Genomic DNA, 72,089 nt, shown 5'->3' with positions numbered 1-72,089 from the left:
AAGTGCAATAAATATTGCTTCAGCTGGAGAGCAATTTTCCTGTTTGTAGTATTTCAGTCACTTTTACAGATTCCTGTGCTTTTAGCTCTTCACTTTGAATGTTTTATTTGAGGAAACCACATTAAAATTAAATGACGTAGAAGTAAGCATCAGTACCTTTATGCAAATATAAGTCAAGACTTTTTTTCCTTTCTTTTTTAAGAAGACTTTTCTAAAAACATCTATTATTCCATATCCACATTTTGCTTTATGCATGTATAAACATTGTCGAGAAGCTGCAAGACCTGGCTGACTATCAACTCTTGCTGCCTCCATGAGGAGGAAATGGTTGTTTGGAAAGATGTTGCTTCTTGCAGCTGACAGCTGCTGCTTCTTCCAGGTTTCCGATGGCTGCCTCTCATCTCTACCGAGACTGACTTCCATTTGAGGAGAATGAAGAACCTCCCAAGGGGGGACAGGAGCATTTCTCTCTTTCCCAGCATAGAAGAATGAGGGAGGATGGTGATGAAGCACTTTTCAATGACACCAGAACTCAGCACCAACTTCTTTTCCCTTACTCCACACTCCCATCCTCCATTCTTGTTGATGCACTGTGAACTTACAGACCAGGTTCCCTATCTTTCAGTAAAGTGGTCATTTTTGTATACTTAATCCACAGGAAACAAGGAAAAGGGTTCACTACACCATGTGAATGCCCTGATAAAAGCAGTCATGCTCAGACTGTAAATGAAGGACGAAGCAAGTGTCTTTCTTTCCACCTACAGCTCAGGTACTTTGCTTTCTTACTGAAGAAAGACATACTAAAGGAGCTCTATGGGATGCTGGAGTGGTCACTTTATAATCTCAATCAAACCTTTTACCTCTAAAAAGATAAACCAGGTATGATTAACTATACTGGTAGTCTATACATCTAGCAGCTGCACACAAGTCAAAATATGAGAGGCAGAGTCGTATTAGCATAATTTTAAGCTGTTTACTCCTTTTTATTGATTGACCAGCAGTAAAAATGAATTTGTCTGTCAGAGACAACATAGATGAACAAAATCCATTATCAAGCTAAACCAACAAACTCTAGTTAAAAGCAATATTTCCCTAGAAAAGTATTATAGTTGCTCCAAAATAAATCAAAATTCATTATACATTTAATTGATGTTTCTTCCTTGCATGAAAAGGAGAAATTCCTAAAAAAATAAAATCCTTCCAAGAAAGTCAACTTCAAGGGCACAGTGAGGCCATGCAACAGTGTTCACGTTAGAGACAACCAAACACTACATCATCAGCTAATATATTTACATGTCATATTAAAATAATATACAGAAGCAGTAGTTTCACTCCTAATAACTTCATTAGTAGCACACTGTGAATAGGCTTGTATTGCAAGTTGCAGATATGCTTTTAAAATCCCCTTGCAGCTCCTATTTTTAGTATCTTCCTCCCATTAGCTGAGTGCCATACCTATGGAACATCATTCTGAGTAGCTATCTAAGAAATGAATGACAAACCTTCTGTCACAGTATCATTCATGTTCAGGTCTACTGTGCTCTTCCTTTACCTTGCTTGCTAATTATTTTGCTCTTTCTCACATAGGTAAGAGGTCAAATTGTAGATTTAGAGAACCTAAGGCTATGAGAAACATCATGACCATCTTTGCTGACCTCCTGAATAATGCAGACAACATAATTATATGATTCCAAATTAAATCTATAAAATCCTGCTAAAGGAACAGTTTATTGTACTAAATGACTTCCAATTCCAATTTAAAGGACTTCAGATTCTAAAGAGCCTATCATATTCCTAAACCATTTGTTCCACTGGTTAAGTACCCTAAGTATAAAATTGTTGTGTAAATCTGCCTAACTTCTCCTAACATGCATCAAACTACTCAGCCTTCTACCAGATGCAAGACCCTACCCCCGGAAACCTCCTCTAGGTTGCTGTAAGTTTTAATTAACTCTCTTCATAAACTTCACTTAAATTAGCATTCTAGTTTATCTCAATTGTGGTGACAATATTAATCCAATTCAGCAAATATTTTGGAGAATCAGTCAACCCAAGCTTATGGAGAAACTTATGGGCAAAACATACATATTGAACATAGAAGCAGAAAGGCAGAATAACAAGCAACCGTAAAGCTGGAAAAATGATCTTATGTTAGTTATCTAGTCTAGTTTCAAAAAATTATTATGGGACTGAGCAACTTCATCATACTATTCTTTCAAAGTATTCAGCTGTTTGAAGCAAAATTGTGTTTTGATCATTTAGATCGTTTATACAGACCTGAAATATTCTTACTCAAAAATAAATTGAAAACAAAAGAAAAGAATAATTTTAAAAGTCATTCAAAATTCTGGTATTTCCCATGACTTAGCATACTCATTTGTTTCTAATCTTTCAACATTATTTCATCACCCCTTTCTTCCTAATTGTCATAATAAGCATGCCTATGTAAGTTAATACATATTGAAAAAAACCAACTAAACAGAATGAAAATATTTAAAATGTAGCCCCAAGGAACAGCTGAGGAAAAGGGAAAGGTTTCTTACTCTTATTAAAAGTTTAGACTGAACTACAGGTTAAAGGTTCTATAACACACTAACAACGTGGTTTCCTTTAGGGTATAGCTTTTGGATGGTTACCAAGACAAATTTTAGCTCCTTGTACAATTCTAACCCTGTTTGCTATACAAACTTCTTTGCCTCATTCAACTCCTTCCATAAACTCATGACTTGCCACCAAGACTGGAAGAACTCAAATTATTTTTCTAACTCACAGTGAAAATACAATATTTATCATTTTCTACAGCTCCATCCTTTTCCCCATGTGAACAGGATTTCATCTCCTTTCCAAAACACCAGCATAGTTTCAAGTATATAATAAATAATTATTATATCAATATTTTAAAACTCAAGGTCCTATACCGCATTAGATTTTATAAATTTCCTACAAGTGAGCTAAAACAGTATCATGTTTGACCAAACCAGATTTCACATGAAACTATAAATAACTATACAGACTTAGGCTTGAAGATTAAATGACTGAAAAAATACTGAAACCTTATAATGATCAACAGAAAGAAACATACTCCAAAAAGTATGGAACCAAAAAGTTATTTTCTGGAACAAAATAAAAATACTATCAGGATAAAAATATATAAGCAACGTGACCTAGCCAATTGTAACCAATGTAAAGATGAGACACTGTTCAGACAGAGGACTTTTTCTGAAGTATTACATTAGTCACAATAAAGTAGGCAATTTGAGAGAAGTCTGAAACAAAAAGCTGGAATTTTAACAAGAAAATTCACATGTTGACCAGAACTTCATATTCCTAGAGACTCTGAACCAAAGGTAAGTCTTATTCTTTTTTTCCAAATGAGGACAGTTAATTGCATAATTAGGAAACATAACAGCTGTTCTGTAAGAAAGAGGAACCACTAATTAAAAATACAAGAATGACAAGACTTCAAATGCTGCTTCTCATATGGCTTCCCCTCAAGGCCCTTCACCATCTTCGTTGCCCTCCTTTGGACACTCTCTAATTGCTTAACGTCTTTTTTATATTGTGGCACCCAAAACTGCCCCCAGCACTCGAGGCGAGGCCGCCCCAGTGCAGAGCAGAGTGGGACAATTCCCTCCCTTGCCCGGCTGGCGATGCTCTGCCTGATGCACCCCAGGACACACTTGGCCCTCCTGGCTGCCAGGGCACTGCTGATCAGATTCAACTTGCTATCAGCCAGGACCACCAGGTCTCTTTCCATGGTGCTGTTCTCCAGCATCTCATTCCCCAGTCTGCACATCCATCCAGGGTTGCCCCATGCCAGGTGCAGAATCCAGCACTTTCCCTTGGTGAACTTCATATGGTTGGTGATTGTCCAGCCCTCTGATTTGTCAAGGTCTCTCTGCATGGTCTCCCTGGCTTCAAGGAGTCAACAGCTCCGCCCAGTTTTGTATCATCTGTGAACTTGCTCAGCATCCCTTCCAGTCTTGTGTCTGAATCATTTATAAAGATGTTGAAGAGCACAGGGCTGAGGATGGAGCCCTGTGGAATCCCACTAGTGGCAGGTCACCAGCCTGATGTCATTCACTGTAACCCTTTGTGCCCAACCTGTGAGCCAGTTGTTCACCCATCACATGATGTGTTTATCCAGCTGTGGGCTGGACATTTGTCCAGAAGGATTCTGTGACAGAGGGTATCAAAAGCTTTACAGAAATCCAAAAAGATTACATCAATTGGCTTCCCTTGATCAACTAGGTGGGTTACCTTGTCATAAAAGGAAATCAGGTTTGAAAAGCAGGACCTTCTCCTCATGAACCCGTGCTGGCCATGACCAGTGACTGCATTCTCTTTCAGGTGTTGTGCAATACCTGCCAGAAATATCTTCTGCATAACCTTACCAGGCACAGAAGTGAGTCTTCAGGCTAAGAGGCCTGTAGTTTCCAGGGTCATTCTTCTTGTCCTTTTCAAAAACTGGGACAATGTTGACCAGCTTCCAGTCAACTGGGACCTCTTCAGATTCCTAAGACCATTCAAAAATCATCAAGAGAGGCCTCATGATGACATCAGCCAGCTCTTTAACTATTCTCAGACAAATCCCATTAGGCCCTATAGATTTATAGGGATCCAGCTAGAACAGCAGATCCTTCACAGTTCCAGGGTCACCTGGGACTTTATCATTCTCACAGTCATGGTCCTCCAGCTCAGGTTACTGGGACCCTTCTAGTCCATCATCAATGTTGAAGATAGAGGAAAAGAAAGCAATAAACATCTCCACCTTGTCTATATCCCTGTTTGTGGGGTGATCATCCTCATCCTCTAATGGGCCCATGTAATTTCTGCACTGACTTTTGCCATTAATGTATTTTAAAAAACTGTTTTGACTGTCCCCCACATATCTGACAAGCTTCAACTCCAATTGAGCTTTGGCCGCACAAATTTTCTCCCTACAGTGGCAATCAACATCTCTGTATTCTTCCCATGTGTCGCGGGTTCGGTTTGTAACCGGGCAGAAACACCAATTTAGTGTAGTGGTTTGGTCCAAAATACTCATTACTGTTTATCTGCTGTGAGATAAGAATTAGGAGAAATGCAAAACAGGCACCAAACTTGAAAGAATATAAAGAAGTTTATTAACAGACCTAAAAGAGGAAAAAAAAAATTATACCACCTTCAGAACTCTCCTCCTCCCCCCACCTTCCTCCCTTCTCCCACTGACAATGTGAAAAGACAACCCTTAAGATGTTCAGTCTGTTTACCACTTCCATAATAACCTTGTTCAGTCCATTTAGAAAGAGAAGTCTCTTCTTGCTCATGCTATGAAAACATTATCACAACGAGCCAGCCGCCCACTTCCAAATATTGTTCAGTCCATTTAGGAAGAGGAGTCTCTCTGCCTGCGTGTGAGTCCTTTCCCCCGACTTGCAGCTTTTCCCGCAACTGCTTTCGAGGGTCCACTCTTGAAGTTTTTTGGGGTACAATTTTAAGGTTGAGCCGTTCAGAAACAAAAACAGAGGCCCTTCTCCTTCCCTGGGAGCAAAGGGTCTTCATCATCTTCATCTTTAGGACTATCTCTGGGAGCATCTCTAGGAACTGAGGTTTTCTCCTTTCCCATTTGGAGCAAAAGTCCTCATCTGGTTCATCTCTAGGGACTGAGGTTTTCTCCTTTCCCGTTTGGAGCAAAAGTCCTCATCTGGTTCATCTCTCCCTGTCCAAACTTCTCATGAAATTACAGCTGCGTCAGCATCTGCCTATCTCAGCGCAGGTGCTTTTGCTCACGAGTTGAACACTCCACCCCCCATATCTTCATGAAATTACAACAGGATACTCTGATATATCATAGCTTCACAACAGAATTTCAGCTTTAAGCATCTCCTCTCTCTCTTCCCTCAGGTTTTCAGCTCTTCACAGCAGTAAAAGGGTTAATCTCACCTCGGCCTTGCAGCTTTGCAGCTGGAATGTTGAATTTTTCTTATCGCAGTGGAGAGGGGGGAGAGCCGAGCCGCTCCGGCTGCCCACGGCAAGGCAGTGGGGGGGGGTTCCACGGCTGGAACAGGTCCATCGGCTTCAGGATGGCCGTGGCCCGGCCCGGCCTGGCCCAAGCAGGGCCTGGCTGGGCCCGCTGGCCCCCACACGGGGCCCGCAGCCACCTGTCCCAGCGCCGGAAACGAGAGAGAGCTTGGAGGGGGAGTTTGCCTATTCTTAAATGTGGATCACAGAGGTGATCACAATTTTAAGTGGCTTAGAGAATTGTCCATATTCAAACTGGCCAGCTGATAGGTTCTATCAGTTCCCAGAGGAAACTGTAAGCACCCCTTAGCAAGGACGTCCCTTCCGGGACTATGCTTGCTAACCTATGACACCATGTCACCTGACCTTGCTTCCACTGGGTATATGCCTTCCTTTTCTACCTCATCTCCAAAAGAAGATCCCCACTTAGCTAAGCTGGCCTTCTGCCTTGTCTGCTTGACTTCTGACATTTTGGAATTACCTATTCCTGCGCCCTTAGGATGGACTTCAGCACCTGTAAAAGCATTTTCCAAGGGGACCTTACTAATTAGTTCCCTGAACAGCCTGAACTCTGCTCTCCTCATGTCCAAGGCTGAAATTTTGTTGGCACTTTTCCTGCTGTCGACAGAGATTTTAAACTCGACTGCATGGTCACTCTGGCCAAGGTGGCCACCAATACCTACTTTGCTCACAAGACCCTTTTTGTTAACAAGTAACATATCAAGGAGAGCATGTCTCCTAGTTGGCTCTCTTAGTACCTGCACCATGAAGTAGTCATCCAGGTGTTTTAGGAATCTTCTGGACCTGACTGGACGAGGCCAGAGGGAGGATCACTTGTTCATATAAGTGTATGTCTAACTGCTTGTCATTTTCTTCTTATAAACACTCAAAAGAGCCATCGGAAATTTATGTTTGTTCACAATAAACTACCTCAAGTAAAATTCCCCAACTCCAGATTGTCTTATGACAGTATTACCTTAAATTTTAATACAGTGTCTTAGTTCTACTACATTTGAGAATGCGAGTTCCCAAAGATGATACAGCTGTTGTGGTAATCAGTAAATGGGAAGGTCCAGGGGATAGAAAAGTGAGAATAGTCTCTATTAATTCCCTGACTGATGGTAGAACAGGGAGACTTTAGATGTTATTCACTTTGACAACAACCAGCAGGTCATTCAGCACATGCATCCTTTGGAATAAGTAAGAGCACATGATGCCTTTTGCCCAGCCAACAGAAGCAAAAGAAAGCTGAGGGTACTACAAGAATAAGTTTAAAAAACCCCATGAGAATGATATAAATAAATGCAATAGGATTCCAAGTATTTCAGAGCGAATATATAAGGATGTAAGAGCTACTGGTTTAGAAAACCCTGAGGAGGTCTCAGCATACTACTAAAAGATACCAAAGGAAGAGGGCCGTAGCAAAAAGCTGGATTTTGCAGTGCCAGAATGTAGGAGATATACAATAGTGACTCCCTGCCCCCAACCCCCAAAGAAAAGAAAAGAAAGGTAAAAGAAAGTTCATTACTTTTGATTGAACAAAGAATTCCATTACTCTAACAATAGAGAAATAATATGGAAAATGAGAAGTATGGGTTATCTTCTCAATGTGAAGATGCATGCTTTAATTTAATGGTGCTCTGGCCACCAAGGATGGGCAGACAGTGGGATATCACTCACCCTTCCCACAGCTGCCACTGTAGGTAGTCAGGAATGCAGGACACCTGGGACCAAGCATGACACTGTGAGAAGTGTGCTTTCACATCCTTGTTCCCAAGAATGCTTACTTAACTCCACAAGATCCACTCCTACACTCTCTCAGACTTCACAGTAAAAGTAACAGAAAGTTATCTTTGATGACAATTATGGCAGCTTCCTTCAAGACTCATTTGCTAATTATTTTTTTCTAATAATTTTGATATTACTGATTCTACCCTTACTATTGGCAAGATACTCCTTATAAAACTGTATTACATTCTTACCTTTTACTGGGGGGAAAAAGAAAGTATTTTACCAATAGAATATTTTAACAAACTAATTAGCATGAACTTGAAAGCTATTAACTTGATGAAAAAGCTATTAACATATTTTCATTATACTATCTTGCAAATTAAATGTCTATGAGACTCCAGAATCAGGTCTTTATTCTGAGAGGAAATGTCTCTGCTAGGGAGAGTAATTTTTTTCCTTTTAATTAGAAAAATAAGGTAACATGATGAATGTGTATGTTTCCCTCGCACATATTTGTAAGTGGTGTTCATTGCACAGTAAATGCTTAAAGACATCAGACTTTAACCTATTCTAAAACCTAATACTTCAGCTCCCCAAATAACAAATCCTTGCTTTTTGGCATGTTTCTATGCTCATCTGAGATTATACTTCTCCTTTTTGTTAAAGAAGGGAAAGAATTAGACACATGAACAGCAAGAAAAATGTTTCATTTACTTAAAAATGAAGTGGAAAGAAAATGCTTTGCCCTTATTGAAAGTGGCGAAGTGTTTTGCTTAAAAGAGTAAACCTCATCACAGTTTAACATGAAAGTTTAAAATAGTTCGTCCCATAACACCCTATCTCAATACTGTGCTTTCATGAATCCTGCAGAAATTCTCCCACCTTTGGACAAGTTGTGAATCTTTATAAATTATGTTTTGCATATGCTCAGCAGAAAGTTCCTTCCAAAAGCAAAAGCCTCTTAAAAAAAGCAAACAAACTCTACTGAGTATTGTCCAAGCTGGAGATGAAGGAGCTAATCTAGCCCTTTGTAGTTGCCTCTGTTCCAGGCTGTTACAATGCCAAAGACAAGAAGAGACAGCTAGGGAACATTTCCTTCTGTGTCTTTTGTTCCTTCACTAATTGAACACTAGGAGTTCACAGATGAGAGAAGCATAAAAGAGGCAAGGAAGACCAAAGACAATTAGGTAGATTAGACAGACAACTGCTACTGGAACAATCATACAAAAGGTCAGAGGGGAAAAAAAAAAAATCAGAAGGGGAAGAAACGAAGATGAGACAGTTTTAGACCTATATTTGCTCATGAAGGACAATGAGAAAAATCAGGACATAAAGCAAGGTGGGTGTGATGTCAGGGAAAGAAAAGCTGTGTTAAACAGATGTTGCCAGCTGAGAGGAGGTAGAGGACAATTCTGCACCAGTATAATACATCCTGCTCAGAGACTGGAACTCATTCTAAGTTTGCAAACTCAACTGTCTCCAGTGGTCAGCAAAGCATGTGCTTTAACAACCTCTAGAAGTTGGCCCCTCTACATATGATTATCATTAGTTCTCTCAAATTAAGTACCAGATGCTTGTATTATCACAATGAGCTATGAGAATATCAATATAATTCCATATCATGGATTTTTTTTAGTTGGCTTCACTTTAAAACTTAGCAGTGTATATTGATAAAACTACAATTTTTCTGAGGGATCGTTTTCTAACTGGATAATATTATTTCTCAAATTACTTTTATCCCTTCCTTCAAATCATAAGTCACTGCTAGAGAAGTACTAGCATTACATCTAAAACTGACAAAGACTTGAAATGGCACCACCAGTAATGGGGCAAATGTTGTTTAAAGATCTTTTTAGTGCTTTGCAGGAAATATCATCATCACTGCCCCAAGCCAATAAATAATCCTATTGTTGGATAAAAAATATACTGAATTAGTCCTTCCATGGAAAAATAAAATCTTTTTGAATAAATGTGAGATACCAAGATCCCACTGATCATACATAATGAGGTGAAAAAAACCAATCTATTTAATTCCCTTACCAAGTACAAAGTCATTTAAGAAAAATATCTTTAGCAGTAAGACAATTTAAACAAGAAATCCATATTGTAAAAGCAATCTTTGTATGTATCATGTTTTCCTTATCTAGATAATCAAAAAGATAAGAGATAGATGGGGTTTGATCAATGTGGCCCCATTTTTTTTCCATTCAATTCTTTCTCTATTTTTCATTGTTGGGAGGTTCATAAAAGATTATGCCTTCTTCCTTAGTTGCATGCAACACTAAACTGAAGTTTACAGAGAAGTTTAGACTTTAAGGTTGATCTTTTTATTATCATCAAATATAATGTAAACACATTGTACTGCCCCTACTCTTGTGAAAACCTACACAAAGTAGGAGAGACCTGTATAAAGTGCTGCAAAAGGATGCCAAGAATTCAAAATGAAAATTTTAAAATGAAAAGGATAAATATTAAAGGATGATCTCCCCAAAGTGAATGAGATCCAAATAAGAAAAACTGTATACCTTCCTTATCTCTAGCTATAGCTCTGAAGAAGAATCTTAGATCTGATTTTAAAGAAATGTTGACTGCAAAGCACAGAAAGCATATTTGTTGCATTAAGAGGTACCATTTTACACAGTTACTTTCTAGATTAAAACTGCATTTTACAGTGATGCAAAGAACTGCAAAGCTGAAAAGAGGGATTATAAAACAGAAAGGGTAGTCTTCAGTTTAAGAATTACTTCTATTGCTCTCTGAGGAGATTTATTACATCCACCATACAGCATGTGTTGAGTTATGCTGATCCTTCACCGGGAGCTAAGTACCCTGATAGTTTTTACATTACCATGCACCACAATAGCAATCCTTGACATTGGTTATAAGTGTCAGATGGAGCCTTCATTAATTGTCATCATCTTTAAGACATAAAAGAAACTCTCTCTTCTTGAATGTTATTACACAAAAAGTGTACATGTTATCTATATACAGCAAGCGCAAAAATGTTTTGTATTGTAATAATAATCATTTAGAATATATGGGGTAGAAAGTGTACTATTGTTAAACTGTCAGTCAAAACCCTTGTTACACAAGGATAGAACATCACATCCATCTATAACAGCCTTTTCTGTCAGTCAAATGTGTTGTTCTATACAAATCTAGCATCAAATTGATTTTTAAATTGTCAGAGGCTCTAAAACATTATACTGATGTGATACCAACGTGATCTAAGTTGCTGTTGATATCAGAATACAATACAGGTTTCCTCTCAGATCTAGTTCTGCTTCTGCTTTTAGACATCTGCAGAACATAGATGATTTTGCATATGTAAGTACATGAACAGTCAATTTAAATTTTTCTTTCATTATGTTCAAAAGAAATGTTTGGTGATAATCTCTAATTTTAAATAAGCATCATTTGCAAAGTCTGTATAAGGGTGATGAAATTATTATTAATATGGACCCTACAAAACCCAAGAAATACTCCTGTTCATCCATTACTTACCCTCACTCAGAATAAGATTAGTCCATTTATCTCAGCTATGTGTTTTATGAAAATTGAGTTAAAAAGCACTGAAGTCCTCCAGCATTTTTCTGTGACATTAGGTGCAGAATGAACTGAATGGGACACACTATTCACTCACAAAAGAATGCAGAGTTGGACTCTGTTTCTTGTCCCATGGGAAAAATGCACACAAATAAAAAACACAGTGAAATTTAAATTTTGTTGTACAAAATAATAAGATCTGGCCCTTTTTAACCTGTTCCCATGCACACCCTACATCTACCATTTTTCTACTAAGTTACTAATTTTTGTACCTGGGTTCAACATAGGCCTGAGAAAGCATATCAAATCAATCTTTCCATAGACCACTAACAAATTTAATCATCCCGTTTCTACCATCTTTGAAGTGTGAAAATAAAGGTAATAAAAAGTACAGGTGACAAAAAGCAACAATAGGTTGTTCAGTTATATTTTTTTATCTTTTTGCTCTTAATTTCATATAGGAATCATTAATCTAGAGTGATTTACTAGCGTCCTGAAAAGTACTTGGGCATATGGAATGTACCAGACCTTTTCCATAGGCATAATCAGTAACTTTTAATATATTTTGTATTCACAACTGTATGGAATACTACCTAATGACAAGGTTCTAAAATCCTCAAGAGCCCTGAGAGGCTTGAGGATTTTATAATTTGTGCAAACAAATTGCTATTGAGATGATATCACAAACTACTTTTCCACTTGGGGCAAGTTTAGATGAATTGCTACTGAGATGGTATCAGAAATCTGTTTTCCACTTCCACTGTTTCAGTAACACCTGATGTAGGAACCCAGAGTGCCGAGAATATTTCTCTGCCTGTTTTTAAGAGTTCTTACCCCCCTGAACAACACTGTTTTAGCTTCAAACCTTGGAAAAAATTACCAACAGTCAGACAAGAACTAGAAAATACAGTGGTGTGAATTAGGTGATAAACTACTATGTAAGATTGTCACAGGGTGAAAAATTTAGAGGTTTTAAGCTTCTCTTTGTAGAAAATAGATAAAAAATACCAAAATGGAGAATTGTTGTTGTTCTCTAAACCTTCTTCTCCTTCTTCTACTACTCCATATTCTGCAGTAAAAGTGGTTTGGAATGATTGGATAGAAAATTCCACAGTTCCTAGTCATGTTAGTGAATAATTGGCAGGAAAGTGAAAATAATGTACGTTTTTCGTAACTACTGGTTAAAATATCTTTAAAAGGCTGTGTAAATCTTGATAATTGGTCTCATTCCTACTTTTCTTCCTTCTATGCTGTACCTGGGTCACGCTAGTGGCTCTGTTCCTCTGATAAGACTTAAGAAACAACTATCTGGAAGCATTGAAACCAAAGGAGATGTCTCGGTTTCTCTCTCAAACTCCTTGCAAGGACTTTCAGCAAATTCTCTCCCATCAGAAGAGACTTGATTTACGGCACGGTAAAGTGTCAACCTATAGTCAAAAATCAAGGGTGCCAATGTCTAAACCATCCCCATTTTCAGAACACTAAAGCTTACAACTCTTAGTTAAGGCACAAGATGCAAGCTCATACTTCAGTTCACCCATCCAGCTACCTTTTTACAGAACTGAGGTAAAACAGCTGGCTACAGTAACCCTCAATATATCAGACTTAGAACTAAATTATGTTATAACTACTCAACAGTAGTTTTCAAAATCAGGCCATAAGTCAAAAAAATCCCAATACCTTACTTTTGTTCTTAGCTTCAACACCTTAACTTTCCAGTAAAGGACCTAATATTTCCATGATTCATTTAAAATTTAAGACAAAAACTCACTTATAAGGTCTTACTATTTCATTCCCATCAGAACTGCGAATGCTTAATACAAAAGAAGTTTGTAAGGCAATCAAGAATTTACACATAAAAATTAATCATGTATAACTAACCCAATTAATATTTACAGCAGTATTTCCTTAGGTAGTATGTCAAAGGATGCTAAAATAATAGGCAGCTTTAATACTGGTACTGTGTACTGTCTTTACATTCTGAAAAAACTGTGCACAGTGCACTGAATATATTTAATTTGTTAGTCTTACATTTCATATGGCCAGTAATGTTATGTTAACTGCTTGAGTTTATGTGCTTTTTAATTCAAGATAGGGATAAAAACGACTCAATCTCAATTACCGTTTGAAATATCTGAATGGGTGTGGGGATCTGTCAATCCATTGCTTTTCCTATTTCACATGTTCCCCCTGTTCCCTCCCTGGCCTTGGCCACTCCCTCGGTTTCTCCCTATTTGCTCCTGTACCCCAACCCCGCCCAGGGACCGCCCCTGGGCCCCTGACAAAACCATCCCGCACCCAGACCTCGTTGTCTCTCCACCTCTGAATATCGCGGGGACAAGATGTGATTAAAGCCATCTCAAACCCTCATGAGAGACCCTTCTCTACCTCCTTTACCATCCACTGCATTGTAACGCTGCTGGCTGCCGGAGCCAGATCGTGGGGCTGCCCAAAATGGACTGCAGGATGCGACTGATCGCATGGCCCCAGGAAACCCTCGCTGAGCTCTCAGGGAGCAGCAGCCTGCTAGGCAGAGTCCAGCAGTTACAACAAACTGGTATTTGAAAGCTGGTCTACAATGAAAAAGTGTCAACAAGTCGACTACACAATTTATAGACTCATGGAATGGCTGAGGTCTTGTCCAACTCCTCACTCAAAGCAGGTTGTTTAAGAGCTGTGTCCAGCTGAGTTTTAACTACCTCCAGGGATGGAGACTCCATAACCCATCTGGGAAACCTGCTCTAGTATTTGATCACCCTTCAAATATGAGGGACAGAATTAATTTCTCACGCTCAGTCAACCATTATATTGACAAAAATAATATATGTGTAATTTTGGAAAATGAAAAAAACAAACCAAAAACTAAATCTTTTTTGATGATATTGCTTATTCTGCCTAGAAAATTGGTCTATAGATACTAGTAAAGCTTGGAGTATATTTTTCCCCAACAGAAGTTTCCTTCATAAGAGTGCAAGTGCTTGACACTGTAAAAATACATACGACACAACTCCTGCCTCTGGAAGTTTACAGTATGTCATCAAAGCAGAATTTAGGTCAAAGAACCTTAAGTAAATAGAAACACACCTAAAATCTTGGAAATTTAGTTTCCCATGGTTACAAAATAGACCTGTTCATTCTCTTTTATGGATAAGCATACATATAAAACTGAAATTAGCTAAGGTTTGTTTTAACTTTCAACTTTCTTTAACAATATCTTACATAACCTAAAATATAATACTAAGAAGATTAACTATTCCTTCTTTAAAGAGTACTGGAGAACTAATCACAAATTAAAAAAACCGAAGGAAATTATTGTTTGAAATTTACATGAGAAAGAAAATTTTTATCCATATATTTTATACACTGGAGTCAAATGTAAGGAAATATATTTACAAAACTATTCACAAAATTTTTCCAGGTATTTTAAATTACAGAGCTGAAGACATTACCATCACAGTCTCAGTAGATATTTGCTACTTTCTACTAGAAACTAAGAAACACATAAGGTCAAAGATAAAATAATTATATTATCAAAAAAATTCCCAACAAAACAACAACAAAAATAACCAAAACGAACCCCAAGACCTGTTACTTCTCAAACAGTAAAACTGAATTGTGAAATTGAGTTTATCTGTATCTGAAAAAAGAAAAAAAGAAAACAGTAAACCAAGTTTAAAAGTGAAGGTTAGCACATAAATGCTTCTTCTCCTCCAACATGTAAATATGAAGATTCATTCTTTCCCCAAATTTGTGTTTTCAAAGAAAACTACATCATTTTCAAATGTACAGAGACAGTCATGGCATACAGCACACAAATTTCCACACTAAGCATCAAATCTAATCGTTATTTTGATTGATAAAAATGTCAAATGTCTATACAATATCAATTTGCCTACTGTACAATCGCTTTCACTGAAAAACCTGGTCCAAAAGATAGACATATATAATACCAAAAATTTTTCATCACTGATACACTGTTTTATGCATCATAAACTTCTCTCCACAGATCTGCATCATCACCAGAGCTTCTCCCTGGATGTATCAGGTGGGTATTATGATTTTTTCCCTCCTTCTGTACTTTCATGATTATGCCAGCAGAATACAGTTAGACATACCAATCTTGAAATTTCAAAGCACAGAACAGATATTAATTTATGTCTGCAACACTAAGAAGCAAGCAGATATTTTACATACCTGGAAATCAAAGAAAGGTGAAGTGCTTTGTCTAAAGGCTCTTGGAAGAAATGAGTAACAAAGCCATAATTAAAATTCAACATCAAGCTTCACGTTAATCCTCTAGACCTGTCTTTTTTCAAAGTGCATGATTTGAAACATCAAAATAAGAATCAATTCAGTCCATTTTCTCAATACATGCTTTAATGATAAAATAAAACACCACATGCAGCTTCTTTCTCCGTAATCACATGAACAATCATCTTTCTTAGAAATCAAACTCATGAATTCATTTTTGATTACAGAGAACAATTACAAAGAAAGTCAAGTCACATGTAAAATTTAAATTCCACATTCTATTTGGCTTCTACCTCTGTGTACTGAGGGACCCACAGGAAAACACACATACGTGCCAGGTATGCTAGTATACCAACTTATACTAGACCAATTTAATTAGTTTGCTTTCAATGCAAAGGTGCAGCACCTCAGCAATTATGAGATCGTTAATACAAGAGAGCATAACAGCACCTTTAGAGATCTTGTCTAACCTCTAGGCACACATATAACTCCCATTAAGACTAATGGGAGTCACATGTGTGTATCCAAGGGAGAAGAGACCCATTAAAACTGATACAACATATCCATTAATCTCAGGTCACTCTTAAGGTCAAACATTATAAAAATGTTTATGAACAGTACTTGCTAGGTATTCACAGTGGCTACTTTTGTTTGGTACAGACCTGTGAGCAGTTAAGGCCATGGAAAATGTCTGCATTAAAAGCATCACCGTGTTTCAAGTAGTGGCACAGAAATTTGAGAGTGCTTTTCTATAGTCAGAGGGGACATTTTTCTATCATATCCTGAAAGAATTAGAAGGATAGAAATGACAGGGAAGGTTAGATACAAATTAAAACCTTGGACAAAGGTATGCTCTAGCTTTTCATTTTTCTTCCATCCTCCTCTCTTTCTTCATATTTCCCTTAGTTGTGGTTTTCCGCTTCAGGAAGAATATTAACAGCAGTGACTAAATTCCCAATCTGTGCAGCCTACTACAAAGACACTACAAATAACATTTTGATTACTGAACCACCAGCAAACCCCAACACTTCAAGTACTGCTTGCATGGAGGAAGGGGTGTTTAAAGTGTTTCAAAGAGAAAGGTAATCTTAGTTTGCTCTCCATTTCTTTGGAGAGTGTATCTGAAAACTCCCTTTTCATCACTGTGGTATAGTTTAAGAAAGCATGCTTTTTTCCAGTTTCCGAAGAGATAACATTATCCAGTCTGTGAAACCTGTTCAGCAATGAATTTGCTGTCTTTGTCCACATCCAGGCCTGAGGAGAGAGAAATTCTCAGCAGCATGGGGGCCAGATGATCTCCATATGAACAGAGCAGAAGTAACAGCAGGAGGAAATGTGAGTCAGATGAGTACAGAAATGCAGAAAGGAGGACAAACTTTGGATATGAAGTACCCTTATTTGCTTATTTCAGCAACTGGAATAAACAATAAAAGGTGGCTTCATCAAGAGTTACTCATGGCATATTCTGAAACTCAGCTTCCAGAACTCATGTCGAAACTCTTACTCTACACACAAGACTTGTTCAGCACTGCCCTATGATACTTCCTGTTACAGGGTCTGTAAGTATTCCAAGCGTTGACAACTTAGTTCTGCAAGCTTTTGTTCACGCCTCCTGTGATGGACACGGATAGTCAGCTGCCTCTGCAGTGTCAGGTCAAAACAGAGGCAAGGGTTCACCTAAAAAGCATGGCTCCCAGAGACAGCCACAGTATCAGCCCCACCAACACACAGCACATTGCTTCACTCTTGAGCTGTAGGTCCTCTATTGCCTTTCTCTGCTATGCCCATGTGACACAGAGTCTCACTTCACAGGATCTTAAATTATAAGGTCTCCACAGTGCCCCACAAAAGGAAGTGTTTCTGTTTCTAATTCAAATATACAATGATAATAAATAAATTTCATGGTTAACTACTCCTCAGCAGAAATAAATTATTACATGGCTTTGTTTTAAAAACAAAGCAAAAATTACCCCAAATACATTGGTGTACATAGTAGACTATCTAAAGATTTGGGGGTGATTGTTTTTCCTTTATCAGTGGTCATAAGCTTTCCACTACAACGTCTTTATATGAAACAAAAGAGTCTTTCTAGCTCAAAAGATAGTTGCCTCATTTTACTCAAAATGCACTTTTCGTACAAAAAGATCTAATCCCCAGTTTGTGAAGTCAGCCATGTGAATTAGCCTTATTCACTTCAAACAGTTCTTCTAAAAGAGGAATTACTTATTATTAACAAAGTTAGGCATCTGTTTTGCTTTATCATTGTGAAAAACTGCATGTAAATATTGAACAAAACTGTTCTTTCACAATACTGATATTCAAAAAGGCCTGCATTTTGTTCTGTGGCACCTGAGGTAGTCCAGAGTCCTGTCTAATTTCTTGTGAGTTAGAAAAAAATAGTACAGAATCCAACAATATGTGCCTACAGAATGCCCCCACAGCCTCCTCAGCACAGATAACCTCAGCAAGTTATCTGAGGAACTATAACCCTTATGTCACCCGGGAATTCATGAATATTCATGAATGTCATAAATATGTTCATGAATATGTCAAAACTAAATATAGTTATGGTTTGGAAATAAGTAAATAAGTCACAATTTGAGTATCTTTTAACTTTTATGTTTAATAAACACTGCCAGTTTCCACCAATCTCTTCACATAGAGCTCTCTTTAATTTGCTTTCCAGAACAGTAATAGCTAACTTCACAAAGCAGTTTGCCTCAACCTAAGGTGTAAAATACAATTAAATAATAGCTTTTGAATCACCTAAAATACCTTCGACCCCGTGAGAAAAACCTGACACCGATGCCAGTAACTAACCGAGCAGCCACGTACCAAACAGTGCAACTGCTGGAGAAATACAGCCTGCAGTGCCTTTAGGCTGTTGTCACACTCCTTCCCCAGTCTGCTTGTTTCTGCTCTCACAGCCCTGTGATCCCTGCCAGTAAACGCTCCACAGGCCTCCCGCCTCCCCATGGACTGCCCCCCAGACTGCCGTCGGTTCCAAGCTGCTCGGTGACCACGCCACCCCCGGGCCCGGAGTCTCTCCGCTCCCACACGAGCGGCCCGCGCGAGCAGGAGCCGCTTCTGGCGCTGGCTGAGCCCCAAGCAGCGGCACCGCCGCTCGGCTCCCACCGGGACCACCGCCCCGCCCCCCGCCGCCGCCATTGGCTCCTCCGCCTCACCCCGGGCTCCTGATTTGCTGCTTGGGCTGTCAGTCAAGTAGCGCGCGGCCCGCCCTGGCACGGCCGCCGTGCGGGGAGCCCTTCCCGCGCGCCATCCCGGTCTCCCGGAGCGCTTCCTGCGCAGCCGCGCCGAGCGCTGGCCGGCGCTGACTGCGGGCCGTGCTCCCGCCGCTCTGGGCAGCTGCCGCTGTGACCCGGCTGCCGGGACGGTCCCCGCGGGTCGGGGTGGCTGAGGGTAGAGCGCCCGAGGGGCCTGCGTCCGCGTAGAGCTTCACTGGGAGGCTCGAGGCTGAGCCCAGCGCACCCGCGGAGTCGCGGAGGGCTGCACCTAGCAGCGGCGCAGGTCAGTCGGGACGCGGGGAGGGACGAGATGGAGCGGCTGTGGCGGGCGAGGGCCGCTGCAGGGGCCGTGGCGTTCGGCAGAGCCCATCCAGGCACCTCCCGCGGCCCGGCAGGCCGGGGCAGGCCCCGGAGCTCATGCAGGCTCTGCTTGTAGAAACTTGCGTTTGGCCTCCTGCACGCCCCGGTCGCCCTCGTTCCGTGAGTCCCGCTGGCTTTCAGCGTCCTGGTGCCGCAGCGTGCAGAGACGGGAAGCTTTCCAGCTAGGCCCAGGCCTGCGGTAAGAGAGGACAGAGCCTGGTGACGACCTCTGCGGAGAGGAAAGGGCATAATACCCTGTCAGAGGAGTATTATCATCAGAATTCTGGTATCAGTTGAGAGAGTGAAATCTTCAAGGGTCTTTCCTCTGACTGTCTACTATAGGTGGCAAAGAAACCTAAAGGTGAGGGTGACACCTTTCCACTTTCTGTTAGTCCAGTTTTGTGCAGCCTGTAAGTAACAAACCATTGGTTTACCACAAAACAAATGTGGATTTATTCTGAATGGCCAGTGTGTTTTGACAGAGAGACAAATTCTGCTTATGATATAGTGCTTATTGAAAACCAGTGTATGTTTCTTGTATGATCTTTTGCCTGTAAACGTGAGGAATGTGTTCAGTAAGGTCCAAGATGAAGTATGACTAAAGTTTGTACTAAATAATGAAGTTTGTACTAAAATTTGAGTCCAAAATACTTTGCCATTTGATTTTATTGGAAGTTAGTGAATTCTTGTCAGACTTTTTTGGAGCTTTTATTGACATACAGTTTAGAAACAGTTGTTGATAAAGTTTTCTTTTTAAGACTAGTGCTATTTTTATTCTTTTTGGAGACCTGTGTTATCAGTGTTTTCTTCTACAGATTCTTTTTTTGCTGCAGCTCTTCCTCAGCAGCAGCTTGTTTTTCAATTCTTAGATGTCCATCATGACTGGTTTATCTAATGATGTGGTTTGTAGGAAAATAGCTGAAAGTGTCATTGCTGGCACTTAATTAGAGTAGTAAATAAGCTATTAAGAGGAGTAAAAATTCATGTCTGTTTTTTTTTTTTAATGTTTGTTTATACTGCATGAAGTCATCAATTTCTGTTACTTGCTACGGGGTTAAAGTCACATCTGTAAGATGTATAAATTAGTTCATTAAAAGGGCTTTTTTTTTTTAATTTTTCGTGGTAATTGAATAAACCAGTAGGGCACATAATCAAGAGTACTGGAGGGATTTGACACTTATATTTTAATTCTGGAAATTAGTACAGAAATAGATGATCATGTCAGTATTGGAATGTCTACTTTGGTTGCTAGTGCCTCTAGCATTAGATGTTAGTAAGAATACTTTTTTGGAGTTAGCGCTGTGTCGATGGTTGGATTTGATGATCTTAAAGGTCTCTTCCAATCTTGATGATTCTGGGATTCTGTGATTTACACTTTTAGTTACCATGATGCTTGTAGTGTTCTCCATATCATAAAGTTTTTGATAGAGTCTGTGGATTGGAAAGTGGAATATGTTTAAAGCTATTGTCTGTGAAGGTTTTGCAAGGATCTTACATTACACTCTTTTTCTTGCCTACTAGTCTGGATTTTTTGGGAAGAGTCTGATAGAGGTGGGGTGTTTGGGCCTCTTTATGTAGTGAGAGTTTGTGTATATATCAATATTTCAAAAACCCCAGTGTTATGTATATATATTTGCAGTTTTTAAAGTAGGAATTGAGGATGTTTATTATTCAGTAGAGAGTATTGTGAAATTGCATTAATATGGGGCCAAGGCAACTGAAATAAGTCTGCTTAGCATTTTGCCTCTATTTTTACATCCTTTTAACTCCTAGGCTTACCTTTGTTCAAGCTTGTGAGTTTTTATTTGTCAAGAACATCCTTTTCAGCAAATGAAAAAAATCAGTTTCTATTAATGTTGTTTTAATTAAGTAAATAACTAAAATTAGATATCTCTGTGTATGAATGTCAAAATATCTTTTACTTTTGTTAGAAATGTTGAAAACTGTAAAGTAGTAGCAGTGAACTTATGTGTATTTGAAGCAGCTCATGCTTACATATCTCTTAGCTAATCTTAGAACTCTTAGTGTAGTAGTACATACTATACTATACAGACATATAAGATATCATGTCCTGAATTTATTTTTTTTTAAAAATTAGTTCCTTAGGTAATGGGTCTTCAGATACATTATGAATCTCCCCACTTATTAAAGGGCTCCCAAGTAACTAGAATGGCATGCCTCAGTTCATGTTTGTAGAGTATTGGGGATTAGGTAGCTATGTGGAATATCAGTTCTGTGCAAGGAGGGTGTTTAGATTTGGGAGGGATTTTTTTTGTGTGTTTGACAGCTCTGTTTGTCTCCTATTAGATTCTTTTATTATTCACCCATGTCTGTAGGTGAAAACTGTAGGTTTAATTTCATTAGAAGCTTCAGTGACTCACAGAAGGGTTTTGATACTTAAGGTCATCCAGGACATGTAGGAAGTAAATGTTCCTGTAATGGACTAAATGAAATTAAACTAAAACTTTCAAATGGGTATTATTAGTATATAAAGATTTGGTTGAACCCTTCATAGACTAGAGTAGGAAAGGTAATTTCTATACTCTGATAGTTTTTGACACTGTTACTAATCCAAGGACGACCTTTGTTCTTTGATATCAAATGCTGTGGTATAAGTCAAGAAAGACATTTAATCTTGTCCTCTGTTTAACAGTCTTTTATAGTCTTTTGAGGTGACAGTCTTGAAAATGGCTAAAATCTGCTACCTAGGGAATATTTGGGAAGGAAGGGAACAGGTTTATGGCTACATAATATCAATACCAAGAATATAGTGTAAAATAAATGACTCTTCAATATATAAATCATCCAAGTGTAGGGAGTGATATTTGAGTCCTCTATTAACATATATCTGGATGTAGTAATAAAGCACATGGTTTTTCAGGGAAAAAACGCAAAATATTTAATTACATGTTCAAAATGTGAGATAGTGGGAATGTCTTATCTTACTATTTTAAACATATGAAAGTAGTTTCAAAGCCATGAAGTTCAGAGAGAAGGGGGTGGAGGAACAAAGAAGGGAAGAAGAGTCAGACAGCTTTTTGAATGAAAATTAGTTGTAAATTAAACAATAGACAAAATCAGTCAACAATTTGAGATTACAGTTTAAGTACCTTATTACCCATGTGTTTTATTTCTTTATTGGTTAAAAAGGCCTGCTCTTACAAAAATTTTTAAAATTCCACAGCACTCTTGTTGCTTTTGGAATTTCTGCATTTATTCAGTGAAAACAGAAATCAAGAACATATAAAGAAACAAATAAATTGTGTCCAGCTAACACTAACTAATAAGCTTTAGACATAAATACAGTTTCATTGAATTAGCTTGTAAGCATGGTGTGGTCCAATAATAATAATTAACATAATAAGAAGAAATGTGAATAAACTTTTAAATTAAAAGATAACACTGTATTTAATAAGAAATGTTCTTCATACATTACCAATAAATTTATTCTGGATTAATATCAGTCTAACTGAAGAATAAGCTATGTTATATTACATTTTTGTTATCTTACTTCTTAAACCTTTTAGATATTTAATGATTTTTGGGCAGAGAGGGCTTTTTAAAGACTCTCTAGGTAATAACTTTTTCAATAAAGAAGTTCACTGTGTTTGTGCCAGTTTAGCAATGTTTCCTCTAAGCTATATGGTCTCTGACAGAAACAAATGTAATCTATTTCTTATTCAGTCAGTGAGTGATATTAGTGCCGGCTTTCTCTGAGAGCCTGGTTTAAGAATAGGAAAGTAAGATCATTGCCCTGGATTTCAGGAAAACAGGCTCTGGCCTCTTCAGGGATCTACTTAGAAGAATCCCCCAGGGTCAGGCCCTGGAAAAATACAGCAAAGCTGGTTGATACTGAAGGATCACCTCCTCGGGGCTCAAGAGCAGTCCATCCCAACAGTTAAAAAGTCAGGCTAAACTGCCAGCAGCCGTGCATTGATGAACAGGGAACTAGCTCATCATGAAACTCAGACATTAAAAGTAAATGTGCAGAAGCAGGAACAGGTAACCTGGGAGCAGTATAGAGACGGTGTCTGAGCATGCATGGATGTGATTAGGAAAATCAGACTCTGCCTGGAGTTGAATCTGCTGAGGAATGTCAAAGGCAACAAGAACTGCTTCTGTAAATACACCAGTAGCAGGAGGACTACAAGGGAAAATGTAGTCTCATGGCTGAATGAACAAGGAATGTGGAAAAAGCTGAGGTTCTGCAGGCCGCCTTTACTTCAATCTCTGCTAGCAAAGACCTTCAGGAACTGTGGAACACAGGGAAAAGCCTGGAGCAGGGAAGATGTACACTTGGTGGAAGAGGTTTAGGTCAGAGAATACTTAAGTAAATAGGACGTAGATAAAGCTCTTAGGATGCACCGATGAGTGTTGAGGGAGCTGGCTGATATAACTATGAGGACAGTCTCAAAAATTGTAGGACTGGGAGACTGAGGAACTGGGAGAAGTGCCTGTAGACTGGAGGAATGTCAATGTTCCTTCTGTTTTTAAAAGGGCAGGAAGAAGTACTCAGGGAACTCCAGCCTGATCAGCTTTACCTTGATCCCTCAGAAGGTGATGGAGCAGCTAAGCCTGGAAACCCTTCTGAGACAGGTTCAAGAAGGCGATCAGGAGTAGTCAGCATATTTACCAAGGGGAAGCCATTCTTGACCAACCTGGTAATTTTCTACAATGAAATGACTGGCTTGGTAGACAAGGGGAGGGAGGGCAGTAGATACTTGTATCAGTAAGGCTTTTAGCAGTGTCTCCTGTGACATCCTCATAGAGAAACTGCTGAAGAATGGGCTGGGTGAGCAAATAGTGAGGTCAGCATAAAACATGCAGAGCAGATGGACCACAAGGAATGGCAATAAGTGGTGTGAAGTCTAGTTGGAAGCTGGTAACTGCTGTTGTACCCCAGGAGTCAATGGTGTGTTCAGCCCTGTTTAACATCTCCATTAATGATCTGGATGATGCAGTGTGTGCAGTTAGAAGATGATAATTTTGTCAATTAAAATCAGTCTTTCACTGGAATACCCTAATGTAAATTTCACCGTAGCAAGGTCTGGTTCCCAAATGTTAACTATTTAGGAAAAACATCAGAATTCATGCAATGTTTCAGAGCATCCAGAAAGTGAATTTAAATTTTCAACCCAAATGATAATATGTTGTTTATGACTTAAAATGGAAATGGACCCACTCACTGTATTGCTGCTGCAGTTAATGAGGACAGCCCCTACAACTTGTCACCTCTCTTGGGCTGCAGAAGTTTTCTTTAGTATGATGTTTTCAAGCAGGCTGCTTATGCATTTTTGAGGTTTTTATTGGATTTTCTTGGTCTGATTTTTTTTTTTTAGAGGTAGGGTTGGGCTTTTTTTCCTTTTGACACCTGTTAACATACATACTTTTTCACATAGACCACTGAAGAGAGTCACACCGTTTCTGTTCCCCTCATTTTAACTAACAAGCATGCTCTCAACATCAGCTGCTGTACAGCACTCCCTGTAAAGTTAAAAGCAGCAAATAAAAAAAATATATTAAAAATGGCCAATGTGTTGTGCTAAAAAGATGCAGGCTCATTAGTCAGATTGTGTGGTACATGCACAGACAAGGTAGCAGGCTCACTGTTCTGTAGCTTCTTCAAGAGCTAATTGTTCCTGCACCTATACAGCTGACTTACAACTACAAGCATCATCAGTTTGCATCTAAACTTTACAAAAACCTTCAGGAAAGGACGCTGTCTGTTTGTAACATGCCTCTCTCAGAGATGGGGGTAGGGATTTTTTGGTTTGGAGGTGGAATTCAAGAACTTTGGAATTTTCAGTTTATTTCAGACTCTTTTCAAAAATTTCAAAACTAAATCCAAATTTTTCAGAGTAAGGGTGAAAATTAAGAGAAATAAAGAACCTTGAGTTAGAGGAAAAAGAGGACATACACAATATAGGAAGAAAGAGGAATTACAGCAGTGACGCAACTCTAGATTCAAGGTTGATTCTGACTGGGTCTGGGCACTTCCTTCTTTTCCTGCAAGGGAGGACTTGAGGAGGTTTTTGGCCTTTAGGAGGAAGCTGAATTGAATGCTGCTAATATTTATTGTGTTTGTATCAGTAGCTGCCTGGGAACAATGTCCCTAAAAATCCTGTTTCTGACACCCCTTATCTCCACTCTTGGTTTTTGCTAATATTGTGAGTGAAGTTAGAAAAGAAAGGAGTTAATCAAAATTTAAATTCTAAGAAAACTTGAAGAAATACATTAAAATAATAGTATTCAAAAGTAATATTAATTCTGTAGGCAGAGAAGCAGACAAAATATATCACAGGAGGGATTTGGTAAGGAGGAAAGTTTTCCTGAAAAGGAAATTAATATAATGCCATGACACTGTGGGGCATAACTAAATCACAAAGGGAAATCCACACTGGAATTGCGGAGGGATTTCAGAAGCATACAACTCAGGCTACCTAGCAAGGAAGTTATTATCCCTCTTCTAAACTGTTACTTTTAATACATGTATACAACCATTCAGTGGATTCTAAAATGCTAATGAAATGATAGGATTGAGGAGAAGTGTGGTGGAAGTGTATCAATCTTCCCTTGTGTGCTTAAAGTTACCATAATTACCAAGTAATAAAATCAAGGACTGGGGACACTGAGCACATCTAATCTTCCCAGCACCTCTGTTAGTCATTTTGTTATGCCAAACATTTCAAAGTACAGTCATACGAAGAAAGCTAAAAGTAGGGAGGAATCGCATACTATTACTTATTTAAACAGAGTAGCCTCTCCTCTCACTTGCAAGTCTGAGTGGATCCTACAGTGGACTTGTACAAATAATTATTTTCTTTTTAATTTTTTAAAGACAGCTATAAGTCTCATTATTTGTATTTGCAGTGTTGTGTTTTGCTTGCACATTCAGCACATTGAGTTTTTGCCAGTTTAACATGCAAAAACAGTTCAACAGAAGTTCAAATGAGTCCTAGTGCTAATCTGTAAGATAAGGACAGAATACACAGTAGAAGGAAAATAGGAGACAACAACTGTCGCTGTCAAAAGTTACATTACCTTTGGTTTTTATAGAACACAAGCCTGGAAAATGAAATATATATGTCAAGTAAAGTACTGATCTTTATCCTTAAACCAGTGGAGAATTCTTGATTTTAATTAGATCATTCATAAGTTATGCCGTATAATACAAAGCCAAGACTTAAAATGTAGAGTGAACAGGCTTGTTTTTTTATTGATGCAGGGCTTTATTGACTGTAGCAAATCATAAATATATACAGTCTGTAACAACATTGTTTTTACATAGAGTCCTCCTTTTGGTACAGATGTGGACAGGGGTTAATTATGACTTAGTTATGCATTTAGGACAGATTTTAACATTCTCATCTAATAAGTATTTCTAATAAAAGGTTAAAGGACCTTACGTTCCTGCAGTGCAGTACTTGGATCAGCATTGCTACACTTGCATATCGCTGAATATTCATGACTGTGCAGTTGGTATGCATATGTATGTAAAAAGGAAGAAAGTTGGAATAAAATCTGGGCAGTGACTGTGTTTCACAAATGATAAGCATAAGGTGTTTAATGCAAAATTTCAGGGTTCTGTCATCTGTGGTAAATTGTATCTGTATATAAAGCAGGTGTTGCTTCTGAATCCCTTGTATGTATCTTCTCAATCTTCATCCTGGCATCTCCATACTTTTCTGGTGATCCATTCATATGGATCAGACAGGTAGGAGCAGAACAGAGACATAGAGCTGTGAAATGAGAATTTAAGTTAGATGACTTTTTGTTTGCTTTTTAGGTAGTTTGGAATGGAAGAACGGTAAGGAGGGGCATGGAAAAGATGCATAAAATTGGGATTGACGCTGCGCTTGACATATAAGGTGATGTGAGATACAGTGCCCTTACAACAATTAAATGCAGATGTTACATATATCATGAGGTATAAGACCAAGTTTTCAGAAAAGCAACAGTAACCAGCAAAGGAAGAGTTATGGCTATAACTGCCCCACACTGTTCTCAGAACTGTGCATTCATGTTCTGTCATTGGACAATTCTGAAATGGAGCTGCATAGCTATGCCACCATGTGATATTTCACCTGCTTTACACAAAGAATGGCGCATTTACTAAGCCTTGCGTTCTTTTCACTGCTACACTATGCAATGCAATATTACTTAGGCATCTTTTTACCAGAACCTCATATCCTTATCATACCCAAAATGTCTTCAAATACAAGAGTCTCCCGGTGATGACCATCTGTTGATCACATCAGCAGTCGAGACCTACATTTGTAGCACAAGGGATTCTTAACTTTGCTTAGCTTTTACACCTCCTGATACTGGTTTAGTCAGAGATGTTGCCCCTTCGTTGCAAGGGGCTGTTTCTTCCCAGCTAACCATCACAATTTCCACTCTGTTCAACTACTTCAACCAAATCTCTCTTCACCATTTTAATTCATCAACAGTAAAGGTAAGGCACTTCTCCAAATAATTCCCATTAGCTAGTTCCAAAGAAAAAAGAATATATTGTGTATTAGGCACATATTTTGCTCAGCATCTTGATCAAGAAATTTTTAACCGTGTTTTTTGGAAGTCTTCAAGTTACAATACAGCTTTGTGTTTTACACTTTTGGGGTTTTATCACTGATTTCTTTAAAAGGAACAGTAACTAGATTTCATTTAGTGTAATAGAGAATGAGAATTTATAAGTGGAACTGACACGTCCCTTTAGAGATGAATTTGTAATTTGATGTACTAAGGAGCAGGATGACAAAAGAGGAAATAAGATGGGGGAGGAAGAGAAAAAGGATATGGGATTAAAAATAATAGTGATTGAACATTAGCTTGTTACATGCTTATCTTCCTGTTTATTCCAATAAATGAAAATAAGGGCCATATCAAAAAAGTTGGTAGATGATGCTGTCTCTGGCTTCTATGCTACAAGGAATACAAATGTACTTTGAGGTTTTATAGACTTGAATTTAGCATCACAAATTTTAAAAGGTAGTATTTTAAATATTAGTTATGAGATAATTATCAGATCTGGTTGTTTGGATCTGATAGTCTTTTAAGAGTGCTGACTGATGACATGTTTGTGTAAAGTCAGTAGAAGCTTTTAGCATTCAGAGTATCTTTAGCAGTGACCAGTAACAGTCTTGGTTGCTAGCGTTCACTGAGGGGATGTGTTACACTGATGTGGGATTTTCAGTTTCCATCAAATGCTGACAGAAGTGACTGATTTACAGCTTCTAACAGTGCAGCGCTTTCCTACTGCTCTTCATTACTGTTGTATCAATTCTGGCTCTTCTGAGCTGGTTTTCATTTTGTAACTTGAAGCCCTAATATTTTGATTCTGGCAGGTAGTTTATGGAAGATAAATCAATGAGCTATCATAGTGTTTCCTTGCTGTCTCCAGGCATTCAACAGTGGCTTATCTCTTATATCTCATTTTATGGAATATAAGTTTACTGAGTTAAAATTGGAAAAGCAACCTATGATTTCAGTGTGTCTTTGTCTTCAGTGTGGTCTTTGGACCTTAAATGTACCTGTAGCGTTTAGGATTCTGGGCTTATTTGCTAGTTGCTCACTTAACTTCCGTAATTAAATTCTTAATTTTATATATGGGATTGATTTGTTACACAGTCATTCAGTGTTTTCCTTGAATTTGTCTATTTTGAGAAATAGTCCTTTCTCCCAGGAATATAAGAAATAAATAATAGTTTCTGTGATTGCAGTGTGTTACTGACTTTTCAATTAGTGTTAGTAGTTATTCCGAACAGTTACAGAATCAATTTATATTCTTTAGAAAATGACAGGTATTTGTCCGAAGTGTGTAGAAATCCAGACAGTAATACAAAATCAATCTTTTTTAAAGTTATTTGAGGTAATGATATAGTGATAAGTTAATTTTACAGTGATTAAGAGACAACACAGTTGGGGCTCCCAATTAGACTTTGATCAGACTTTCTCTCTGCACTTGATAAGCAAGAAAGAGATGAGAATTAATGGTAGGACATGAGGCTTTGAGCAGCTGGGGTCCCTGTTCTGTGTTATGAGAGTTGGCGTAAAGGAAGGTTTTAAAATTAACTGAGTATGTATCATTTGATTTCTCATCTTTAAATTTTATTGATTTTAAATTGACATCTAAAATATCCTCTGCTATTGAAAGTACCTAAAAAGAATAGTTAAATGGTATACATTTTCACAAAGAAAAAGAAAAACACCCCACATTAAAAAACATCTCAGCATTCTTGTGATGGGTGGAAAGGTAGTTTTCATTGCTATCTGTTGAGACCCTAACTTTATGATAGTAGACCAAGGGTATGGCTTGCTCTTCTGCTCAGTTTGGCAATGCTGAATGCACAATAGCAAATGTATTGTAGCTCCTGAAGGAAAAAGGAGCTGTTAGTGTTATCTCCAGAGGGGAGATGATTTCTAGCATGCCCGCTCTACATACTGCTTCCCCATGCTTGGACCACTGATCTGAATGCTGGGACTTGGCAGAATCTAGTCTGTTGAAAAGGCTGAAAAATTGTTACCTTTAATGTATATCTTGTTTGTTTCTTTGTGTTGAGATAGTTTATAGTAATAAACTAAAATAGTAATCGTGAATGTTCAAAGATTGACTTTATATCTGGAATTCTTCCATGGCCTGGAAATTAAAAGAGTTGTCCTGGGAGAAATAATACAACATGATTAGCAATTAATATAAAGGAATAGCATAGGAATGTAAGAATAAAATCAATGACTCTGAAGAACAAAATAAGTTTCAATTTACAAAGCACAAGAATCAATGAAAGGGTCCAAAAATCTGAGTAAGAGGAGGCACAAAGGGATAAGTCCATTATCCACGTCTGTTATTAAATAAGAAAGGAGAACAAGTAACAGACTTTCAGAGACTGATTCTTTCCTTCATACTTTGTAAAAGAGATAGATTGCGACTTGCTAGTTTCATAAAATTAATCTTAGACAGGAAATAAGAGTGGAACCAAAGCACAGAAAGAATAGCCTAAGGAATCTTAATATAGATGTGCTCAAGTGGCAAATCCTAATAAAATTCATCCTAGAATGATTGAGGAATTAGGCACCACTGATTTTATTTATTTATTTAATATCCCAGAGGGTGGAAATAGCCAGCAAAATGGGTTTGTGTGTATCTGGTTTTGTGCCTCTTTATTCTTCTGTTAAGAGAATTATTGAAGCTGTCAGTTTTGATTCCAAATAAAGGTTCAGGAGTAAATAGTTTAGCAATTAATTTGTATCTAATGATGTGTAGAAGAGAGATTGTAAAACAGCGGTATGGTTTGGTGAGACCTGTTTGTAAGAAACCTCAATATTTTTATCTTCTAAATAAGAGTAACAAGTTTAATAAGAGGAAAACTTTAGGTACAATACAGCTTGATTTTAATAAAGTCTTTTTCCCTACATGGGCAAACTATGGAAACGTAATATCAATATTGTTTCCATTAGATGTTGATGTTATCAGCATCAAGTTGAAAGATTGCCTTTACAGAGTAATTATATATAGTAGCCTGTCAAGATGAAAAGGCATTAGTGAGTCAAATGATGGAAGAGAACACATACTTAGAAAAGTTACTGATGATGCAAGCTGGAGAGAGGTTGAAAGTTCGGGGTTTTCTTTTTTCCTTTGTTTTAAACATTAAGATCTGAATCCAAAATACTCTTGATGAGTTTGGAAAGTCTGAAATCAACAAGATTTAAAACAATGCAGGCAAGTATGAAACACTGCATTTAACATGAAAAACTCAAAATACATGAATCCAACAGGAAATAATTATTCAGATAGAAAAATGAGAGAAAAAGACATGAAGATATAGTAGATCTTAAGGTAAATTGCTGCTGAGAATAAAGTAAGGTTGTTGGTCTGTTGTGGATTTTGTTCGGGTTTTTGGTTTGGTTTGGTTTTTCATGAGGATCATACCACGCATGTTGTAGGAAAGCAGATATTGTCTAGTTTGGCAAATCTTCTGTGGGTAGTTGGTCCTCTCACATGCCTTGCTGCTTTTTGCCTTTGAGAAGATGCAGCAAAATGGAAATTTTTTTTCATTGCTCCTGTTTTCAGCTATGGAATGAAAACCATCCTGATTTGTACTAAAGACGCTTTATACTGAATATGAGAAAAAGTGTCTTTGTAATTATTAGGGTCATAAAACACTGGAACAGACTATGTAGAAAAACCGTGGACTTAGCTTTCTTGGTAGTTAAACACCTGTGAATATATTCTTGAGCCTGTGTTCGTGCTGCATTAGGATTTGGTGGTCTCTTGTAGTCCATTCTATCTTTCTGTAAGTCCAGTGTTCAGACTACATGTTTGGCTACACAGAAGAGATTGTATAAAAGAATTAAATAATAAACTCAGAGAAGTTAGTGGATGTGCTACTTACGCATCTCAAATGTAATTTTAAGTTGAAGCAGTAAGGAAGAAATTTGTTTTCTTAATTTAATAAATATATTTTTATTTGGCTTCTCAAAAAGTGGTTTGACAAATCATACTTCAAATTATTTTAAGGCTTCTGCATATATGTCTTATTTGTCATCTAATGATTATGCTAGGAAATCAGGGAATGTGATTGCAGTAGCTCTGAGATAGAAACCCCTTGATTACACATCCACAATAGAAAAGCCTTGTGGAAAAAGTGGCACCCAAGAGGTTACTTGGATTTGTATATTTCTGCAGGTAAAGTTTACAGACCTGTAAATTTAAATGTAGAATTTTTGTGGGCAGAATGCATTGACAAATATGCCTGATGGTAATACATCTCCTACTGATAGTCCCAGAACAGGTCAATAATAATGCTTATATTGATAGCAGCAATGCAGGAGATGTTACTTGGTATTATAGCTAAAATCCATGTTATCCCCTTAATTATAATTACATTAATATTGACAGGGTGTTGACAATACTCACATTACTATTGATAGATTTCTGTCAATAACATGTTTCCAAATAAAATATATTCATTCATAATTTTTACAATGCTCAATAACAGCACTAATGTATACCAGAAGAAATTCCTTTTCCCCTAGTGATATACAGTAATTTTTTTTTTACTGTACAAGTGGGATTGTTTGTTTGGTTAAAAAAACCAAAACAGACAATATGTAGGTTATTTAAGAAAGGAACATTTTAGGGTTTTTTGGTTTGGTTTTTTTTTCCTGGCAGGCAGGTTTTTTTCTATACAATATCTTTGACAGTATAAAATAAAGGGAGAAGCTTACAAGTAGCAGCCTTTACTCTTTTGTCTTAAAGAGTATTTATATAAAAGGTTCATCACACATTGAGTTTTATATATCTGAACATTGATACCTGTCCCTTTCATTACTAGGTCTGTGATTCTGAGTTCTCATGTTTTAAGCAACTTAAAATAAGAGAGTTAAAACAGTAAGGATTTGACAAATAGAATGTAATAAAGAAACATGGAGGAAAACCAACATTCTCTATATTTTGTGTAGCTCAGCAAAATATAGACTGCAAAAATAACATCTAAAAAAGTACAAGGTAAATGTCTTAACACTTATGGGGTGTGTTTTTATCTAGTTTTAAGCTACTATAGTTCTCATTTATTTCTACTGTAGTACTACTGTCTGTGAAAAACAACAAATTTCTCAAAGGACTTTGTATAGAAGTAATTTTGAAGGGGAAATTTCCTATGATAGCAAAATTGAGATTAAAATTTAGGGCTCTTCTCTCAAGGAAACAGTTGCTCTTATTCAGATCATTAGGACATTTGCAGACATTTTCATAGGACAATGCCGATTTAAAACTGTCCCTTTTAATATTTGTCTGTGGGGAGTATGTATCTTCCCTATAAGTGCAGTAAAACCTTAAATCAGTTCAGAAGAAAGCATAGTGGATAGCAGAACACTAAGCACACTGAAATGTGCTTACACATTAAAATCAAAATTGTATGAATATAATCTTCAGGTAACTTGCAGGGTCCAGTTGACAGCCATGGCCTATGGCAAACTTTAAGTGTTCTTAGCAGGAAAGAACTTCAGAACAATGCCCAGATTTATTGCTTGAATTGAGAACAAGAAAGCGGTTGCCTTTTTTTTTTTTTTAAACATGGCAATGTTACAAACATAATTTAAAGGGTAGCATCGTTATTGTTGTTTGGTATTCTTCCTTTTCCATATAGTCTATATAAACGTGACTAAAAGTTGAATTGATTTGATAGCTGGTAATTCAGGAAGAGATGTTAAACATGACACCATTAAACAGTATATATGGTGTTGATTCTGATTTTGTTAAAAAAGACGACTTGTTGGATTTTACAAAATTTCAAAGGTTAACTAACAGTGGTTGTGCTGCTTGGGCATGTTGTCTCAAAAATGGTTCCCATTTTCTGTTTACAAAGTTCCAGTGCACTCTGACAGATTCACTGAAGTTATTTCCTTCAAATACAGTTCTGTATAGGATCATGGACATGAAAAAAATATGTATTATCACAACTCAATTAGATTCTGCAATGAGGCAATGGGAAGGTCAAGCTCCAAGTCCCAGAGAAGATCTTTACAACATTTAGTCTACCCACCTGTGAAATTTGGGAATAAATTAGTTGCTAAAGCAGGTAGGTTCAGGCATCATTTGGTCAAGTTTCAAGAATTTCCAGGGATGGAGATTTCAGTCCCTGTAGGCAAAATGTTCCAGCTTCCTTGGGTCCAATTGGAATTTCGCATGTAGTGACTTAATACACAGTTGTGTCTCTTTCTTTCATTGCATCTCACAGAAAACTTTGACTTAATCTTCTCTGCAACCCTTAGAAAGTAGTAGATTACTCATAGACCACTTCTTAGCTTCCTTATCCTTAAGACTGAACAATCTGAGTTCCTTCAAGCTCTTCTCATATATCAGGACCTGGGATTCCCTGATGGTATTAGTTCAAGGACTCTTTTCAGTTTGTTGGCATTTCTTTTGTACTATTTGTGGAAAAGAAGCAAAACTGGACTTAGTATCCCAGGTGTAGACTCACCAATGCCAAGTGGAGGGTAATAGGCACGTTTTTCAGTCTGCTGGCTAGTCACATGCTAATATGCTTCAAGGATGCACTGGTGGCTTGTGTTCAGCTTGCTGCCTGTCAGAATCCTCACATCCTCTTTTTCAAAGCAGGAATGCAGTCATACAGGCTCCCAGCCTATGTGTATTTCATGATCCATCATAGTCCTGTGGATTTGACCCATTTTTATTTGTCTTCAGGAAGTTCCTGATGACCCATTCTTCACTTGCTCAGGTTTCTTTAGATAATATGGCTATAATGGGGGAAAATATCTGTACAGATTTAGTCTACCTTATTAATGAAAAACCTACAATAGAAATTGCTCATAGCACTTGCAGTAATGGAAAACAGTTAAAAGAGATGGTTGAACTGATGTTGGAAAATAGTCTTAGTAGATGGATCAAGGAGGTTGTTTGATAAGACACCCCTTTTGAGTAACTAGCATTTTTAAAGAGGTTTTGTGTGTTGGGAATTGCATAGAACACTGAAAAGAGTAGAGCAAAGTGAATTGAGTAGAAGAGAAAGTGAAGAAGATATTAGACTTTTAGGGGTTATGAGTGAATAATCAGTGACAGGTTCCAGAGCAGATGGTTATCAAAGGCTCTGGTTCCTAAAATGGTAGTGGGGTGAAAAGATGACGGATAGGAGGGTGGGTAGTCATTGGTGCTGGAGTTTTTGAAGTGATGCAGCAAAATCCAGTAGGGGTTGAATTGACCCTTTGATCATAAATTAGAAGATGGAATTTATTTGGATCATACTGGAAAATATTTCCTGTGCTTTGGTTCCTGCTACAGAAAAGACCAAGTGTGAGTGGTACAGGCTTGGATATACACCCTTTGTATCCTGGTTTTTCCAGCCCGTGTGGGTTGATGCAATGAACCCCATAGCTGTTTGCCCAGAGGAGGGGGCCTTATAGTACCTTCAGCCATGTTTTGCCTGCTAATAAGGAAGGAGGAGTTAAAAAAAATTGAGTAGTGCTATTGTATGCTCTACCCATGCAGCAGTCTTAGTTAATTGGAAACTACTGTTATACACCCTACACTAACAACAAAATCATATTTACTTGCAGTGATAACCAATTATAAGTATGGAAAACAGTAGGAAGGCTACTGATGATGTTTTATACTGTGTTTTAAAACTTCTAGGGTGTTCTATTTCAGCAAACATGGTTGTTCATTTGGAGGATTTTATTTTTAGTATTCTTGGCATCATTAGCAACCATTCCTACCAAGATCCTCTACAGCATCTTTTACTCACAGTAATCTTGTATGTGTTATAAGATTTTTCTCTTATAAATAAGATTTTGAGGCACCACCTCCTATTCTTTCTGCACAAGGCTGTGGACTCCTTGCGGGTCTGTCATGCAAAGAATCTGGTTTAGAAAGTGAAATATGTTGCATACTATCTGAAATCACTTCTGAATCATTTTGGGGATTTTGTATTGACAAAAGGAAGCAAAAATTGGTTACCCCACAATTTTGCATTGAGGTGTTATCCATATTTTGCTGTTGCAATTTGTTGCATTTATTTTCTCAGTCACAGAATTCCAGATGCAACAACATTTAAAAGAAGCCATTTAAAAAAAAATTTTTTTTCTCTATAATGCTTGAGCAACAGGAGTATGCATTTCTTGAATTTGTTAGTATACATTAATCATCTTGCCTGGAATTGTTATAGAACAAGTAGCACGATCCCACAATCCTGTCAAAAACACTCTAGAAAATATATGCAGACTTCAGTGAAGTACTGTATGATAATTTATGTCTGAATGCTAAATATTTCTTTAATCTCATATGATTTTTCTCTAAACAACTCACTGCCTTGAGAAAGTTTTATTCATTCCCACCTTAATTTTCATCCATATCTTTATGTAGTTCCTAAATTTGTCAGTATTTCTAAGGTTTTGCTTTCAGCTGCAGCTATTGAAGTATTCATATGGCAACACTTGGTCTACCCCACTGTTCCTTTGGTTAGTGTGTTCATTTTCCCTATTTCTCCATAGAACACCAAATAGTCTTACAGTTCTTATTTCTGATCTATTTTAAGGTTCAATTGAATATTACAGTTATGCCCTGCAATATTTTTTTAAAATGTATATATGCATATATTAATATGTATGTTAATCTGTAGATTTTTCTAAATATCTAGATGATGTTGAACACTTGTTTATAACCAAATGTTAACTGTTTGTGAGAAATAGTCAAGTATAATTTATTTTGAGAATGAGATTTTAAACTAATTTAAATGTATACTAATTTTATATTAATGTAAAGCTACCTGAAAGGAATTGTGGCATATTACTAACATATTTATAGAGCATTCTGAGAACTTTGTTATTTCTTGTTTACTTCTGGTATATTACAACTTTGTTTCTTTAATAAAATAGAAATAGGAGATGTTCCATTATACTAATATCTATTTGTGTTTTATTTCTAGAAAGTTTTTTGTGAAGAAATGGCCTCCAGCATTGGAAATGAAAAGAGTGTGAATCCTGTGCTCAGAATAAGTCAGCTTGATGCTCTTGAATTAAACAAAGCCCTGGAACAACTAGTGTGGTCCCAGTTTACCAGCTGTTTTCATGGATTTAAACCAGGGGTGTTGGCTCATTTTGAACCAGAAGTAAAAGCATTTTTATGTCTTATATTATGGAAATTCACTGTCTATTCCAAGAATGCAACTGTGGGACAGGCTATTCTCAATATTCAATACAAGAATAACTTATCTCAGACAGAGAAATACCAACCTCTGAGCAAACACCAGAAGTTATGGTATCTTATTTTCACTGTTGGTGGAAGATGGTTGGAAGAAAGATGTTACGATTTATTTAGCAATCATCAACAGCAATCTTTCAGCAAAATTAAGAGATATATTGGTTTTGGATCTGGACTTCTTAAGCTTTGTGGACTTCTAAATTTTCTGATTTTTCTTCGTAATGGAACGTTTGCAACACTTACAGAACGCATTCTAGGAATTAGGTCAGTTTTTTCCAAGCCGCAAAGTGTTCGTCAGGTAGGATTTGAATACATGAACAGGGAGCTCTTATGGCATGGCTTTGCTGAATTTTTGATATATCTGCTACCACTCATTAATGTACAGAAATTGAAACTTAAAATTTCTTCTTGGTGCTCACCTATCGCAGGTCTTTCCAGTAGTGAAAACACATTAGCGGCTTACTGCAGAGAATGTTCACTGTGTGGGGAATGGCCTACCATGCCACATACCATAGGCTGTCCACATGTTTTTTGTTACTACTGTATTAAAAGTAATTTTATATTTGATATGTATTTTACGTGTCCTAAATGTGGCTCAGAGGTACACGATCTTCAGCCATTGAAGTATAAAATTGAAATGATAGAATTGCATGTCTGATATTAGGTTGATTAAGTTTTATGCTGACATGATATATATTGAAGAGATTAATGGAAGAATTCAGGAATTATTGGAAGCAGACTGCTTAAAGATGGTTTTGGAGACTCTGTAATTGCAACACATGGTCTTAGGTTTTTATTGGGTAACAGTGCCATAATGGCTACCCCACTTGGCAGGTTGGGGAAGGTAGTTGGATTTACTCTGGGTGTTACGTGGTAGAAACAACAGCATTCTCAGGAGGTTCAATAAGAAATTTTACTTGCCAGCTTTAGAACATGCCAGTTGAATAAGGCACTTGGCAAACTTTGACTTAGAAATCTTTAACTTGTCCAGACACAGTGCCATTACCAACTTAGCTAGTAATAGGAAAGTTGTTCTTTTCATGCCTGAAGAATAATTTTAAATTTGAATTCCCACTGTGATGTTACACTAAAAAAAAAAAAGGTGTAAAGAAGGTGTAAGCAAAACAGTGCACCTTCTAGACCTTCATGAGATGACAACTAATGTTCTCAGGCAACTACGTCTCTGATCTTCAATTACATGTATATTGCCTTTCACCTCTTCCCTCAAAAGCTGAGGGATAAGACCCACCATCCTTGGAATGTGGCAGCTGTTCAGGGTAACCCACATTCTTCTGAGCCAGAGACGCTGAAGAAAACTTTACTCACAAGATGTTGTCTGTAGGAATGGCCACTCTTGTTTTTCTGGTCAAGGTGGGTGCCAAATCTCAGCGGTCACTTCCACACAGAAAAAGATCAAACACAGTTATGTGCATGTTAACATATTAAAATAGGTAATTTCCTGCTTTTTGCTTTTACTGTTTGCTTTCTTAGTTGGCTTTGCAGTGTTTTAATTGTTCTAGCAATTTATCTATTTATTCTTCAACTTGGTTTTATAAGATTATTTTCTTTTTAATTGCAGTCCTTTTTTAGCAGGAAGTCTTATCCAGAAGAGTCTCATTAACGCAAAAATACATTGCATCCTCTTTTGAATCTTAAATTGTCAAAAACATATACAGTTAAATTGAGTAAATAGCTTTATGGTGACTCTGTTCTTGATTGCCAATCATCAATAGTCAGTCCCAAAAATAGGGTAACAGCTGATTATCTTTGATCTACTTTTATGTTTATTACATTCTTCATTCTACATTCTGATTAAAACAACCCACCAGCCTATTTGTTTGAAGATCTTAAATTCTAGGTTTTGATCTTTAGAGTGACACGCAGTGCTTTCATCTGATGTAATTAAATATAGTTAGCGGATGGGCAGCCCAAAACTTCATTAATTCTGCTACTGTTCTGTGAGTCAACAGAGTCTTCAGAGCAAGTGCTTCCAGATACTGTGCTGCAATATGATTTGCTGTCAAATGTGTGTATTAGCAGCCTGCCATATTTCTGTTATTTGCTGTTGCAATTAGAACCAGCAGGTGCAAATCCATCTTTATTAGAGTATCAAAACTGACAAGTCATTTGGAGAGCATCCTGAAGTCACTTCTTGATCCTGAAGGGATTTTATATGGATTGTCCTTCCACATCACTTAATAGCTTTTCCCAAAGAAATGTATTAGCAACCCTGACTTCAAGGTGATCCGATGTGTCCAGAAACATCATCAGCATTTTTGGTACTTCTGTCTTTAACTGTCCTTATTAATTAAGACTTGTATGCATCCAAAATCCAGTGTTTGTAGCTTACAATCATAGCAGACCTTTGTTTGCTGTGGACTCTTCATTTATTCTGAAGTCTCAGAGCAATATTTTGTCAAAAGAGCATGGATTCTCTATATTGGCCTCTATTAGGTGTCATGTCCTTCTTATATGGGAGTTAGCTTCTTTCCTATTTAGAAATGGTTTATTTTCCTGAGTATTTGAAGAATGTTATCTTCCTTTTTCATTCCACCTCCCTCTGTCCTGCTGTTTGATGTGCGTAAGCTGTATGAATTTCCTGGGGTTTGTTTTGTCTCTTGCAGCTTCATGCAGGTAAAGTTTGTATTCTGTTTTTCATCCCTGTTACACTATCAATACAAAACCTGTTTCCAGCAGTTTAGTACCTCTGTTGTACAGCTGTTTTCTGCTGGCTGTGCTGTATTGGACTTTACTGTTGGAGTTTTTTATGGAATCAAACTTTTAATACTTAACTTACTTACCAAAGCATTGGTCTGCTTCTGTAGCACCTCCTTATGACTGTGTTGGGTTTGTAGCCCATAGCATTGCCAAAGTTTGTAAAGTCTGTGTCTTGCGGCATAAACAGTTCTTGTTACCCTAAGATCCTAGATCTTAATGTGGGCTTTAGTTCTTTTAATTTCCATGCAAGTAAGCAGGTACCAAGCTTCTCACAGAAGTAGGTGTTTTGGGAAAAGAATGGTTGTTTATGTCAAGTATAGATTTTTTTTTTTTTTTTTTAATGTACCATATGGTAAAGCGTTTGCTCAGTTGTAGTCACGGCTGAGATTAATGAGACCAAGGTTCTGACTTGAGTATTGAGAAGCTACTTGCTACCAGCTTAGCCTTTTAGTACTTCAAAATCAATATTCAGCATTTTCCTGACAGCACTTTAAAATTAAATATATACTTTTTTTAATAGTTTAATTCTGCTTTGTTGTGTCTTGTGATCTATAAGCTGCCGAAGAGTCTTAGTTGAAGATATTGCAGGAAAAAAAATCAGATAATTTGTAGACTAATCAAAAGATAGTTAGTTTTACATATTAATTACCTTGATAATTTGTCCTCATAAGCGTTATATTTTTCCAGTTAAAACTCTAACAAAGGACTGCTGCATCTGGTCATGCTTCCTGCAGTAGAGGGAATAAAATTTATTTTGAAATGTTAATCTTTAAATGAAAGGGGGTTAGTATTCAGCTACCATTAAACTGTACATAGGTGCATCAGCGAAAAGAATAAATGTTTAGAATTTAACAAAGCTAAAGGACCAGAATGTCTATTCAGTCTTGGATAGGAGTTAGAGCCTTGTGTTACCAATTTTCTTTGTGCTGTGTTGACTTTGTGTGCTACATGAACATTTTCATTATCAAAAATCAAAAAATGAAGGTATAAATGAAACAGACTAATTACATTAATAAACATACTAGAAAAATTTTCATATCTTCATTTGAATGAGAATTACCGATTTCCACAAGGTGTGATTCAGGAGGCATTCAGATGAAAGGCATCAGAGAATGCTGATTCTTACTTCCACAAACTATCACCGTTCTGTGTACTCTCTATGTTTGAAGGGAGGTCTTATATAAGTAATTTTATAGGAGACTTAAAAGTGGGAGTTTCTGTAAAAGAAATGAGAGGGATAGTATTTGGTTTCTGCCTTACCTGGAAATATTTATTTTTTCGTAATTGTGATATATGATGGACAAGGATGATCTCAGCCTTAGTAAAGAGACAATGTGAAGAAAAATGAAAGATACGTATTTCCTAAATACAATTTATTATAATGTCCCTATTTGAGAATACTAATACAATTGTTATCTGGGATGTGTCATTCTTATGAAAACCAAGTTGACAAATAAATTATACTTTTTAACAGGAGGTTCTGAAGTTTGCCTTTTTCTTAAGAGTTTTTCTGCAAGGGTGGTTATTTCTTACTCAGTGGGTGACTTCATACTTTGCCATTTATGATACTAAAATGCAAAGTGGGAAACTAGTTTAGAGTTCTCTTTAAAAATTTCTTCAGTTTTAGGTTTAAGCAAATTATCTTTTTCACATTTCTGCTTTTGAGCAGATTAGTCATAGCTGTTACACTTCACTGTGTGCTAGGAAGCTGTGTTGGCTTGTACTGAGAAGAGAATATTGTGGCATGACTGGGCAAAGGATAGGGTCATGCTTACTGCCACAATAGATAATAAAACTGATGGTAATTTGCTTTTAATAAGAATGGTTTGGTAGCCTGAGGTACTGCAAGTCACAGTGCGTAACCAAAACAACAGAAGCAGTTTCAAAATGGTGCTTCAACCTTATACGTATTCCCAGGAAGAACTCTTAGTAGAATTGCTGAATAGATTACAGCTGCCTGCCTTCAACTTCCCAAGAGAGTTTTACATGCTGACAACATTAAAATATCCACCTAAATTATTACCACAGTCTTAAGTTTCTGCCATTCCAGGGGAGTCCACTTCCAAAGCGAGGAGCTGGCACAAGCCTGGCAGTGACCAAATAGATATCATTCAAGGAAAAGACATTGGTGGGCAGAATTCCTCTCAGGCTGGGACCAGATGAATCACAAACATGCACAGGAATACTTGTAGAGCATCTGTTGAAGCCAACTAGTCATGTTCTGTTCTCTAGAGCACACCTGGGGTTTTAGACTTCTCAGACTGTTGACTGCATACAAAATGCAGATAGGAGGTGTGGGCAGACTTGTGCAACAGCAGGTGCAGGTAGTTCTATGTCCTGTAGGCAGTTTTTAATAAGTACGAAATCCTTAGCTGCATACCTCTAATCCTGGGTCTCCTAAGAGGACAAACTGTTGCAAAGTATGATAAAGTTGGCCAGTGTGCTACCCTTCATCTCAAATCTGTCTACTTTCAGGGACAAATTTCAGGGGAAAAAAGGTTGTCAGTCTAGTAAATGCTCTGCATTAGGCTATATTGGAAGAGCTGTAATGGAAAACTAAGCATGCTGGAGTAGCTCAGGAGAGGGGGAAAAGCTGACTCTTCTCTCTTCTGCTGTTTTCTGTATTCATTGCAATATTCTGTCTTAACTTCTTGACTGCAGAACTGCAGAACTACATTAACATGACCAAAGCATCTTATGTTCCCTAGCTTTTAGTCACTTGCCAATAGCTGGTGTGCCGATTTGTTTAAAGCCCTTACCTAAATAGTCCTTCAGGACACACTGTGCCAAGGAAATAACCCAAGATAGCATCTCCAGATTGTGCAATTGGCAAGGATACCCTTGATGCAATAACTGTTTCAAGGATAATCCTTGGAGATACATTGTCTTAATGGAAAAAAAAGTCTCAGCTTACAGGTTCAGAAGTCTTCAAGTACCTGATTCCTAACAGGATTACTCTCCTGCCCTCTAGTTAGTTCTCCTTTGTGGCTTGAAGACAGGGTGCAGAAATGATCGGGGTTTACTGCCTAGAGGTAGGGCACTCCCTGGGGATAGGCCCCAGGAGTGTGCCTATTGCAGCAGGCAAAGACAGTGAATTGCATCTGTGGCAGTACTGACTCTTACGTGGGAATGTGTATTACCTCTGAAGACTTGCAAAGAGTTTTGAAACTTGTCCTGTTTTAATTGAGGTTTACTGCCTGTTACATGGTTACTCTGAATGAATTCTCTCATAATGCACCCAGTTTTGATACAAGGTATTTAGTCATAGTTGTGCATGGTGCAGTAAGGGACAGCAAGCTTGGTATTCTGGATGTTGATAGCCAGTTTGTCACTGGTGATCTTCATCTTAATTTCAGATGCATTAAACCACAATAGCAACTATGAACATACTGTGTGAGAGCAAATTATCTGGATAGAGATGCATGGCTTATGACAAGGCATAAGAAGCAGTGTGCATAATGCAGACCCAGGGCTACTAGAGCTTTTCTTAAAATGCTTTTGTGTCTGTTTGTACTTAAATAGGTAAGTTTCTTACGAGTGACTACCATAGCCACAAAACAGTCTCTCTGTAATTAATAAAAGCTTCTATGATGTGTGTGCAGTATTTATTGGTAACTTCTAACTCCAGCTTCTTTTGATGCAGGCTGCTACCAAAGATCGTGAATCCCATGGATTGCTCAACCTAATAAAGTGACATGGTTCAAAGATAGAGAACAAATAATGACCATTGCTTCAGGATAGTTTTCATAAAGGCTCTAACATCTCCATGACTGCTACACTACCAATAATAACAACCTTTCCCTGATTTATTCCATATTAAAAAGGTTAAGAATAGGGCAAAACTCAAGGCAGGTGCTGGACACAGGGATCAGAGCTCTAGAGGAATGTGGCTACAGGTTAGACAACATGAGGATTTCAGAGGGCCTGTTGTATGCAAAAACTGTGCGCTCACTACTGTTCATTCCATATACAGAGGACAAAATGGTCCCATATTGGTGGTGCATGGTATATCTTCTCCAAAACAATGCTTGAATGGCCAGAGCATGCTCCAAGTGCAAGCACGAGATGGGCAATTAGCCAAGTGGCACAGCTTTTATTACATGTGTTGTGGAAAATAGGGTATTAGTTCAGTTGGTTTTGGCTGGTTGTCTCCAGGTTTAAGCAAACCTGGGTATTGCAGAAGGTATACATGGACCTGCAGCACGCCTTCTCTGTTACATCCTTTCACAATCCCTGTGGCTGATAGCAGCAACAGCAGTCATTATGCAACAATTTCAAAGGTAGTGGAGTGGCAAGGCACAAAAAAGTGCAGGTTGCTCATTGCGTCATTGCTTAGTGCCACAAAAATTCCTCTTCATAAAAATATAAATTGATCTAAGAAAAACTGGTGCATTAGCCATACTTGAAGAACCAATATTGATATCAGGACTTGGAGATTAGAAGTATGAAGCAAATAGCACTTGAAAGTTTTTCACATACACGGCAAAACAGCTTTTGCTGAAGAAATGCAAAATGCATTAGTCATTAAGAATAGATATCTGCACATTTCCAATCACCTACAGCTATTCCTGGAAATACATGGCAGGATCAAAAAAGAAATAGCATTCAAGCTGTGAAATATTTTACTGAAATGTCTCAAGATTCTAAAAGAAATTAAAAGATTGTAGCAATCAAACTCAACTCTTGCTGAATGTAAGAATAAAAAAGGGTTTTTTTGTTAAATTCTTAGTTAGCTCCACTAATTAATTTGCAGGCATACGACTTTCATAAGATACATATGATTGTGAGAAGTTGCTTTTCACAATGAAATGGTCAGTTCTTACACCTAAGCTATCAGTTTAATTTGTGCTTTAAAGAGGTTGTTGGGGAACATGCAAGAAAAAGTGTGTAATTGATTTTCCATGATTACAGAGAGACACTGCTTGCTTTCTCAGGACTGCTCATGAGCATGATGTTTTAGATCCACCTTTTGCAGCAGAACAAGTAATTTTTGGTAAAAGTATTCATTTTATTTTCAAATACATTAAAAAAGGTTACTGTTAATATTGTCCATGTTTTGGGTGTTTTTTTTTTTTTCTCTTATAGAATGGATGGAAATTTTAATTCTATTACAGAAATAAAAGCCCCTTTGTGGCATTTTGTAAGTAGATGATAATCTGTTAGTGACTGCCTTTTCAGTAATGTGGTGGTCTAAATTCTGAATTCTATTATTTTACATCTGCAGCAACTGAAAGTGTATTTTTTATAAACAGCAAACTTCACCTCATAAAAATTCATTACATAAGGGCATAAACAAGTACTTTTCCTTCCAGTCATTGGCGGTAAGTGATTCATCAGTTTTCCACAGAAAACCAATTTCATTGCAGATGTTCTGCAGACTCCCTGAATTGTAGAATCGTATCATCCAATCCCAGCACAAGGAATGTAGGAATTTTTTTTTTAAGGGTGGAAAAAAGGCTGTGCTTAGTCTTTTTAATAGGATTGAATATCATTTGCTGTCTCATCAGTTTTGTGAAATAACCATAAAGTAATCAGCTTGCCATTCTTTCCTTTCCTGTACAGGCTATCAGCTTACTCACAATGCTGATTTCATAGCAAGTGCATAAGTGAATAACTTGCAGGAGAGAAAAATCTTCCTTTGAGGTTAAACAAAATGTAACTGGGTTACATAGTTGTCTCTCCTCCTTTTCTTCATTCTTTCTCTTCTCCTTCCTTTCTTCTTTCTTGCTTTTTTCATTCCTTTCTTCCATTCTTTGCTTCTTGTTTAATACTTCAAAATATAGAAATTTCCCATAGTAATCAGCCACTAATTTTCATCATCTAACAAACTTGCCTTTTTTCTTCCTTAAAAAAAAACAAACTGACCAAATTAGAGTTTACTTTTATAAGAACCAGTAATTAACTGGTTAATTCAATTCTGTTTTTACACAATGAGCCAGAAATAAAGGATAGGCCGAAAAACTTCTTGCAAGTGTATGCAATTTTGTTTAATACTGTTCTATATAGCATATAGAATCCACCCTACTATATTTCCACTGCATTAACTTATGTAGATACAAAATTTGATTCTGATAGCTGAAGGAGGGAAAGGAGGCAAAGGAATATATGTATTAAGATGAAAGTGAAAAGGTGTATGGAGGTTTGAAGCAGAGAGACCAGAATAGTAGCTGGCAAGCTGCAGGAACCAGAAAGAAGTTTGGGTTTTTTCCAGTAGGAGGAATTAATTTTATTGGTATCTCCAAGATGGGGTTGAATTTAGCCCTTAGAGAAGAAGCTGATAGTAGCAAAATGCACAGATTAAGTCTGCAGGTGAATGTTCTATACTGCTTTAAGTCTTGCTGTAAGTCTTCTATTTTCCATTTTGTTTTCTCCATCGCTACTATTCTCAACAGCATAGAGAGAACATTTCTCCAAACGTGTAAGTCAATGAGCTAAAACCAGCAAGATCCAATCTAGAATCAAAGAATCATTTTATTTGTAGAAGACGTCTAAGATCATCAGATCCAACCCTTGCCTTGACACTGTCAAATCCACCACCAAACCATGTGCCCAAGTACCACATCTACAGGTCTTTTATATACCTCCAGGAGGATGACTCAACCACTTCCCCAGGTAGCCCAGTGTTTGACAACCTTTTCCCTAAAGAAGTTTTTCCTAATATGCAATCTAAACCTCCCCTGGTGCCAGTGAGGGGGTGTGAGGAACGTGAGGCCAGTTCCTCTTATCCTATCACTTGTTCAGGAGAAGAAGCCACCCCCCTCCCCCCTCAGCCACATCTTCCTTTCAGGGAGTTGTAGAGTGCAAAAAGGTCCCCCCAAGCTTCCTATTCCTCAGGCTAAACAATCCCAGCTTCCTCAGCTGCTCCTCATAAGAGCTGTGCTCCAGACCCCTCACCAGCCCTGTTACCCTTCTCTGGACCAGCACCTCAATGTCTTTTTTGTAGTGAAGGGCCCAAAACCAAGCACAGGACTTGAGGTGTGGCTTCATCAGTTCTAAACACAGGGGAATGATCATTGCCTTAGTCCTCCTGGCCACACTCTGCTGCTACAAGCCAGGATGGCATTGGCCTTCTTGGTCAGCCAGGCACACTGCTGCCTCATGTTCAGCCAGCTGTCACTTCTCACCAGACAGAAGAGATTGGTGCCTGTCCCTTAACTCTCCCTTCAGTGTCATCTTCTCCAGGCTGAACAGACCAAGTGACCTCAGCCCCTCCTCAAGGCCCTTCACCATCTTTGTTGCCCTCCTTTGGACACTCTCTAACAGCTTAATGTCTTATATCATAGCACCCAAAACTGCACACAGGACTCTAGGTGCAGCCGCATCAGCAGGTAGGACGAGGTCAAGCAGGACCTGCCTTTCACAAACCCAGGCTGGCTGAGCCTGATGCCCTGACAACAGGGCAAAGCCTAGACAAGGTTTAAGCATGACTGTCTTCTAGGTTCTTTCTTTCCAAATTTATTTCTTGCTTCAACCAGGATGTTGACTGTATGTCAACAAAGAAAACCTGAATTTGTCATACCTCCTAGAGGACAGTGTACTCAAGCTACCTGTATTTGCCCTATGCAGATTATAGAAACAAAAGCTTGAGCCTATACTAAAGCCCTGAGCACATGCAGGCTCTTACTCCTTCAAAGATCTACAGAATTTATCCTGCATGTCTGTATTAAATTGTGTTGTAAACAATATGGATGATGAACAAATTTAAATTCAAGAACAGGATCAGATACTTAATTTCACAGCTTTGGTTTACATAGAAAGGATGAACACTGATGATTATCATTAGTCATGCTTTCCTTGTGTATCCATGAAGATGGACCTATGGAGTAAGTGCCAACTAGCACAAACAGATCTGTTCAGTCCTAAATTCAAATGTGGTAAAAAATGAGAAATTGCACCCTGATAGCAAGGAAGAATGAGTTTCTTCATGTGTAAGTTTATACATATATAAAGATATATGGTCATTTATGAACTATTATTCTTAAGATCTACTCTTGTAGAATTACAGACTTCCCTGTTCTGAAAGCAGTGCAGCTGTCCCCCAGGGTTCCAGAGATTGTAAGATCAGGCACCTAAGGAGAAGAGTTTACACAATTTTGTAAGAATGAGCTGTGACAAGACACAAAAAATATGTTCGAGGAGAAAAAAACTATAGACATATGGACAGAAATAAAAAGAAGAGTAAGTAATTTCAGAGAAAAGCTTAAGGAGGACTTGATAAAGGAAAAGGCACTTTGCAACTGGGGACAAGAAAATTTACCTCATGCAGCCACTGGGATGGAGAAAAGCAGCATGTAAAATGAAAAAAAAAAGTTGATTCTTACTGAGGTATTGAAAAAACCTATTGAATTAAGTTTTTCCTTTAAGATGCCTTGCTGGAGCTTTCTGTGTGAAAAACAATCAGTCTGCTAACTGCAGGCTCCAAGTGAATATGTGGGAAAGGATTTTTCTTTCTGTGATATAGGTTACAGTGACATGTAGAATGGAAGTTTAATACTGTACTTTATCATTAGTCCAATGAAATTACAGATATCAGCTCCTTTAACAAATTAAAGTTATACCACATGGAGAAAGATTAAACCACATACAGAATTAGGGTTAACATCATTCCTTTCTGGCCTTAGACCATTGAAATGAAAAGGATAGGTTCGAGAAAGTTGCTAGGAGACCATAATCACAAGTGCCAGAATAATACATTTTTATTTAAAATAGGAAACGTTGATTAATGAACATACTTAACACATAATGAGTAAAGGTACTGAAAGCATCTATGTTCAATCAAATTTGAGGTGAAACATTAAATTTATATGTTGAAAAGCCGATGAGAATTGAAAGTCTTCAAGGTAAAGCTAACCAAGTGTCATGGTTTAGCATAGTTTGGGGTTTTAGTTAAAGAGGGCTCCATCAGCCATGGAAGTGATTCTCTTGCAAAGAGGTGCTAACAGCTTCCTCTAGACCCGACACAACCAATCAACTGGCTAGTTTGAATACTGGCAACTTTTTAAAGCCACTTAAGAAGCCTGACACGCCTCTGTGATCCACATTTAAGAACGAGCAAAGCCCGGGAACGTTCCCTTGCTTCCAGCTTTTGGACAGGTAACGTGGGGGCCCACAGCCCAGCGGGGCCGGGCCCAGCTCGGCGCTGCCCAGCCAGGTCAGCCGTGGTGCGGCTTGGCTGAGATCTCAGCCACTTCTGCTCGCTGGACACCCGGCACAGCCCCCTCAGTGCGGGCCGGGCCGGCCAGGACACAGCCACCCTGGAGCTGAGTGGCCCTGTTCCATCCACGGCCCTGCTCCGTGCAGGCGGCCCCACGGCGTGGCCAGCCCCTCCCAGTGCAGCTGCGGAAATAAAATGCTACACTGAAACGAGCTCTGGCCACCACCCGGCAGAAATTAGGTGACCAACAGCAAAAGGCGAGTTCCAGCTGCAAGGCCCGGGTGAGATTAACTCTCTTAGTGCTGTTAAGATTCCTCCAGAACAGATGAAGCCTGCAGACGTCGGTCCTCTCCCACATCAAAGGAAAGGGAAAGGTAAAGGCACGTGAAGAAAACACCATAAAGACTGGGTTAATTCTGCCTCGAGTACAGACAAACCCATCCGTGGGGTTGTCATTGCTCAGGGACCTGGTTGCACCTGATAGGTAATGCAGAGGAATGGAACAACATGTGTACCGCAGGGAGATCTGATTGTTAGGTGAGAACCACCTGTAGTGTGGAATGCCTGTATACCACTGCTTGCTGAGTGTCACTGTCACTGTTTGTACATAGCTGTATATATTTATATATGTATGTATTAATGTGTGTGTGTAGAGTTATAATATGTTAATTTGGGCATTGAGCCAACGATATGGGATAAGGGGTGGAACATCTTGGGGTGACTATGATGTGTATCCCCTATCAGTGCTCTATGCCCAGAAATTAATTTTGTGCCTTTCTGTGCCTTTAAACTGAGCCTGAGAGGGGGGAGAGAAAAAAACCGAGCAAACTTTTCAAAACAGTTGTTCAAGGACACAGACGCACACTCCTCTGCTTCTGCAGCAACAAGAGCGGAGGAAGCACCCTTCTTGCTTTTCAGCCAGTTTTCAGCTCCTTTTCTCCAGAGGGAGATGGAGAGATGAACTTTGTTTTCCTGGGACTTCAGTTTTTCCCTTTCTTCTCTTCTGGACTGTTTCAACATCAGAACACATCAGGAGAATTTTCCACCGAGGCCCTGGAGGTGGGCCCACACCAACCCAGCTCCAAGGAGGAGGAGAGAGACCACACCTACAGAAGGACTCTGAAATCTTCCCAGGTTTCTTTCCACAGGGAGAGGTTTTATTATTTAGCATTATTATCCTTTTCCTGTGTGTTTTCTATCTCTTTCACTTTCCTTCGAGGAAAATTTCTTTTTTCCTGAACCTGGTGGGGGAGGGCCGGTTGTGACCTGCCTTCTATTAGAGGATATTTTCCTCCAGATTTGTCCAAACTGGCACACCAAGTCAAGCACTTAAAACTGAAGGACACAACAGTTTCAGGAGTACTTAATCAGAAGCTCCTAGATACTAAGAAGCAAGAGGAAATATTTCCAATGTGTAAACCCAGTAAGTATAAATCTAAAGACCAAAAAAGGAAATTATTTAGCTATTAGAGTCTCATGTAGACATATTGTAGAAACTAAGGTAAGATGAGATAACTGCTTTGGAAGCAATAAATAGCACATTAAAATGAGAGAAAATTAAGCAATAAATTAAATTGATGGTAAAGAGACTTCAGCCTAAATAAAAGGGTAGGTTATTAAAACATGAACAAAAGGGTCCTAGGATTTATTATACCAAAACCCCCAACAGTATCAACATGTTGATTTAATTTGTGTCAATTTAAACAGGTATTATGCCCTGAAAACACTAGCATGATATTTTGCGTGCAAGATTTATGATCCTTAGGTTCATGGAACCAGGAGTCCAAGTTTGTTACATAGCTTGTAATCTGAAACTACAAGACATTGGCTCTCCTCTCTCACATTTAGGTGTTAAGTGGTAATGCATAATAAACAGTTCATTGTGATGACCACCTCAGCTTCATGAACATAGAATGAATTGTGTCCTTATTGATTCATGTCAGTGTCAAGGAAACCAGTAAAGAAGATTGTCCATCCAAGCCAAGTAAAATAATTTAACTGCCAGGAAGAAATTTCTTCCTATATGTCAATAGACACCTGCAGAAGACAGGAAATGAGATACTGGTCCAATGTCTGGCTGGTGATCACTCAACCTACTAGTAACAACAAATCTTATGCTAGATACAAATCTTATGCTAGATACAAATCTTGGTAAGTCTTCTAGGGAAAAAATCTAGTAACAGAGCAGGAATCACAAAATGCTCTTGAAATAATGGTAATTTGAAATAAACTAGTCATTCCATTTTAAATGTGGAATAATCATAAAAGCATAATATATTTCTATGGTGGTTTTACTTGATAAATAACAAATCCAGACATTTATTTTTACCAAGCCATCACTTAACTAATTCTAAATTAAATATTTCTAACAAAGTGTTATGTGCATAGGTTTATGTCTAAGTACAGCACATATTATTTCTAATAAGCAAGGGTAGCCGCATGCAATGAGAAAATAGTCATGCCTAAAACAATTATAGTGCGGGAAAACTACATTGTTGCTACCTGAAATGACAGCTTAAACAGAGACAGTGTAACCTGAAATAGTGTTTCACTTCTTAAAAAAAAAAAAGTTATTTTAATAATAGGCTGAAATTTGAGAAATCTTATAAGAAACACAATGTACAACTGATAGTTTGTCCACTATCCAGTAAAATAAATACAGTTAGGAAAAAAAAGTTTTGCTAATTTGTAATGGAGAACAGCAAGTGTACCTTGTGTGTACAAAAGAAGAAAAAAAAAGGCTGAGATAGATAGGACTAATGTGGAAATAGTTTGTACTTCCAAATTTTATAGTTGCTTCCATTAACAGTTCCAAACCTTTTTGCTTTTTACTTAATCATTTTATTTCTGATCTGAATAAAGACTTCTGGGCAAATGGCAAAGGTCTGACACTACAGAGTCCTCTCTTGAATGGTGCCTTTATCACCTACCAGAAAGAAAAGTGAATAAGAAAATATTAGTATTTATTATTTTGTGAGAGAAATTAAAAATTCTAACAAAATATATTTGTTTGATAGTATCTTACTTAGTCATCTTTATATGGTATATATATTATTCTGGATTGCTTGTTTCATTTATATTCCAATTTAATTTAACACCACATCTTGAATCTGTATAATAGTTAATGAATCCAAACTCACCAGAAATACAACATGAATAATCAGCCAATAACTAAAAAAAATAATTAATTTCTATTATGTAAAGGAAGTAAAGCACTGTATAAATTATTGTACTCTCTTTCTTCCTGCACCTTAGATGACTTATTTGCTGAAATACATAGCAGAGTTTCTTCTTCTCAGGAACCTTGGGGCAGCAGTTACTGGATAAATTTCATAGTTATTATATAGGGCCAGAAAGCAGATATGTAGAAGTTAGTAGTTTCCTAGGAACACTTAACAGAGAACTTTTTTAAAACTATATTCACAAAAAAAGACTAAATAATAAATAAGATAAATATGATTAGTTCTCAGAGATGATCAGGCTCTATGAATATATTCAAAAAAGTATTTCAGCACCTAAATTCAAGAGAATGATCCAAAATTCCAATGGAATATGTAGGCACCTTGCTTTCTAGCAATAATGTTATTACTACTGCAAATTTCTTAGCTATGTCTTGGTCTGGTCCTATGCATATCCCAAAGTATATCTCCTTTGGGAGAGCAGAACATGACAATGTCCAGCTTGTGTCTAAGAGAACTTGGGATTTATAAAGCAACAGTCCTATTACCCGTGTCTCCCTGAAGGTGCATTTCCAAACATGCATTGACAACTGTGCGTCATACATAAAACACAGAAGCAGTAAGAGATGCACCTGCCTATATCCATATTTTTTAATATAACAATGGGTAGAAATGAGAGATTTGATCTCTGTGATTTACACCTCCTGGAAGTTCAACTCACACACAGGCCTGTGAGGAGACAGCAGCAGCTCTAGATTAGCCTGTAGGAGAGTCAGCAGTCAAAGAAGTGAGAGTTTATAGCATCTAGACTTTTAATGATCTCTTTCTTTTCTGTGTAGGTTCATCACTATGCTTTCCACTGAGAGAAATTATCCCAACTTAAAAGGCAACAATGAAATATTTTGGCAGAACTACTTTGTCAATTAATATATCTTCTTTCTTCCGTTGACTACCTATTCTCTTATCTTCTTGGAGTTCAACACTAGGGAGTCACTGAAGACCAACTTCCATAGATGTCAAGGGTAACTGAGTCAACAATAAGAGATGATGGCATTTGATGCATCGTTGAATGTAATAGTTTCTGCATTTTCTTATTTCTTCTTCATCTTTATCTACTGGACCTAAACTATATTCAATTGCATCATTTCCAAATTATTTTCTTTCTGTGAAAAGTTCACATATGGTAATTTTTTTTTACTGTGTGCTAATAATAATTAGACTTTTTCATGCCTTTATGTTCAAATCTGAGAAGTGACACAAGATAAAATACTTCATTCCATTATTTATTTAGTAACAGAAAAAATACTTCAGTTTTAACTTATGATACAACACTTTACTTGCTTTCTGGGCCTGAATTTGGAAAACCCTTTGAGAATGTAAACCTTGATATATTGTTTAAGAAAACAGTTGTCTACTGTTCTTGAGAAACAAGGTCTTCTCTTTTGTGTAATACCTGTTTTAGCAAATTAAAGACATATTTTTACTCACTTATTTGCCTCATAGATTGGAACTGCTGGACAGACACGTAGCAAACAAACAGGCTTTACATGAGAATTTTAGAATACTGACTGAAATATCCTGCACATATACCTAACATACAGTAGATGTACTGTTGGATGAGTTACGGTGTAGATACACACAAGGGAACTTTGGCTTTAAGGTTTGGTAGCTGAGGAGAAAGATTTGCTGTTGTGCAGTTCCTCCTCTACACAATGAATTTGTTCTGAATCTTTATCTCCACTTGCGTCAAAATACCCACAAAATCATTCAGATTGTCTCTGAACAGCATTGTGAGCTGCATTTCTGGCATTTCATCTGAGTAGTGAGAGTGTCATCAAAGTAAATGCGGCTTTTTCTGTTGTTTCCCTCCCCCTTTCAAAGCTGTTAATAGAGTTCAATTGTTATCCTAAACAGCATTTACCCTCCAAACACTACATTAATTTCATGCATAAAAGGAAGATGTGTAAGTTGCTCTCTGTGAGACATGGAAGGACTGGCAGAAGGAGTAGCTGTGTGGGCTTAGCCAATGTATGGTGCCATCAATACAGTTTTACATGGAATGTCACAGGAGCGGAATTAGACTCATGCCAGGTGCTATTTGGACATTTAATTTTGTTATTGTAATTTGTATATCTGTCTACTAGGGACACAAGAGAGAAAGAAAAGGAAGGAATCTAACAAGGGTTGTCAGTTCAGGCCCCACTTTATTCTTAGTGACAAACCTACCTCACATTTTCTCTCAGATTTCACGTGATGGCTTAGAAGTGCAAGGGCAGTTTCCAAGGACATGTAGCATTTCCTCTATTAATCTTTTTTCTCTTTCTTTTTCTTTTTTTTTTTGACAAAACTTACAAATTTTCACATTTATCCACAAATGGTTTTTTTCCTGCCCTCCGTATGACCAGAACAGCAAAAAACATACTTGTCAAATGGCTCATCTAAATTGTTTCCAATTGCAACTGCAATAATTGTCCATTTATCTTTTTTGTTCAGGGATCCCAAATCCTTTTACAAAGACTTATAATTCAAGGAAGTTGAGAAGGACTGGAGAATAGAGACTGAGATATTTAATCTCCATTTTTATGCAGTTATCAATCTTCTTTATGAGAATTTTAAGGCTCCTCTTCCATGAAATGTTTGTACATGTAGCTGTTTTCCCTATACAATGTTGAAACATGGGTACTAGATAAGGTTTTAGGTGTTGCACAGAAGTTCTGTAAGGACCTACTTTTGAGGTGGTAAAGACAGTAGGAAAAATTCAAACAGCAGCAGAAAAAAATAAAACCTTACATTCAACCCTTTTCCTTGTTTTTGTGTTGTATCTGCTACTATGTTACTAACTTAAGCTTATATTCAGTTCATGTGTAGCACATGTAGGACATTTTCTATCCTCAACACTATGTTTTACTGTTTTGTTTCATAAACAACAAAACCAATGAAATAGTACTGAGTGAAAAGATACTTCAGAATTTAAGAAAAGGGGAATAAAGTTTCATTCTCTTGCATATGCGTTTCATTCTCTTTTAAAAATGGAACACAGATACATGCCTAGGGTCTTCCCAACTCTCATTCTGCCAAAGAGAGAACTATGTATAGACCATTTTCCAGGCTTTCCTAAAAGTTGGATCTGTCATAGTAAATATAGTCCACATGTCAAAGTAAGCTGTACTTTGAAAATTTCCATGTTGCTGGCATCATCCACATCAGTGTCTTTCTCGGCCTCCACTTTTCTTCTGTTGGAAACCAAACAGTGGCCAGATGGACTGGAGTGCTCAGGTTCTATAGCAACACCAAATCCAAATACAGTTTGAGCTTCCCAAGGGCTTTGGAGAGTACCCTTGAACCTCAAAACATAGTCATAAACTGAAGTTACAAGCCTGCTGTAGTGTCTTAGCTGTATTGAGTGGATTGTCTGATGCTGTCAGGTATCAAACACCTTTTTAAACACTAGGGGAGGAAAAATGTCTCCATTCCTCCCTCCTCTGTCTGGAACTCGAGTATCTAAGCCCTAACCAATATGACTGGTTTATTAACAAAACCCAGATAAATCTTCTGCAAGTTACAAGACTGTAAATGGCATTGTCTCATATTCTACTAAAGTTTGGGAAAGAAAACCAACCTAACTTAAACATTCATTAAATTTCTAAATGAAACTTCAAAGCAACAGTAAAGAGGGAGGAACTGTAAGGATTAGTTTCTGCCTATTAATATTACAAATAAACACTTTACACTAAAAAACCCATACAGAAGTATTTGAGTGACTACAATTCACCCTTGTAAAGAAAATTTATATCCCATAATGTGCTATATATAGCATGTTGAACAAGACAATTCAATTACAAGAGTAGTCCTGGTTGTTCTCTTTGGTTTTTTCCCAAGTCTAGCTAAATTCTTCTCAAATGTGAGTTATTTTATATATTTTTTTTAAGCCTGAAGAAATAAAATCTTTCTAAAACTAAAATATTTTCAAAAGGAGTCAAACATGAGGATTCTGAAAAGTACTTTGTAGTGGGGGTCCCAAAGCAAGACACACAGATCCTATGGTCACTTTTGAAAATCTTGGCAATCTAATTTAAAAAATTTAATCTAATTTCCTGTGCTTATTTATAGAACAGAGCAAGCTAAGCCCTTTGTTGAACTGCAGCCATCCTGTGAGCTTATGTTATCAGTTATAAAAACGTACCCTGCCCCAATTTCACAAGTCCTTAATTACTCATCTCCTCCCACAGAAACCATTAACAAGTGATATATGATACATATTTCTTAAAATATAGCATGAAATGCAAAGCAAAGTGTCAGGCTGTTCAGAAGCTATGCATATTTTGGTGACTCAGAACAATGCACAACAGTATAAGGAGATTAATAAAATTAAGAGTTCATTTTCATTCCCAGTTCCAATTGGTCTTATTTAAATGCTGGGCTGTCCTAAGGTTAAAAATAAGCTCTTCTAGTTTTAAGCTTTTAAATTGTAGCTTTAATCCTTTGCCTCATTTAAATTTGATGGACTACATTAAAAATAGACAGGTTATAAATATTCATTACTTATTTATTTATTTTTTAGATGTTACCCATTGCAAACCAAGGAGGTCAGCAAAATGCAATTTGATAACTTTCCACTGATTATTTAAATATATTTCCCGCATGACCACAAAAAATTTTGTTTAAGTTTTGTTTTCATATTTCAACTCATGATTTCCTCACGGAAAATTAATTTGTAGCAAGTTTTTTAAGGAGTCCATTAGATTGCGAATCATATTGCATTTGTTGCAGGAAAACAAACGTTGTACATATTTAAGGAAGGCGGATATGTGATCTGGGTAACTACAGACATAGTAATCTTACCTCATGGAGATTTGAGAACAAATCTGGATCATAGTAGAGTTAATTATATAAACCAGAAGTGAAAAAAATCTAAGTATATCCAGCAAAAGCCAATCATGCAGGGTAATTGTACCTTTCTTGGGTAAATTATAGGGTTTTCTAGGCAAAGAAATTGTAGTAGCTAAAATATATCTGGACATCAGATTTGCTACAAAGTAATCCACTAGTAAGTTGTTTATTAGGTTAATGAAGCTAGACTAGTGCAAGAATTGTAATATGTGTAAGAAAAGAGTGCAGGTGATACTGTTCATGGAAACTGTTAGTAAGAAAAATAAAATAGCTACAGTAATAGAAAATTAACATGGGAGAGGTCCAGACTACCAGAGCAAAATGGACAATTTAACTTTGGAGTAAAAGAGCTAGGATGACATAAAACAGTAGTAGATGTGGGGTTTAGGACAAATAGCAAAGTTTTGTTGCTTACAGATAAAGTTTGGTACTATTAATCAGTCACATAAAATACGTGAACAAGCAATGCGAAGAGGCTATTGAAATGAAAAGTATGATCTGAGATTGTGGCAAGTAAGAAACCTGCAGTACAGAAAGGAAAGTAGTTCTGTTGTAGAAGACATTGGTGAGATCTCACCTCAAGTACTATTTAAAGTTTCTGCCATCTGTTTACCAGAAAGTTGTATGGAAATTACAAGAAGCATAAAGAAGTGCACCTGAAATATCTGATACAGAAAAGAAAGAGTACGTTTAGCTGTACCTATTATATGCAGAATAGCTCACTTTCCCCAGCTCATGAGATGACTTTATAGTCTTGTAATTGTGTTGAAGAAGTACTTTAAGCTGACATAGTCAACCTCTGACATAAGCATGTTCTTTTAGAAAACCTTGCCTAAGAAAAAAGAATGTAGAATGTGTAGGCTGAAAAGTGGTACTCACAAAGGTGGTCCTTAGATTGGAAGGATAATTTTTCTTTTCCCTGCAATCTCATAACAGTCTGTGAAAAAAAAGTTCCTTCAAGGAATGATTCAGAACGCATAAAATTAAGCTACTTTCCAAAATGGCTGAAATTGATGAAGTTGGTATTTCTGTGTAGCGTTTCTTCTTTTGCAATATTCAGACACTTGTATATTTAATGTAAATGACTAGGAGAACTTCAGAGAACTGAAAATTATGGTTCTTAGTGGAAGTTTCTGGTATATTTTTACTGCCTAACTAGTTGGGGAATGCAGGCATGAGAGACACAGACATAGCCAGATTTTTTTTAGAAGATGAAGTGTGTCAAGTTTTTTTATCAGCGCACTCATTTATAGTAAACCCATGACCTGATTCGTGGATGGACAGTATGAAATGTGAGCTGTTGGAATTAGGGGAATGGAATTTCTCCCAGAAGAGGGAAGATGAGTTGATATACCACTGTAACCTACATCAAAAGTGGAAAATGTGAAGCTGCATGTAGAAGTTAAGGGCCACTTAAACTCGTATCAGCCACATCAATCTATATCCCCACCTCCTAAAGAGCAGGGCGGGTATCAAAGTGAAGTTCTACCAGCATTTTGGATTAGATAGAAAATAGCATAAAGCTTAGTATATAATGTCTCTGTTCAGTTAATTGTATATTATTGGATTGAAAACTTATATTTCTTCAGCCAAACTATTACTCTTTCTTCCACAAACTTGTAGGAAATAATTTATGTTGCAGGCTTCATTAGTGGAATTTCAATTTAAAAAAATCTGAGTGTTAACAGACCCAGCAAATAACTGAGATCACTAGCTTGAAGTGTTTTATTTTAGAGCATGTTTTTATCAGGATATATATCAAAAACAAATAATCCTCAGGCCGAAACTTTTTTATACTCTGGAGCTTTCTCTCCCATGAATCCATGAGAGATTTGCCTAGATAGCTCCTATTAACACAAGTGGGAGTTGCAAGCCAATCCCCTATGCATTATTTGAAGAACTTATCTTAAAGCATTGCCCAAAGCAAATTTTTATGATAGCTTAGCACCCCTGGGAACAGGGATTTATAATGGCAACAACTGAAAAAGACCGTAATCTATAGTTTAGTGATGGGAATAAGAGTACTGTTATACATTTTCAGTTATTATGCTGCTGAACTTGAACTCCAAATTGTTTCCTTCTTGAAGAAATATTTGAAGTAGTTTTATTGAAATAACTATTATAATGCTTTAAAGTTTCTAAAGTATTTTAATATTGTCTCAGATTTCAACCTTTCTTTCCTTCCCCAGTCAAACAACATGCATTAATAATAGCAGCTATATAAAACCCTTGAAAACCACTAAGCAAAGCAACAAACACTCTTGTAAGTGTAACTTTAAATAATGTTTTCCTAATATCTATAAATTTAATCTATTACTGGTAATTTTCACTGTGATAAAGGATCTGACTTGTTCTTTGGGTAATCATCTCTGTTTTAAAAACTTCCAAAAGGAAATAAGAAACAGTGAAGACTTAAACTAAATGGCATGAGTAATGCTCTGCAAATTATCTTGTCAATATTACAGCCCAACATTTAAAACCCAAGGATGATAAAAGCATCTAAATTAGAAATCTGTTTAAGTTGGGTGCTTTTTAAAATCCTTTGGCATGGTAAATGTTGCCATTTTGTAATTTTAGATTTTTTTCTACTTTTCAAAAAATACTAATGAAAACTTAATAAAATGAAGTTTCAAATGTTAATGAAACAAGTGGGAAGTTGATACTAGGTTATTCATGGTCATGTTTTTGAATCTTTTGCCAAGAGAGAAAAAAAGACTTTCATAAAATACATAATGGTGAAGGATTTTTTTTTTCCATATGAAATAAGAATATTTATAAAGACAGGTTTTGTAGAAACTTGAAAAAAAAGATCTAGAGTAATATATAGATCCCCTATATAATAGCATTGTTTGCAGACTAATTAATGCACTTTAACTAAAGTGAATTCCTTTCACTCAAGGCCACAGAATCATGAAGTAGCTCAGGATAGAAGGGACATCTGCAAATCATCTGGTCCAAGCCCCCTGTTCAAGCAGGGCCTCCTAAAGACAGTTTTCCAAGATGGCTTTTGAATATCTCCAAAGAGGAAGACTCCACAACATCCCTGTGATGCCTTTTCCTGGTCTTAAAATCAAGAATCAAACATGGTTAGAAGAGAAAAAGGGATTTTATCTTTGTATTTATTTTAAGGATCTTTAGGTACACTACGTCCAGTTCAAATGCACTCCAACGCACACCGCAATGCCACACACAATAGATCGAGTATAACATTATAGGTTTTACTAATTAGCATATATATGAAAGATTTCTCAATGAGAGGCTCGAGTGAGTCCTCTTCTCCAAGGAACCTTCCCCTGGAGGGTTCTATCTTAGTTTACAGAATGTGTTCTGGAGAGGACCTGGGTGTCTGGGGCATTTTGATCTCTATCTATGAAGCTTTTAAAATGTTTAGTCTCTTAGCTGGACAAATAAGTCTAATAATGTAGGCTAAAAACCACTAAGAATACGGAAGATTTAAAAAGGTATAAAAGGGGTATAAAAGAAAAGGCAAAAAATCATCATGGCATCACCTGGGCAACTTGTGCCCATGCTCAGTCGCACTCCCAGTGAAAAAGTGTTTTCTGATATTCAGGCAGAGCTTTCTGCATATCCAGCTGTGTCCCTTGCCTCTGGTCCTGTCACAGGGCACCACTGAAAAGACCCTGACTGTCCTATTTGTACCATCCCTTCAGGTGTTTACAGATATTCCTCTCTGAACCAGTTCTAGTAGAACATAGATTAAATATGAAAAAAAAATTAACTATGTACTATCCTCATAAAAATATATTGGGATGAATCAAAGACTGATCAAATCTATTGCACACTGTACAGTTAACAACAATAATGAATTTGTGCTGTTTGTCTGGAATCAAGTTTTAACTGGAAATTGGGAAAGGTAAGATCATGAAGGTATAAACTAATTTGGTCCACTATTTTGAAATTTAAATTTTGTAAGAATTGGATGTCTAAAACCATTTGGAATAATTAGACTATATTAATGTGTTGTTCAATTAACTTCCATTTGTGGGGGTTTTGATATAGCTGATGTGCTTGTTCCTGCCAGTTGCTATTGTTCTTAAATTATTTTAGCCTGCTTACTTATCTGTGCAAGAAGGTTGTATTTTAAACAATGGTAAAAGCCAGGTAGTTAGTTTGGTTTTGTTTCAATAGATTACTCCCTAACTTCTTTGTCAAACTATTAGCTCTTGATCTGTGAGCTCTATGTCCTCTAATATATGCATAAAATGCCACATGCCTTCAGCCTAAACATAGATATCTGTATTTCACTGTTCCCTTCCCTACTTCATATAGTATTAACTTACAAAGCATAATCTTTCTAACAAGAAACTAACAGATTCCAGGGTTTTTCTTTAATGATAACCATACTTTTTTTCTCTCCTTCTAACCTTCAGATGAATGATTTAAAATATTTTGCCATAATGAAGATGACCAATCTCTTTATCACTGAGTGCTTGCACCTATACAAAATGTGCTACACACATCCTTTTTTGCTGTTCTGTATTTGTCTGAAATGGATTATAGGAGTTTCATTTTTCTTGGTATCTACAATAAAGTAGAATACTACATAAATAGAAAAATCCCATTGACCCTAAATATATTTGCAACACTATTTCATATTATGGACATATTCAGTTTTCATTTACACTGACCTCTACCTAGGACAGCTGCTCACCAAGGGAATAAATTGAGAAACACAGATCACTGTAGTGAAAATCAATGTTAATATATATCCCCTACTTTCTGGGAATAGAAAGCAAACAGGTTACTGTCTGTTTTGAATAGCTGCATAAAAATACTGTATACAAAATAATCTGTCGTGAGCTTTCTGTATTCAGAACAAATATTTCTGAATTGTTTTAAACATAGTTCCATTACTTCTTGTACCAGTAGAATTCCAGCTTATTTATTAAAACCTGAGGGCCCATCACATGATAGGTAGTAATCAATAAAACTTGTGCCAACTGATGTTATTCTGTATGTCAAGTCATATTGCTACAGTTCTGTCCCTAGGATGTTACAAAGCGGTAGCTTGTTTGCAGTGTTCTTTTCTACCTTCTTAGCAATGACTCAGGAATTGTTTCTCATAACTATAGCAACTGTAAAAAAAACCCCAAATCATATTCCATTCATTTCTAACAAAAGACAAAAAACCCCACACCAACGAAAGCAATAGAAAATTCTGCTCTAATGCACCGTTACTGCATTGCCTCAGATGCATTATGCAAACTGAATAAATTACCTTCTGGTAAGAAACTTGCATGATCAGTCACATCAGCGTGTTGCCAGACCTGACTAATCTAAGCAAACAAACCAACCAACCAATCAACCCACAAACTATGTTTGACATTGTCAGATCATCTGAAACACTACAGCATTCATCCAGATTTACTTGATATTATAAGGAATAACCTAGATTTTATATGTAATTTTTTTTTTCTCTGCATTGAAGAAGCTATGGGAGAGAGGGATCTTTGAAAGGAAGAAGTTATAAGAACAGAATCATCAAGGATAATGTGGTAAGTATTATGGTAGAGATTCACAAGGGAATGATGAGGCCAAGATATGTACTGTCCTTCAAATGCACTACTGCCAGTTCTATGACTCTTCAGGGATCAGCTGTTTAAAGCTGGTTTTGTTAATCTAATATGTATTTACATATATCTAGAGACAGGAAAGGATTTCTGTTGCCATTTGGTTTTTGACAACTGGTCTGCTATTTGGTTCTCATACATTCCTTCATTAATGTCTTGGACATTGCAGGAAAAGAAGACAAGACACCAGGAATGTGGTTTAAGTAGGCCGTGACTTCATAAATAACACATCTGGGAACCATCTGGCAATGACTCGTCCAGTGCAGGTCATACTTCCTTTGTAATCCATACCACGTGGTGGCAAACTGCCATCAGCTCTCCACCCTGCTAACATGGCCTTAGCATCACTCCTGAGATCCATGGGCCCCTTTCCCCTGAAGAGGACCGAACAAAGAAAAAGGTGGCTGTATCTTTACTCAAATGTAGCTCCAACCTTTTTTGCAGTCTTCTGTTCCCTTCTCACTTCTGTTTACAGTTTATCATAAAGTGGAATCATTAGTCAATAATTACCTTCACTGGAAATTTGCTGCAGTGAGGCAACAGCTTTTCTACCCCAGCCAAATTCCCACATTATCAATAATTGCTTCCATTAGAGCTGCCAGCATCGTATTCCTTTTCAAGTCAGAAATTTGAATAGAACATAGAATTCCATTGAAAGCGCCCTTCAAATGAATAGTTACCTGATTTTTCTTTTCAGTTAATTTATAAATCAGCTGAATTCCTCCCGTGATCACCTAAACTTTCTGGTGTGGTGTCCTGAAATCACAGTCATTTTGCCGTAATATGATCTGGCTGTACTTATGACCTCTTGTCCTAATCTCAATTCTGACATTATTTTCCCCCCCATATGTTTTATCATGATTTATCTTTGTCCATTCATATGGCCGCTCCCTCATCCTGAATGGATCAGAGCTAACTTCTGACTCCCTGCTATGCTCTTCATTTGGGCTAACGCCTACCTGAAAGGGAACAGATGAACTTCCAGGAAAACTGGATTTCTGATGTAAGCCAAATGCACACTATTAGCCAGACAATATCTTTATAGTCTGACATACCATTCTGAAAAACAGGCTGAACTTGGATATTACTGGAACTGTCCCCTCTATTCTCATGTGTTGTCTCAGATATTATCAGTCCCAACCACAGTCTTCTGGGTTCCTATTGCCATGTCTGCTTCAGATACTTTAATATTCATGTGGAATGGAGGGAAACCCAGTTTGGGGTGATAATGGCTGAAATACCTATTCTTTGACATTGACATGAAATTAAATATTCTTTATTAATTAACTGCCTTCCATGGAAAGCAACAGTAGCATGGCATCCTTGTCACATGTGAATAGTTTGAGAAACTCTTACACTACTATAATACAGAAATTTACTTTCTTTTTAAAACAATATCCTCAGAAGCAAAGGAATTGTAAGCTGCAAAGGCAGCTTTTCTTCATTTTTCAAATGTCTGATTTGTAGATACCTAAGCTAAGGCTCTACCTGAATTGCGTTTGGCCAGTTCTTGAGAAACTCTGCAACTATCCCAATGTTAGAACTACTTAAATCTCACATAAAGTTTCTCTTAGGCTGATATACTCCTAAAATAATGATGATCAATACTAATGCAAAAGAAAACAATTCCAGATTGCCTTGTATTCCAAAGAAAAAAAGATGAAACATGGAAATTTGTAATATTTTAGGACTGATTTCTCCACTTAGGAAAGGTGAATAAAGTTACTTCTACTTACACACTTCTAGATGTTTTGCATGTTGGCAAAATTTCTACCAAAAATCAAGATTCCAGAGGGCAAATGTAAATAAATAGGCTCCTTGCTGGCAAATTCTCCCAATCTTTAGTTCTTTCCCTCTTTGATTGATTCGAGAAATATTTATTTTTTAGTATTTCTAAAAATCAAATTAGTACCGCTTTTGCAACTGGGAAAGTTTACTTGCCCCATAAGATATCAACCTGTGTTAAATGGCTGTTATGGCTGACTGTAGACCTACTCTTCCATTTAAAGTTAAAAAAATCAGGATCTCTCCCAACAAAGTACACTATTTCTTGTTTTCTCTTCAAGAAGAAAATTGGTCTGGTCATTACATAAAACACAGCTGATGGGAAAGTATCAGTTTCAAAGTGACTACCCAAAATATTAAAGGTACCATATCTATAGTTAATTTTTTTAATACTGTCGTCATCTTAATGATTTTAACAGTGCTAACAGCTCTAGTGAGCATTTATTCTAGTCTCCAGCTGAATTAACTAATTGTAGCACTGAATAGAGAAGGCAATTCACTATTTTTCATTTGTTGACAGTATCCTAAACTCACTGGCCAAAAGAATATAAAGGCAGCAAACTTTTGTCTTCTTATGAACTCTTAAACTGAAGAGAAGTTCACTATGGTGACTGCTTTCATAAAACATTTAGGCTGTCCACATATATTGATCCACATTCACATTAGTGCACTTCTATGAACCTGCATATCTTTTGGGTTGATCTACTGAAACAACCTGGACTTTTTACTAAGAGATGGTTTTAGACAGAAATGTACTTAATAATGTTCTAGCTCGTCAATGCATGAAGCTCTGTGAAGAAAATAAAAAGAGTGAGTTAGACTCCTGGCCCCTGGGTGATGATGGCAGATAGGCTCTGAAACTTAGTCCTGCTGGTATGACTGACATTTGTTAATAGACCTCTAATCCTTTGGATGCATAAAAGCAGATAAACACACAAGTGTTTCTGCTCCCTGCCTTCGTACAGCAGCTTCTTCTTCTAGGACCTGTCAGGTACTGAGAGAGATCTTCTCTAGAGTTACAGATGCATATGTGCATATGTAAGTAGAATGTCCTCAAGGGAAACCACTCTGTGGATGAACAGGAGCCGAGAAGCTGAACCCTTTAATTCACCAGCCATCTACTTCTGTCTTCTCCATGCCTGAGAAGAGCTTGAGCATTCAAAGAGAAGGTGGGTTGAAAAGATGATATAAAAATCAAGTCTCTGTTGATCCAGATTGCTTCCTGAGCCTCCAAAGATGTGGAATGGGTTCTCCAGATGGACAGTGCATGAGGCATCCGTTACAATGCAAACTTTTTTAAAAAATTCTGTAGCATTTTGATTCAGAAGCTTTCTCTTGTTCCTAGAGCTTCATATAATTATATAATTCCCTAATTGCTACTGAGAGAATGTGCTTTGAGTTGCAAACTGATGAGAAGAGCAATAATTAAGAGGGTATACCAAGTACATCCGCCTTAAGCAAAAGTAATTTGCAATACTGAATTAATGCATTCTTTGTCTATCAGTGATATTTGGTGCCACATTTGCTTCTGTTATTGTTTTGGGCATATTTATTTATTCTGACTGATTTTGTCTCCCCAGAGTGTGCTATTTCCCCAATCTCACTTTCTCTTTTATTTCCTGAAAAAATGCAAAAATAAATATGCCAGGAGAATGCCTCTCTGTGATACCCTACACAAAATCAAAAGCATTTTTTTATTGCTATTTACCAGAAACTCATAAAACACATACATATCTTTTGACAGAGCCAACTGTTGTCTGAGATGTAAATAATTTTTTAATTAATTTTATTTAAGAAGCATTATTTTCCTCCTAATTTTATCCATTTCAAACTTCTTTTCCCCTGTCACTTCAATAGGATTCCAACAGGCACAATGATTATGAGATCAATTTAATTTTTGAGGGCATTATTTAGGTATTACTTTACCTAAGCATGTCTCCCGAAGATCTTTCCACCTCACAGATTAACAAAGGTTAAATCTGCAACAGGATTTAGGTGTTGAACTACAGATTATTGCAATACTTTTGGCATCCTGTTTCCCAGTTCAAGGCATGAGGTGAGTTGGGTTCTTAGCTGTTGACTCAAAGCAGCTAACAGTGAGTGGAGAACCCTGCACTTTCAGCTAAGGATATGCACAGATTGCTAACACCATGTTTCTCAGAGGGACTTAATTGAGTTTGGATTTAGACTGCATAAAGTTCTTCCTTCTGTTCTGGAGTCACATCTGGAAACCCTTTCCTGAATGAGGCACCTATACGAAGACAGTCATTTCCTGAAAAGTAAAATCTGTAGGGAGTTTTTGGTCCCATTAAACCCAGCTGCCTGGTTAAGGCAGATCTGACTACTTTAGCTCCATGAAAGGATGTAGGTGATCTGTGTTTAACTGTGTCTTTCCATGCCACACTCAGAGCATACTCCTGCCTGTTGGGATAGTACACTCACCATGGGGATATAGTAGATTTTGGGAAGAAAAATCCTAGTTGCTTTTACAGCCTTTTTGTATAAACTACTTACGTATTCACTTGAAGGAAGGAGTAGGAGCTGGATTTCCCTGGTGAGTGATTTAACCACCAGGCATTCTAACTCCCTCTCTGGACTAATGAATATTTCATATTTTATTCTGTGAAACAACATATTATGCAATCATTCAATTAAGCACTGTCTCATAATGCATATGCACAAGGTGTTATTCATGAATAACACCACTGAAGCTGAGAGGCTTGTTTTGTAAAATAAAAAATGCTGTTCTTCATTATTAAGCACTACATCTTTATTGTTCTGCTGCTGAAAGCAGAGTTCATGTTTGGAAACAGTGTATCAACCAGCCATTATTGAAAATATCACTGAACCCCAGTTAACTTCCAAACCAGAATCGAATTGGAAAAAAAGGATCATGGTCTTTCTCCATCACCTGAAGCATCTTCATCTCTCTATAAAGATACAGTCAGCTTCAAGGAGAGGGAAGACAAGAAATGGAGTCCAAAGAGCAGAAATAATGAATATTTGGGTATAGGAACCCAAATGGGAGGCACAGGTTACAAAAGACAGAAATGAGTGAAGAAAAGGAGAACAAAGAACTGAAATTTCAGGGGCGAGAGACCATTGTCAGACAAATATTCTTTTTTCTCCCCCCCTGATCTGAATAAAGAGAATTTGTGCCACTGACTCATCCTCAGAGAAAAAGTAAGGGGAAGATGACAGGGAGATCTCAAGAAGATAAATTATCTGGTAAAACTGTTTGCTGTTTTTCAGGAACTTAGCTTGCTCTGCTTCAAAAGAGCACAGGTGAAGACTGAAGAGGTCTAAGAAAATGAGACTGCTTGTAAACTTTCCTCAGCAAGTGTCAGAAACAGAAAATTTGAAACATTGAATTAAATAACCACACTAGAAAATTTTTAATTTTGCATAAAGCTTGTATAATATTTCTTAAAACACATTTAGTGCCATCTACAAAGATGTTAACCATCCTTTTAACAGTATTCTGAAATGGATTAAAATGTACTGGAATCTGTCACAGATGGGTATGCTGGAATGGCTGCAGGTAGCTGGAGATACCTTCTGAACTTCTAAGCACCCTCAGTGCTCGTGGAGCTTGCTGAACAGAAATGGCACATGGGTAGGTAGTCAGCTCTTGTGAGTCTGCCACATGACAGTGGAGAAAAATATCAGATGTGAGTTGTGCTAAGAAGCCATATTAGAGTTTGATTTGTAGTTAAGGGAGAGACAAGGGGAAAGGAGACAGTGATGGGGACAGTAAGTGGGATCAATCTGTCCTTTAGCTCCTTAGGTAAGGTAACATAAGGTCATGCATAAATATCCGTTGCTACTGACAGGGCTATTAAGGGGCCTGATTCCCCATTACAGGAGCTCTTACACTTCAGGAGTGGGATTTGTGTGTACAGGAACTTAAGGAAGAGCTATGTTTATGTGTTTTCCATAACTCTTTTGTTTAGAAGGTAATTAAGCCTTTAAATTTTCAAATAAAGACATATGTTTATATGCAATTTTGACCTTGTAGAAAATAAAAAAATTGTGACAGTAACATCAGTCAATTGCAATCATGTTTGTCATTCAGCACCACCATGAAGAGATGAGAAGACAGGGTAGTCAAATGTTTATAAAGTCAGCTGTGGTTGCAAAAAGATACAAAAATATAATTTTAAAGTCCGTTTTCTCTGTATTTTAGCTGAATGGTATTACTAAATGCTGGCATGAAATCAAGATCCCTGCTTTTTCCATTCTCATTCCTATACTGCCCACTTTAAGTCATACTAATTTGCTTTTTCAAGTTTTAAAGTACTCTAACCTTTTGTTGTCCTCTTTCAAAAATAGTCTGCTATAAAAAGTTCATATTGATCCTCTGCATTAATCCTTGATGAGAACTCCCGCATTGAGCTAGTTTGGCCAAATTTCCTTTCCAAATTAAGTTACTCAAGGTCAAAACTGCTACTGTTCAAGCCATTCTCTTCAGGCACAATGTGCAAAGCTAGACTTTCAGGACTTGCGAACTTGGACTACAAGTGTTGTTACTCTACAAGTTCCCATGTTGTTGTGCATTTCATTTTTCATAAGAGATATGTACTTCCACAACAGACAACTAAAACCCCCACAACTCTCTAATGAGAACTAAACACCCCGTGACTGTATTACATCAGTCAGCACCTCCTGATAGTTTCAGAGAATACATTATCTTTTGAGATATTATTGCAATCTACAAATGACAAACTTGAAAAATTGGTGATACTATCAGTGACCATATAGAATCCAGAAACACGTTTTAGATTGTATTCAAGAGCATCACAAGTTTTGCTGTACACTTAAAAAGGAATGCAATTTATAGGGTTCAATTAAAGTACTTCAGAAAGTGACCAAACCTGAAAAATACACAGTGCCTTGAATAATTTAATGAATTTTTACAGCTATAGCTGTAAGCACTTCATACAGGTGAGATTTAGTGCTAAGTTTATCAAGTCAAAGGAAACCTTTTCTTCACTACATTGATTAGGATCTTTCTCTCTAATTACTTAGCAGTCAAGCCTCATACCATTCTGCACTGTATTTCTGGGATGCATCACTATTTCCTGAGTGATGCCTTCTCAAGGAGATGCTGTTCACTTTTAATGTGCAAGGTCTGTGGGCATCTGAGCGAGGCTGAAAATTCCACAAGGTATTTGTGGAATTATAACAGAGTAACAAGTAGTTTGGCATTGAAATTATATTTAGGAGTGTAATTTAAGGATGTAATTTTGCATTAATTATCATTTAAGTTCAGTTAAGACCTTTAGAATTCACACAGACTGTGGGGCCTCTGTTTCATAATTATGTTCATAAAAGTATTCTGTTTATAAGAATAAAACCAGAATCAGACATTCAGAAAGAGTAAAGATCATAATCTCCTTTCAGTACATGTGTTTACAAGCATCAGTGTTCACTCTTTTTTCCTCCTAAAAATGAGTTAATTTGCAATTAATAATTTACTGCTAGCCTTACTGTGTGTTTAATTGTAAATATTTTATACCATCCTTCTAATGGAAATTTTTTTCTTGGGCTTATTTTAATGTGATTTTGTGCTACATAATGAGACAGACAAATCAGTATTTTTGGCTGTTCCTTTGTTCATTTTTGCAGTAAAACTCTGTTTTTTATTGAAATGTTGAATAACATTAGAACAGAAACTTTTTCTGCTGCTTTTTGGGGTGAAAAAGTCCCCAGTCAGTATTTTAAATAAATTTAATTTCCAAATATCTTAGAAATACTCTGACTCTTTCATCCTTCTTTTTTGCTAGAATAGAAAAAAAACCTCCTCTCTTTGTATCTCATCCTGTCACCACCACTAGTTGAGGTTAACATATTGTCTGTCTACTTTTAATAGAAACATTCCTCATGTATTCTAACAAATCGCGTATATCTGAGTTCTGCATACAAAGCTGTAATTCCATCGAGAGTTTGTAGTGACATTGATAAATGATGTCACCTGAACCCTTTGCTTGAATTACAATCTTAATTATGTACACCTGGGTTCTTAGTATTCCTTATATTATTTCTGTCATAGCACTATCTTGTCCTATTCTTACTCTGATGCTAATTTGTTTTATCAGTAGCCAAAGCACTGCAGCTTAGCAAAGCCTGTCCACGGTGTTTAAATGACTGTAAATTTCTTCCTTGCTATTGCTGTTTTAAAAACAGAGTGCAGCAGTAAACAACAAAGTCAATTTTTTACATGAAGGTGATGCAGGTTTTATGTAAAGTTTTTGGGAGTTGTTTTTGTTTTCCACAGAGTTTTCTTACTTGGGACAATCCAGCATTTCTGAGTGCTTCTCGTTGTTTTATGTCTCCTGAGAAAAGAAGAGCAAAAAGGTTTGGTTACTCAGTTATTTTGTGTGGGACAGGAATTCCCGTATGACTGAAGGTGGGAAACACTGTGTATGGTAAGCCTGAAAATGAGAAATACAAGTTTCTTCTAGTTCTCATTCTCTTGGGCTTTTTTCTATATTCACCTTGTGAACCTAACCAGGATTACTTTGTCACAGAAAATATAAAAGACGCTGCTTTGAGTGCATGTGTGGCCAATGGAATCCCTTTAAAAATGATCAATCAGGCTGTGGCTTGCTTTGCTCTGGAAGGTCCTTGAAGAGACAAGCTTACAACAAAGGTGATTAAAAGTTCCCAAATCCAATTTATCCTCCTAACATTTAAAAAATATGAAGAAAGCAGAGGCTTCTAGGATATAACTTGTATCTGTTCATTATGTTTATTTAACTTGAAGAATGTAGGTCCTATCTTGTACAACACTCACAGTTACACACTTGCAAAAAATTCAGAGCTAAATGCTAGCACATTATTTTTGAACTTAGTCTTTAGTCAGGCAAATGCATTCATGATCTGTGTCAGAACTTAAAAAAGGACTTGGAAGATTCTGATTCTTATAATCATTTATTCCTTCCCCTTTTTCATCTCTAAGCTTTCTCTTATTTCTGTAAAAAAATCTGAACTGCACCCTCTAGAAAAACATACATTTCTGTTTCCTTCATGGCCAGGCTGGCTAGGACTGAATATTAACACTTGTCTTCCCACCATCACCAAATTCTTTTTTCGTTCTGCAACAGCAATCTGCAAAAGCCTGAAACAATAGGAATCAAAATGCTCTGAATTTTGGATGATTCTTTTCTGTAATATCAGGAGAAAAACTTCAAAATAAAAAGTACTGTGGACAGAAACCTGGACAAGGCTATCATAAACATAATCCTTGTGCCAAAATGGTTTTAAGCAAATATTTACTTACCTTTTAATTTCGTTAGGATGACTAGTATATTTATGGCAGTTATTTACTTGCATACAATCACCTTCTCTCAAGCCTACACTACAAAAACAATTCATTCTTGGCTCGACCCTCTGCCACTGAAAATTTTTACTTAGATCATTTTTCTTGGCAGTTGTGGCATTCATCTTTATGCTCTCAGTTCTTTTTCATGAGATGCATAGGTCCAAATGAGCCCTTGAACTTTTCCTGTGCTGTTTCTTAAGCATTAGGTCTGTTCTGATGGCTCTTCCTGTCCCAGAAGTATATGACAAGTTCCTTCAGAAAACATTCAGTCGCTCTTCCATTCCCTGGAGAGACTGTAACTTTTATGGTTCCACAGCCTCTAAAATACTAATTAGACCTTTATCAACCCATGAGTTGTAATTCTGAACTTTGTATATTTCTTAGTTTATCCAGCCTCTGCCCCTAATTATGACCTTCTGGAAGCTGCACAAGCCATCATAACAATGAAGAATACTGAAAACTCTTGGAAGCTGGCTCAAAAGCCAGTACTGTCAGGTCAGAGAAAATCTAAGCCTGCCTTTACTTTGCTAATCCTTTAAACACTAGGATCAGTTTTCAATAATCTTTTTCACACTTTGTAGTGATCTGCTTTTCAGGTC

General features: G+C 37.3%; 1 protein-coding gene and 1 long non-coding RNA gene across 4 annotated transcripts; both read left to right on the top strand.

Moving 5' to 3' along the window:
- Positions 1 to 18,769: 18,769 nt before the first annotated feature.
- On the top strand, positions 18,770 to 41,043 carry PEX2 (peroxisomal biogenesis factor 2). Of its 3 annotated transcripts, none has more exons than XM_032127949.1 (3): positions 18,770 to 19,059; positions 26,923 to 27,004; positions 36,575 to 41,043. In XM_032127949.1, exon 3 carries the CDS (start codon positions 36,593 to 36,595, stop codon positions 37,505 to 37,507), a length of 915 nt encoding a protein of 304 aa, XP_031983840.1. In that variant the 5' UTR covers positions 18,770 to 19,059; positions 26,923 to 27,004; positions 36,575 to 36,592; the 3' UTR covers positions 37,508 to 41,043. The 3 variants fall into 3 exon arrangements, with proteins under 3 accessions (XP_031983840.1, XP_031983831.1, XP_031983822.1); XM_032127940.1 differs by lacking the exon at positions 26,923 to 27,004 and adding an exon at positions 19,213 to 19,497; XM_032127931.1 differs by lacking the exon at positions 26,923 to 27,004 and having other exon boundaries at positions 18,773 to 19,059.
- An 8,930-nt stretch (positions 41,044 to 49,973) lies between these two features.
- On the top strand, positions 49,974 to 54,905 carry LOC116452966. The gene is made up of 2 exons (XR_004243644.1): positions 49,974 to 50,144; positions 52,740 to 54,905. It is a non-coding gene; the product is annotated as an uncharacterized LOC116452966 (long non-coding RNA).
- The last annotated feature ends 17,184 nt before the right edge of the window (positions 54,906 to 72,089 follow it).

The sequence above is a fragment of the Corvus moneduloides genome, chromosome 1 (genome assembly GCF_009650955.1).
Source record: "Corvus moneduloides isolate bCorMon1 chromosome 1, bCorMon1.pri, whole genome shotgun sequence".
In the NCBI taxonomy this organism is placed as follows: Eukaryota; Metazoa; Chordata; class Aves; order Passeriformes; family Corvidae; genus Corvus; species Corvus moneduloides.
Note: the sequence above shows the minus strand (reverse complement) of the source record. Positions and strands in the feature narration are given on the sequence as shown.

Bases quoted from the DNA above. Each gene is read 5' to 3' on its own strand.
- PEX2 (XM_032127949.1), top strand. From the start codon at position 36,593: ATGGCCTCCAGCATTGGAAATGAAAAGAGTGTGAATCCTGTGCTCAGA.